The sequence below is a fragment of the Mixophyes fleayi genome, chromosome 11 (genome assembly GCF_038048845.1).
Source record: "Mixophyes fleayi isolate aMixFle1 chromosome 11, aMixFle1.hap1, whole genome shotgun sequence".
Lineage (NCBI taxonomy): Eukaryota > Metazoa > Chordata > Amphibia > Anura > Limnodynastidae > Mixophyes > Mixophyes fleayi.
In genome coordinates, this window is record NC_134412.1 from 13,627,700 (window position 1) to 13,694,822 (window position 67,123).

Below are 67,123 nucleotides of genomic sequence, written 5' to 3' on the forward strand. Positions count from 1 at the left end.
ACATGCCCCTCTGAATGGATATGTAGAGCAGTTAGGGGTCTATTTATCAACCTTTGATAGCCCCAAAACCCAGAGAAAACAGCACATGTCTCCGGAGATTATCACAGGTATTCACTCAATTTATGAAGGTGTTAACATAGGAGTAATCGGAGATAAACCTAATTTGCATTTGTTACAGCAGTCCCCATAGAGCTAGGCTGCCGGTGGACAATAAAAACTGTAAGAGAAAGATAGAATTTCTAGCGCTACTTGTGTTGTGAACATAAACAACTATACAATGTAAGAAAATAATAGAATAATTATATGATAAATGAAGACCTTGATTTCATCTCTAATCAAAAGTGAATGCTTCAAATGGTGCTTTCTTTTCCATTATAATGTACCATACGGAAAAACTGAAACAAATTAAAAAAAACATAGCGTAATTCTGTGTCGGCGATATCTTAGTGCTCAGTGATTTCCTGCATGGTGTATATTAAAGACAAATTTTCCAGTGAATGTCATTCTTCTTTCTACCCCAATAGGAAGTACACTTACTAGACAGAGATATAGTTAGTGCCTTGTATAAAACATGTAGATAAATTCCCTTCAGTGCCGATATTATCTTCTTCCTTTACCACATCTCACCCATTTTGATTGTACTTACAAACGTTAAATAAAGATGAAAGCATTGTATACAGATTATTTAGTTGTTCCTTCTTTAACGATGTACTGATGCATTTATATATTGGTTGTGATATAACAAACATAAAACATATAAAACAAAAACATATAAATAAAAATATCAAAAAAACTTCTTGGGCATAGTCAAAGTACAGATGGATTCCTACCAGAAAAGATGTTAAGCATGACACAAAACACAGTTCACATGATATTCACATTGCTGTATCCTTCAGATGGTACATTAACCTTGGTAGTAGTATTACTATCTGCCCTCTGAAGTCAACAAGCCTTTACGTCCAACACGTTTTAACCTTTTGGTTTTGGTCTTTTTCAAGGGAGGATGCAGCATTGTGACAAGAGTAGGAGTGTTCAGTAACAGTCGGTTTCTGATGGTGAGAAAGAAATCAAGATAACTATGCAGAAAGAGCATCCCTCCGTTCCTATTCGCCCCCTACAGACCAGGTGGCGAAGTAACCCATCCTGTCACAGTTTATAGAGTTTGCATGCACTCGCCGTGTTTGTATGGGTTTCCTTGGGGTGCTCCAGTTTTCTCCACCAATCCAAAAGCATACTAGTAGGTTAATTGGCTATTATCAAATTGACCTTAATCTGTCTGTGTATGTTAGAGGATTTAACCTGTAAGCTCTATTGGAGCAGAGACTGATGTGAGTGCGTTCTCTGTACAGCGCTGCAGAATTAGTGACGCTATATACATAAATGAAGATGATGATGATGATTGTGAATACACTTTTATTTACAGTTACAGAGTACTGCAATGGGGTTGAACACGGTCCCATCACATACCAATATTTGTATAGCTCAAGATGTATGTAACTACATTTTGGCAGCCCTTTGCTTTTGCCTTTTAGTTTTTTCTATGAACGATATATTGATGACCTATTTATGGTGTGGGATTGAGATGAACAACACTTATGTTGTTGAACTTAATTATTTGAATTCCATTGTATAGTCTTACAGTTCATCTGTAATTCATTTTTGGAGAATTATTGTATTGAAGTCTGATGTCAGTTTCTCTATGACCATTTGTAGAAAATATACTGATAAAAATGCATCGTTGTGGGCAAACAGCTTTTATCTCAATCCCATTAAAAGACACTTTCCTTTTCACAGCTTTTAAGAGTTCTACAAATTAATTTAGAAAGTTTTGCATTGTTTGATGCTTTTATTGAAATGTTAATAAATTTCTTGATAGGGACTGCGAGAAATTTGAAATAAAAAATGACATACAGTATTGTTGGGTTTGGATTATCAGTAATTAATGATTCCCGATATAAGGGAAGACGTCTTGTGCATGTGTAAATTAGGGTTGAAAATTTTTGGACTAAACCAATGGAGAGGTTGGAGCAGGGGCAGGCTAGCCTGGGGGGCAGGGTGGCATCTCCCCCCTGGGCCGGTCCCATAGTAGGCTACCTTGGGCTGGGTCACTGGGCCACCTGCATTTTTTTAATTTAAAATAGGCTGCTGAGTGGAGTCTTGCCCCCCGGGCTAAAGCTTGCCAGCCCTCCCCTGGGTTGGAGTCTTTTTATCGGTCACTGGCACAGATTGACAGCTGAACTATACCCCATATGGAAAAAGTTATTGCAATCCCACCACAGCACTGGTACTCATTACCAACAGAAATAACATGATGGTTATATTTTAGTTATCTTAAGGATAACATCAACACTATGGCACTGTACTGTTGCTAGATAATAGTCACATTAGAATTGCTTGTCTTTCAGTGAGCACCAAGTGAAGTGACTACAACATGATTATTTTTTTGAATAAAAGTGGAAGTATGTTGTGCTTATTACTGTATGCAAAGCTCACTCCCTGGTGGGAACAAGTAATGAAATGTATTGAGGAAAAGTGTCATTGAAGAGTGAGTCATTCTGGCTCCTTGTGTTGTGAAATATGAATGGAAAATGGGGCTTTCATGAAATATTTGATATTTTGGGTTTCATTATATTCTGCACAACTATGTAGCTGTTGTTGTTCAATGGTGAACTGTTACATTATGTAAATGGCTTAATAATATACCAAGCAATCAGGGTTTAAATGCCTAACGGCTGATATCTTTACTTCCTTTAAAATCTTAACCTTATTTTAACTATTCTTGAATAAATGACACAACACCTTAGTGTGGCAAAATGAAAGGAGTTTATTTTGAAGGTATGGTGGTGGAGAAAAGAGCAGTCAGTTCGACTTCCGCCAGGCAAACCAGGATGCCTCAGCATTAACCATGGGACATCCGCACATGAGGGGTTAACCAAAACACACCCCGTGCATACATATCTACCTTATATGGGGCATTCACCCCGGGAATTACAGAACCCACAACCTTCTGGGCTAAAGGAACGCAACCACAAGCCATCCTACCTGGGAAGTACTTGGACCGAGACTATAGCCGACTCCATTGAAGAGAGGCGGGTTGTGTGCGCAATAACCACTGGTCGTCGACTGCACTGTGTTTTCTGGTAACTTCATCCTTGATTACCACCAACAGCCCCAGACATCCCAGAACCGGATTCATTACTATAGGACAGCCTGCATCCCCTGCAGGTCCTTATGTAATCCAACAAGGGAGGGTGAGATGGCAATGTCGAGAAGTCAAGAGGCTGCTTATCTCTCCGCCCATCTAACTTATGAGTTAGGTCTGGGCCTCCCCTATGACATCAGATGGGAATACTCCCTTTAGTTAAACTATTAATCCCAGAGTACTAACTACAGTTTAATTATCCAGCCTCAGATTTTAAAATCCTTCAAGCTTAATTCAGCCCTCAGTTCTCATTATTAGATCCCTCACTGACTGCATTGCCAAAGCCATCATCACATGTTTAGAAAATAACTACACTACTCCAGTAACTATTGGTGGGGGGGAGGTATCAAGCTTTACCTTGGGAGGTAGTGATGGGTTTTGGGCTCCTCAGTTTATTTATGGTAAGTATAAGCTGCTTCCCAGAGTGGTATAACTGATCTATGATGCAATGCAATGTCAACGTAGAGATGGTTTACTGATTCAGAAATGTCATGCACAATAGGTCATGAAAAGCATCACAGTCACATTACACATTACACTGCAATGTTTTAAATGTGCTATAAACTGGACACTTTTTGTCAAAATCACTGATATTTTCTTTTAAAAAACAGAACATACAGCTGATATTATACTTTAGTGTTCATTTATCAGCTCTACTTGCCAGGATAGCAAGTAAACCGAACAGTCTCAACTTCTTTCACACCAACCAGTACATTCATTTTATATTTGCAAGCCAGAGGAGAAATGCAGCATTTGTGACTGTATTCTGCAATGTTATTACCTGCAAATAAAAGAACATTTAGTATAATGTAAGAAAAAGTGATTACAGTATTTATGAATGTTCACTGATGCACGAAATGTTCTGTTCATGATTATAGTGTGTATTAAAGTACATTGGGTTCTGTGAGATAACTTTGATACATACAGTATAGATTAAAAATGTAATCCATAATAGTCCATATTGGATCATGTTTGCCAGCTACCATGACGTGCAGAAATACAATGTGCAACCAAAAATAATTTCCAGTGGAATCCATACTCCATGCTACAGCTAATATTCATCATCACCATCACCATTTATTTATATAGCGCCACTGATTCCGCAGCGCTGTACAGAGAACTCATTCACATCAGTCCCTGCCCCATTGGAGCTTACAGTCTAAATTCCCTAACATACACACACACAGACAGAGAGAGACTAGGGTCGATTTTTGATAGCAGCCAATTTACCTACTAGTATGTTTTTGGAGTGTAGGAGGAAATCGGAGCACCTGGAGGAAACCCACGCAAACACAGGGAGAACATACAAACTCCACACAGATAAGGCCATGGTCGGGAATTGAACTCATGACCCCAACGCTGTGAGGCAGAGGTGCTAACCACTTCGCCACCGTGCTGCCATACAGTGTGACCATTAAATAGCTTCTACCTTTACAAGAGAAATATGGAGAGTAATCAGACCATGTCCACTAAAGTGAAGAAACTCTATAATACATTATGGGGGAAGATCAGCACAGCAAAACTTCATGAAGGACAAACATGTTACTCTAAACATGGGGGTGTTTATTTGGCCAGTAGAGGTTGTAGAGCTTTTTCAGTGTGCAATCAAAATTCCTAGCACCATACACAGCTCCCTGTTTTGTTGCACTAGACTTGTCAATGCTTCCTGTTTCACTTATAGGTGAATTATACCCAACTGTTACACCAGTCTCTGTTCTCAATATACCACCAATTGTATTCCAATAGAGGTAGAGAGTAAGAGTGTGAGTAACTTGTACTTCCTCTGAGGGGATCATGTCACTCAACCTGCTTACCACAGAGATATACAGTATTATAGGGCATTTCATGTTAATACTTTTTAAAAGGACCAAATAGTAACATATATAAAGAGGATGACGTTTTCAGTGCCAAATGGTGAATTTCTGTTAGGTTGTTTGTTGTAATTTTCTATACACAAATGTACCTCATTTCTTATTTCCAGGTAGATTTTCAAGTTGTTTAATACCACACCTCCCACAGTCCAATTATTTCTGGACATCACATATATTCCAAACAAAAGTCAGCCTAATTTTGGCATGTGGTAAAGGGTGGCTGGTTGGATTTGAGGTGTCCTAAATATGGGTGTAGCCTAAAATGTCCCAATGTTCTAATTGGCAATGTTGGTAGGTATGTAATATTAGAACTGGTAATTTTATAGTAAAGTCTCATAAACCAACAGACTTCTTTATAATTTCTATACAGAAATGTATTACCTGGATCTTTGAATCTTCCAATATAATTAACACATAGGTCTCCAGGATGAATACATCGCTCTGTATTATTGCTTATACATTCCGTCAACCCTTCTCCAATGCAGACAGAACATATTTTTCCTTTACGTTCTCAGGAGGCACTAGAAATGTAGCATTAAGTCATTTGAAATGTACTTTTTATTAAGTGAATCATTAATTCTTACATAAAATGAGCAGTTCTTTCATTAACATATATGCTTCAAACACATTTATAATGCAGTTTAAATCAGATCTCCCAGATATAAGTACTTACAAGTAACAAGGGCTGGCTTGTAAGCCACACTCATATAGACCTGATAGATAGCAGCCAACACAACATTAGGCAATATTTTGAAAAAAAGCCAGAGAAAACATAAGCCCAGGCTCAGTTAATCCCATTTTATATATGGTATCAGATAAATAACTAATGTGATGTAGTGTTAAATCAGAAAATGCTAATTCCTGGAATCTCGTACATAGTACATATATACATACATACATACATACGTAAGATATTAAAAAAAAAATCATAAAATTTGACACAAGGATAGTCTGGTACCCTACAGTTGTCAAACAGGTTGGTATTTTCTACAACATCATGAAAATTAAGTAAGTTTTACCATGGAATGTATTCAATGTGTACACATAGTGGATGCAGACATATTATGGGCTGGACCAATGTGACATCACTGAGTTGCCTAACATTTATAAATTATATTTATGAGCAAATAGTCCATAGTGAATTGGTAGATTCCGTTCTCATGAATATTAGCTCAGCATGCAAATGTGAGGATTGTGGATCATCAAATATAGTTTGCTAATCAGTATGTTCTAAAAATGACATGTAATATATCTTTGCATATTTCCAAAGGAAATAATTCTGCTACATTTATTGTTTTATAATCACAATTGTCCTCTTAATTTTTTTAATAGCTTTTGGATTCCTTAAATTCCACCTTGTCTTAACGTTTGATTTTTATTAAACCTTACACTGTGGAAGTCAGTGTTTCATAATTACAGGAATTAGATCTAATAAGACTGAAATAATGGCCTATAAGTTGGAAATAAAGATCTGCATCTCTAAGCTTTTAGATTAGTGGCTTCTATTTTTATAACTGGTAAAAAGTCAACAAAGAAATTATTTGAAAATTTCCATACGCCAGTAACCTGGTTGTTGGAAATCAAATTGAGAGGGTTTTAGCAGATTGGAACTGTTGCTTCTTTAAATTGTAAACATGATCGTTTTGATTAGGAGAATAGTTGGGCAGATCACAGGTAATTTTGGCGAACTATTTTTTGTATTTGAATCCACCAACAATTCCTAGAGTGAGCAATAAATCTTATTTCTTTGGTTCTTTGGGATAATAATAGTTCTTACAAATGTGAAAGTGTTACATCTCACGGGAGACGACTATCAGTCAGTATTAGCACTGGCCTTCCCAGGGCGCGGAGTCTAAGGGACCCCCCGGTCTTCTCCAAGAACCGCCAGAAGGCGGGATGGTTTTGGCTGCCGGAGGCCTGCAGGTTGCGGCCCCTAGGTTAGCCCATCGACGTGATAGCAAGGTAGTTGAAGGTGGATGGTTCCGTGAACAGAGTTTAGGGAATACGCCAGGCAGGGTAATTAGCAGAGAATGTCTGCACAGAGATGAAGGGCCTGACGTACCTTAGTTTCTCCAAGACAGAAGTGCGAGGAAGCTACCACAAGAAGAGTCAGAAGCCGTAGCCAGGTCAGTACACAGAGAATCAGCCGGTTCGGATGAGCCAGGGAGTAAGCAGGAGAATGGTCAATGACAGAGCCGGGTCGGTACACAGTAGATCAGCCAGTTTAGATGAGCCAGGAAGTCAGCAGGAGAATGGTTAGCGACAGAGCCGGTCGGTACACAGTAGAGCAGCAGATAAACACAAGGAGAAGCACAGGGAAAGCACAGGAGCAAGGAAACAGTCAGACGCCAAGAGAACTTGTTGCTCTGACACAGGAGTGTGTCAGAGTGGGGCAGAAGTAGGAGCGAGGTTTGATTTCCCCGCCTCCAGGATCATGTGACCGCAGCAGCGCTACCTGGAAGCACCTCGTAGCGATCGCAGTGGACAGGAAAGTAAATTCCTAACAGATAGAAGCAAGTAAATGTGTATATACCTTTACTGATCTTTAATGTAAATACAACAGTTACATAGTAAGGTTGAAAAAAAAAACCCAGGTCCATCTTATTCAATATTTCATAAATTCTAATTGTGTTGATCCAATGGAATCTAAAAAAAAAACTTCCAGTGTGACATGTAAGCAAAATATTATCTTCATTTTATTTTCCCGATTTTATTATACGTATTCATGATCAGGGAAATAAGTACATAAATAAAACACTTACTTTTGTAGCTATCTGTGTTGCAGTTATCTTCTGAGCAGCAATGAACGTTAGTTCTCAGAATGACATCATCGAAATTAGAGAGATATACACCTTTACATGGGAAGCCTGGATTGCAATCTTTTTTAATTGAGTGATAAGTTTCATATCCTAGGAAATGAGGACATGTGAAAATATACCTTTTAATTTACAGAACAGGTGACATTGTCCCTTATAACGCACAATTTCAATTTTAAAAGAAAGTTGCATTTATGAGGAGAGACTGATATCTATGTGGGATTTTCCATCACCGACAGTTTTACACTCCATCATAAACTTCTATAATGTGACAAGTGACACTAGTAACACCACTACTCTCCAAATATTTGGCCTCCAATACCACCTCTTCGCTCAAGACACCCAAATCTATATCTCTTCCCTGACCTCTCTCCTTCTATATTATCTTGTGTAATCAACTGTGTTTCTGCTATCTCTACATGGATGTCCCAGTGCTACCTAATGCTCAACAAGTCCAAAACAGAGCTTATTATCTTCACTCCTGCCAGAGTCACCACCTGCCCTCAAATCTCCCTCACTATCAATAACACCACAATTTTCTCAGTCTCCCAAGCACACTGCCTCGTTATCACATTTGACTCTGCCCTTTGCTTTATTCCTTACATTCAGACTCTCTCCCAGTCCTGTTGACACCTTAAAACATTGCCAGAATACGGCCTTTTCTTACTCAACATGCTACCAAAACTCTTATCCATTCTCTCATCATCTCCTGTCTTGACTATTGCAACCTCCTGCTATCTGGCATTCCTGACACCCATATATCCACATTTCAATCCATCCTAAATGCTGCTGATCTTTCTCTCTCACCGCTCCACATCTGCTGCACCACTTTGCAAATCCCTACACTGGCTCACTGTGTCCTCCAGAATCAAATTCATATTACTCACCCTTACCTACAAAGCCCTCAACAAAGACACCCCTGCATACATCTCAAATCTCATATCAAAATACTCTTAGATCTACCTCTGACGTGCTCCTTGTCTTGTCTCTGAAAACCACCTCTCACTACCGCCTACAAGACTTCTCCTGTGCTGCTCTTTACTTATGGAATTCCCTGCCACGCTCAATCAGACTTTCCCACAGTCTTCAAATCTTTGGATACTCTTTGAAAACCCATTTCTTTTTTTAGAGTTGACCTTATCCTCAATAACACTATTTACACTAATGCACCCTAACAACTATCCCAATCTCCACTCTGAGCCACACTCACGCCTCTTGCTTCAGTTGTGCCCTCTTCCCCTGAGAATGTAAGCTGTCTAATGAGCAAGGACCTCCATAACCTTTATTTTCATGTCTCCATTCATTTTGTCTGCCTTGTCTGTTCTTGTTTTACGTAGGTACTGTTTTATGTATGTCCTTGTCTTCCCTACTGTACGGTGCTACAGAGCACTGTGGCGCCTTACAAATCTACGATAATAATAATAATAAATATAATTGATGAAGGTCAACAAATAAGAGGTTAGGTTTTACAAGCTTTTCCAATTAAATCATGAAATTTGTGTAATTGACAGCAAACTGAAGAATTGTAAATTGTATCAACTTTATACTTAAAATGTATATTTTATTTGATTACTAGAGATCATTCTATTGACCCAGTACTATTCATCTCTGTCCCAAGCTGTAAATAACATGCACTGCTGAATGTAGACTTCATGAGTTTTAAGCATGTTACATTTTATGAGATCACATCATTTGATTTTCCCTATACACAGTGGTTTAAGTGGAGGTGTATATGGTGGTTTGCCATACCGCCACTTCTTCTACTGCCTTCACTGTAACACTATAACATTCTATTCACCTACATTCCCATTACATTTGTCATACCGCAACTTCTACGCCCATAACATGCAATAGCCAATTAACACAAGCATCCCAGACTCATGTGCTGATACACGTCATCTCTAGTCAGCTGGATTCAACAAGGAAGCTCACAGACACACTCCGGACTGCCGTGCGGCTGAAAACTCTGAGAACTAACAGCAAGTATCATTATTCCTTATGCGCTGATCATTGTACTGCATACCGGATTACTGTTTGCATATCATCATCATCACCATTTATTTATATAGCGCCACTGATTCTGCAGCGCTGTACAGAGAACTCACTCACATCAGTCCCTGCCCCATTGGAGCTTACAGTCTAAATTCGATAACATACACACAGACACAGATAGAGAGACTAGGGTCAATTTGTTAGCAGCCAATTAACCTACCAGTATGTTTTTTTTGGAGTGTGGGAGTAAACCGGAGCACCCGGAGGAAACCCACGCAAACACAGGGAGAACATACAAACTCCACACAGATAAGGCCATGGTCGGGAATTGAACTCATGACCCCAGTGCTGTGAGGCAGAAATGCTAACCACTGAGCCACCGTGCTGCCATACTGGACCTTGTTTATGTACCACAATCCGACATGATCTGGACGGACTCTATCTTTCATTAGATGCTGCCGCATTTGTCTATTAGCGATCATACCTTACCTTATATGCTAGTAGGTTGAATATTCACATTCTGGCACGGTCAAGCATTTTTTCATTTATATTTCTCGGCTGGAGATCAAGTTATTTTCTTATAGGAATTGTGCACACATTCTATGTTATATTACCATCCTTGCTGAATATATGTTTAATTGTTGGTAGACATACCATTTTTTATGCCAATTTTATGTGATTTTATGATTGCCAATCTTTGTTAAACTTAGGTCTGATATGTTTTACGATATGATGTATAATTGACTGGAATATACCACTTGTTATAAATTTATTTTAATTCATCTTACCATCCACTGCCATTCAATATGTCTCCACCCACTGGATATTGATTTTATTACCAAATTTAGTGTATAAGTGTAGAAGTCAATGAGCGACCAGCATTTTCAATTTGCTTGTATCTTTCAATAAAGGAGGAATACCCTTAGCTGGTGCAGATCTTGCAGTACTTAGGTATAGAGCGCGATTCCAATCCACATCTAAATACTGCAACTTCTAAATTTCCACTTTGACCACCCACTTCCTATACAATAACATTCATTGCAGCCTCATTCAAAAACAAAAGTGTACCCATTCTCTAATGACCTGTATAGATTGAAGGTGTATTGCATTCTGGAGTGTGACTAAATATTATGCTGCTGGAAGCAGAATTTAATTTAGTGATATTATCAAGACTTTTACTAACTACCACAAATACACAAATAAGACTGGTATGTACATTAAAATGGCAAATATTGTATTTTTTAAGCTTTAATAAATCAACTTCAGAGGTAAATTCCATTGATTTAGACATTCAATATAAAATACATTGCCATTTTAAAAAAAATCTACTTTAATTTTGTGGTGCCTCAATACTTAACACCTGATACAGCTGCCTGATGTTCTCTCATTATAGTCAGACCCCTTCATGCATTTCAGACCAAAACGTTACTGTATAAAAATTTTCTATGGAGAAAAATGCCACAAAACAACTTTTATAAGAACTAGAGGAGGGAATCCCAAATTGACTTAACTTTCTGTGAATGTAAGTTTGTTTTTTTACTAATTCAAATAATTCAGAAACTGCTGAATGGATAATTTAATATGTCATCCAAAATCAAACAGGAAAATAATATAAAATAATTATAATTTATGCATTACAGAATATCTCATACTATTAGTGTACAAAATATTTGTGTTGTGTATAATACAAGGTACATTCATTTCAACACAGCACCAGTCTCAAATAATTAGAGTTTTTGGAGAGTCCCTAATCACTTTGTTATTTTCTGTAGAGATTGATTATTTCTTGTGTCCGTTCTCTAACACTCCCATGTGTTTGTTCTACTAAATGATTGATACTTACCGACTTGATAGATTTCAGAAATGACCATGCACTGGGTAGCGTTAGGACAATCAACTGACTCTCCTACACATGTGTCACTGTTTGCTTTGAGACACCGGTAGCATTCAATAGCGTCAACTAAGAGAAAGAATATTAATTATATTTAATAATGAAAACATAATTTGAAAAATGCACTAATGATAAAAAAAACCCATATTAATAGTGTTAATATTGAACTCACAAAATAAACAGGAAAGGGAATAAATGATAATTAACTATGATTATATACAGATTGGATAGCAGGTACACTAATCAGACACAACTTAAAGTGTTAGACAGTTTATTAAGGAGATAGCAAAGCTAATTGCAGATATGCTGCAATGTTTAACCAAAATATATTGGAGGATAACAGCAGGGTGCCCCAAGTGGTCACTTACAATCCCCACATGAACATCTTGGTGAGAATTGCTGCTGATCTTTAGCCCATATTACAATAGACTGAAGGAAATATTCCCAGATTTACCTTTCCTTTCATACAAACAACCACCGAAATTTCCTTGTTAAAAGTGCCCTCTCTTCACCATCAGAGCCTGGCACCTTCCATTGCAAAAACAAAAAATGCAAAACCTGCACCCATGCCCTACCAACAAACACATCCCACATACCTAACACACAACGGGACTATAAAATCACTGACACATTCTCATGTACATCCTCCAATGTGGTGTACATGATACAGTGTACAAGGTGCCCTGAGGGAATCTACTTTGGAGAGACCAAGCAGAAACTGCAATCCAGGATGAATCTACACAGACACACAATAAAAAAGACACTGGACACCCCTGTGGGTAAACACTTCTCTGTACCAGGAAGCAGTATGACAGATTTAAAAGTCTTAATACTGAAAGGTTTTTTTAAAAATGACATGGAGAGAAAAACCTAACACCTGGATTTATGACCCACTACATAGACACACGTCACACCCCACAGCAGAGTGACTCCAGATCTCTGAACTCCTAGGACTTTCACTCTTCCATCCATAAAGAAAACCTCTGTTTTATTACTTTAGTTTATCTTAATGATGTATCCCCATCCTGTACAAATTGCTTGATGTAACAGCTCTTAAATTTTGTGCCCTTTTTTTAGTCACTCATTTATAAACCCGCCTGATGAAGGGGCCTCTGTGCTCTGAAAGCTAGCAAATATAAAATTTATTTTGGTTAGTCAATAAAGGTATCACTTCTATAATATTTTTGTCTTTTTTGACACGAAAGTATTTAACATGACATAGATTTTTCTGGCTGACACAGTACTGCAATAAAGAAATTTTTTTTGCTACACATTCTAAACTTGTGGTGAAAGGGTACAATAATAATTTTTTCCCCAATTTATTTAGCTAGTTATAAGTAACCAATGGGTAACCCAATTTGATCTAATAGGCTGCTCCAACTAGCAATATTGTTTAACCAAGTGTTAATTAGAGTAGAATCACATAATATAAATATAATATTTTGGGGGGATTATTACATTATTTTCATCATTTTCCAGGAAAATGAAGTATCATAGCAACAGATTCTTACATTTTTAATTAAATGGGTTAAATGGAGAAAGTAAAATAAAATTAAAATATAAATGTAAACATCTTACCAGTCCATGTAACAGCACAAATTATGCTGAGAGAGGTGAGGATGGATTTCATCTTGGTTAGAGTAAAGTTGAATTAGACGCTCAGTTTATAAATGGATCCGCCTGATTTGTGGATACCTCTGACTATTATATTTCTACACTGAATCTGGAATGTGTAGTTCATTTTATTTGCCTAATTACCCTGTTCCAAAATATCCAATTGTATGTTGTGGCATGCATGACATCATCATGTTTGTTTGCAATAATAATGGTGAGCATTCTCATCACCAAATGTATTCCAGGCATTGCCTTGAGTTTGTGTAACATGAATATATGCCATTTATGAGTACATAGCCAGATCAGATTTTTAATTCATTGTTTGTTTTAAAATGAACAAACGTCTCAGTTATTTATAGAACCATCTTTTTCCATTTAGTATCTTATACCTTAAAGCAAATTAAAATACCAGGCAAACAAATAGAGAAAGTTATTGGACTCTGTGGTACACAATAGGGTATTGAAACCAGGCTGCCTGGAGTAGCAATTAAACAAAATTGTCTGCAACATTTTAATTAAAAAGGACTGAACATACAATATTGTAAAAACAATAAAATAGTCAAGAGAACTAAAAGGAGTTTCCATTTTTTCTTAAATGGAACACTGACTAAGGCAAAATAATACAAATAGGTATAATGTTATTTACTTCTCTGTCACAAGAATAAAGCCTTCTTAATTTTATGTGAAATATGAAGTGACCAAGTTGGTCACCACACATTATCCCCAAGCCTTAAACCTCTGTGGGTTTAAACATTTTTAGATAAAAATATATTTCAGCTTTCTTTTTAAAGGACAATGGATGTAATTTTAATACAGTGTTGCACAAGAAGTTGTTTGAAATCCCAAGTGGAGTTTCAGAAATTTTTGGGATCCCCTGATTGTGAATTATACAATTCTCTGTAATAGGAACAACAAACTCTTTTGGTATCATAGAACAATGGCATACTGACACTTGGGGTCTCAGAACAATGGCATATAAGGTCCCACAACCTTATATGTCATTTGTGACACAAGGGTTCCAAAACAATGGCACTGACATGTGGGCCCCAGAAAAATGGCATGCTGACACAAGGGGTTTCAAAATACTGGCACACTGATATATGGGGTTTCAAACAATGGCATGTTGACACTTGGGGTTTCAATACATTGGCACATTGTCCGATGGGGTCCCAGAACAATTGCATATTGCCAAATGGGGTCCCAGTTCAATGGCACCCTAAAACAAGTGGTCCCAGAACAATGGCACACTGACAAATGGGGGTCACAGAGTAATAACATACTAATCCATGGTATCCCAGAACAATAGCATCCAGCCACATGGGCTCCCAGAGCAATGGCAGACTGTCACATGGTGTCCCAGAACAGTGACACACTGACACAACTGGTTCCAGAATAATGGTATCCTGACATTTGTGGTTCCAGAGCAATGGCACGCTTACACCAGAACAATGACACACTGGCATATGGGGTCCCAGAGGAATGATACATAATGGCACAATGACACACCATTACCACATTGAGTCCCAGAACAATGGCATAGTGACACATATTGTCCTAAAACAATGGAACATTGACACATTGAGTCCCATAACAATCGTACACTGACACAGGGGGCACCAAAACAATGGCACTTGCATTCCCAGAACAATGGCACTCTAAAACATTGCCTACCACAAAAATTGCACAAGACACATGGGTTCCAAAACAATGGCACACAGGCTCATGGTGTCCTAGAACAATGTCATACTGCCAAATGGGATCCCAAAGCAATGAAATACTGATACATGGGGTCCCAGAGTAATAGCATCATAACACTTGGGGTCCCAGATGATAAAGGATTAAGAATCACTGCTCTAAAAGTTTAATGTTTTGAGGCAATCTTTGTTTTCCTTCAGGTGATAGTGGTTTTTGATTAGTCCTATAACTAATGGCACATCTGAAGTAAAAGCCATCAGCATTTCAACATCAATTGTATGGAGTTCCCAGCCACATACTATAAAAGCATCCATATTAACAAAAATTAGATTAGATCAGGGTTTCCCAACCCAGTCCTCAGGGCTCCCCAACAGTGCATGTTTTCCATATCTCCTTGCTGGAGCACAGGTGTATTCATTACTAACTGACACATTGTAACAGATCCACAGGTGGCCCTAATTATGTCAGATGTGATCCAGAAAACCACACACACAAACACCCTTTTTTAACATAGATGTCACTGAATGACCCTTCCGAAATTGACAAGTATTGAAAAATAGAAAAGATTAGAATATAATAATATTTAGTGTTTTTTGGGATGTGCAACTGCTGCTGAATCTCACACGCAAACGCCCTATTTTTTTCAAAATTATTTCAGATGTCACTGCCCCACACAAGATTACGTTCACTAGGAAAACTTTCAATTGTAAAATAAATAAATCTACTTAGTTCAGAATGATTTCTATCTAACTCAGTCTGTATATATACTGTCTAGTACTATTAGTTATATGCAATGCAATGCTTTAACAACAACCAGTAGCCACTAGTCCATGTAAGGTCTATTTAAGATTGAAAATAAAAGCAATTGATCAGCAAACTATTCTAACTGACTAATCTCTACTGAACCGCTTAACAATAATAACAGGATTCTACTGCTCTCCTATGTCCCTGGTTAACCCTGAATGCCATTTTCTGAGCAGATTTCGTGAACAACCCTTTATGGACATTACAGGGGACATTTCTGTTCCTTTAAACCGTGATTAGTATATCTGCCTATGGGCAGCACGGTGGCCTAGTGGTTAGCAATTCTGCCTCACAGCACTGGGGTCATGAATTTGATTCCCGACCATGGCCTTATCTGCGTGAAGTTTGTATGTTCTCCCTGTGTTTGCGTGGGTTTCCTCCGGGTGCTCCGGTTTCCTCCCACACTCCAGAAACATACTGGTAGGTTAATTGGCTATTGTCAAAATGTACCCTAGTCTCTCCCTGTCTGTCTCCCTTCTCTGTCTGTCTGTCTCCCTCCCTCTCTGTCTGTCTCCCTCTCTGTCTGTTTGTCTCCCTCTCTGTCTGTGTGTGAGTGTGTGTCTACATTAGGGGCAGGGACCGATGTGAGTGAGTTCTCTGTACAGCGCTGCGGAATTAGTGGTGCTATATAAATAAATGATGATGATGCCTTTGATACATCCAAAGGGTGAGTGGACTAGGATCACCTGGCAATGCTTTGATTTATCCTTGACTATATGATGCTCTTATATCTGGTGGTCAAGTATCTGCTACATTGCCTCAGTTTGATTCAGTACATCCCTTTGTTGCCTATGGTCTGTGACTATCGCATAGAGACTTTGAACCATATATTGCATATTGCATTATTTATATGTATATAAGATTTACATTGCCGAGTGAAAGGCAAGGTATTTACCACTAGAAATTGCCTGCTTTGTTATGATCAATAAATATTTCTTTCTCTGAAGCTTTGTATACATCTCAATACCTCCAGCATTTATACCTGACAAAGTTTTTTCATGTTGAGCCACTTGCTTTTGAAGTATCATACACTGTATATAAGAATTATACACTCTCCAATATCTATCGGTGTCTATATTCACTCGTTTTCTGCACCTAGGGATGACATATTTATATTTGAGAGCACATGTTAACAAAGCATATGGCTCTATGTTGGCCATTTTTTCTAACTGCCTGGTTTATAACACTAAAGATATGCGGCTATATCAAAAACCATAGAAAGAAAGGGCGCTCATGGTATAGTACTTAATGTATAATCAATAAAACTACTGAATGAAAGCAGCATACATTTTTCAAATAAAGATAAAGCAGGATCCTCAGGTATCATTTATAATCCCTTTATTATCTGTAAAGTAACTACACATTGAGAAGACAACCTCCCATGTGTGAAATCCTTTCAAATAGCCAATTTTTATTTTGAACAAGGTTAAAGACCCTTACAAAAGGTAGCATGAAAACAGCACTTATCTGAGTCCACGTTTATGTTGCTAAAAAGGAAGAACTCTTAAAACTGTCCGTATCAGCAGGTGTAACTATTCCACAAATATCACACTGGCAATACAAAATCACTCTCAAACATTTTAACATTTATTCTGAGAACACATTGGGCCTGAGTCATTAAGGAGAGCAAAGCATAAAAAAGGAGTAACATTTGCACCTGGGCAAAACCATGTTGTATTGGAGGGGGGTGTAAATTTAAAATATGGGGACAGATTTATAGTTGGGGTAGGGCATGTCCTAGATCAACTTTAAATTTCAGTGTAATAATAAAGCTATCAAGTATTTGTGTGCTAGATGAAAAAACAGCCAGTATTTAACTTATGTGCAAAATAATAAAATAATTGGCACCCCTTGCATTGTAACATGGTTTGTACCAGAGAACATTTACTCCTTTTTTGCCTTAATGACTCAGGCCCACTGTGTTTGAAGATTTACACATTTACTTTTTACATCAGAGTTTCCCAGTGGTAACTTTTTCTGAAACTTTAGATCTTTGTAAATAAATTTGTAGTAAACTTCCATTAAAATTGTGATTTTCAGAAATGTTAGGTTCTACTACCTCTGCTGAGTAGTGGAAGTGTGTATCCAATACTCCTTTCATTTGTAAATACCACCTAAGCAAGGTATGTGAGTACTCCAAAAAATAGATTAGTATATCAAACCAACCCATTTGTTTTACCCTTTTATTCTTATGGGCCATTCCCACTCCACCTGTTCCTGGTGAATAAACCATATTATCTAATAAGAGTTACCTTTAAATTGTACCCAGCATTTAGTAATGGAAAGAAGATAATTATTTGTAAAGACATGATTTTCATTACTTAATTTCTAGTACTTCTAACAACGTTGTTATTTAACTTTGATGGGATTTAAAATCTCAACTGTACCATTTAAACACATTTTATGGGGAATATTTGGAATTTTCCAAATCTATTTACTGACTAATCTATAGATTTAAAATCTTCCCTTCCCTATTCCCATGGAGTTTTGATACCTGTACCTTACACAGTTTGTGGAACTTTTATATTTTTTTTTTTTCTGTACCTTAAACATTGTAAAGATTTAAAGTGATAAATCATTTATAAGTTCTTGCATAACTCATCACTATAATATATATATATATATATATATATATATATATATACAAGTTAACCCGTACATGATACTCATGCATTCTAGTCAAATCAAGCTACTTAAGGTGTTAAAAAGGTTCTTGTCATGCATTTGGGCCTAGCCCAGGCCTCCTCAGGGGAAGAGCGTTACTTCCCGACGCAAGCGCCCTTTTTTAACGTGGTTTTGTCAACATGTCACCACCTCATCATTTTTCTTCATCACCTCATCCTTCATCTTCATCGTCACATCCTTCATCAAGCTACTTAAGGTGTTAAAAACTCCCCACTGTCACCCCCGGCAACCACCAACCACTCCCAACTGTCACTTCTCCTTCAAGAAATATATAGGTCAGTGTATAACTCTGCCCAGCAGGTGGCGCTGCAGCTTGGTTTTTTTTTCCCACACACGCCACTAGGCATTTATATAGTAGATATATATATATATATATAGATCCTGTCTTACACATAAAACCAACATAACCAATGGTCCATCTCAAGCCTTTGATATCATAGATATTTTACTTTATATATTATTTATTTATATATTTACTATATATTTTATATTTAGTATTTATATGTTCAAATCGGCATTTGATTACAGGGCTATCTATACCTGTTTCGGTTCAACTGTATTTTCTCTTATGTCAAATTCATTGAACGATACACTGTACAGGCATGCTGATTTTGCACAACTTCAATGGACTGTGTTCTACTCATGTGATTCTCTTACAAGTGTATTTCTAAGAGCACACTGTTTAAAGATCAAGTTACTGCCGATCAGCACCAGTAGTCTGCTAGGATTGCCTGAGTAATCAAGCCCCTGACTAGGAGAGGATAAAAGACATAACATTTGTTCCATTTTACTTTATCTCTGAAGAAGTTCGTAGCTCGTGGGGGAAAGGCGTTGGATATTTGTGTTTATTTCAGTGAACATTTTGTGCAAATCCTATTCTATTAAAAGCCATCTTTACCACAAGTGGAATTAGTCCCACCGCTACATGCTCTGCATATACTGCTTGCTTTCTGGCCGGAGGTGAGTGGAGAGATTAAACAGCTGTTTTAAAGAAGCTGTGAAAGGAACAAATCAGAACAGCTCATGCCCACACCATCAGGACAGAGATCAAGGCAGCTTGAGAGTGCAACCCCCGGACATCAAACCGGTAAGTAAGAGGCGTCAGACACACTCAATAAAGGACCATTAGCGCAGGATATACTTAGGAACTGAGCCACCAATGTAAGTTTTATAATCTACGATTCATTCAAGACTGAGTTCTCTGTCTGGAGACAATTTATGTGCATCTGATACAAGGTATCTAGTGACCTCAATTTGGGAGTTTTTGCTTATCATAATCATACATTGATATAACACATTGGTCACAAAGGAATTATTGACTTATGATCATTGCACAACCTGAGATATCATTTATACAAGGATGTATACATAGACTTTGCCAGTTTCCATTTCCAGGATTCCATACAGAATTAATAGACAGACCATTATTACCTTTGTCTATCAGAGATAATGCAATTGCTTTTCTGTGCCTGGTACCAAGCATTCAATAAGGTTTACCTCTATGCTGGTGGTACAATTTTTTACTTGGTTTCCTTGTTTGCTCTTTTACGAGTCTGTCTATGTCAATAACATATACTGCATCAGAAAGATCTGTATACATACTGAGTTCAGTTGTTGTTTAACTAGTTCTTTCCCACTATTGCAAAAACATTTTATACATGTACATGCTGATTATTTACATTTATTAAAGTATTGCTACATTTATAGATATTAATTTTGGACAATTCTGTCTCAGACACACCTATACCTGCAATCTACTAGCACCAAGGAGGTTCTACCACATAAATTCCACAGCGACATCTTCAGTGCTAACTTTATATACAGCATCAATTTTTGCACTGCTTTAGCACCTTTTTCAGTGCAAAACATTGCAGCAATTTTCCTACGCTACTAACTACAGCGCAGCTCTACTGCGATACTTTGACAATTCCTGTGCCACTTCAGCACCATTTCCATGCCAATTCTATCACTTCAAAGCTATGTTTCAAGCTCCTCCTTTCACGTATTTGTTACACAACCAAAATTCCCTACACTATTCTAACACGCCCTATTATTTGACACTAACTACAGCGCAGTTTCCCTGCAATATTACAGAACTCATTGTTACCTGTGATCTGTTTTATTTCTAACAAGTCCTCTTACTGCTACATCTAGAAAGATCCTCTTCTTTCAGGAATGTCTTTCTCCTCCTAGCAGGACTCTATCAAAGAACTCATAATATCTTTGATAATTTATCATATAAAAATGAGTACTAGTACTAATTTTTAACATTATGAAATGTCTTTAATCAGATATGGAATTATATGTTTACATATTACTTGTCATTTATGATTACTACTAACTCATTGTTAAAATTGTTTCTGGTCTGTATGACTTTCATTGAACCGTAAGATTAGTTTATCATTGGGGTAATCCCGGTAACATGACCACTAGTGTTCTGATTACTACGTGTCCCCCCCCCTGTTATGATCTCACTGCACTATGGAACCTCTAGAAAGCTACCAGATTGTTTTGCTTACTGCAGAACATTTCCTCTGATGACAAATTGAAGATATCAAAAACAAAGTTTAAATCTTAAGTTAAATTTATTTAGTCTGCGATTGCACCTGTCAAGTTGGTTCTGATTTGAAAACTCGGGTCCTCTGATTGGGTGTGTTTGTTTTCATTTTCCCAGGAACAGAATAATTTATTTTATGTCTTATGTTTTAAATGCTTTAAAAATGTATTGTATGTATTTGTATATGGGGATCCAATAGGAAGCATCAGTGTGGTTTTTGATTCAGTTTTATTGATTAAAGTTTGTACACTATAAACACATGTCAGGAAATGCAGGTAAGTTATGCCTTGCCATAGACCTTGTGTGGTTGAAATGCGTTGGATGTGTTCTTCTCATCATTTATGGACTTTTCTTCTGCTTACCTTGCTTTACAGTTGGTTGGGATGCCCACAACAAGAACCTGCTAAAAACGTATACATCTGCAAGCTCTGGCAGGCGCCTGGTCCTCTTGATGTATATTGGGAGACACCAAATCTGTCTGAATTTATCTATTTATAGAATGTCTTTTTTTTTTTTCATCTTTATTGTTTCTTTGGTACACTCTACATGTGAGACTATGAATCATCATCAGGCACAAGCAGTAATTAATGTCTTATCATTGAAGACATCTTGGTAAACCATATGTTAAGCCTATTGGCTAGTATCTTAGCAAAAATCTTTAAGTCAACAATCCAGGAGGAAAATAAGTATGTAACTCATACAAGAAGCAGGGTCCTTGCCTTCTTATGGATCACAGTTAGACTGAGATTGAGATGTGGTCGATCAACCAAAAGATGATTCATCCTGAATGGTGCTAAAAATATCTGAGTTTCGGGAAGAGAAAATCACTAATTGTTTTTGAAATAGAAGGCCAGGAAACCATTGAGGCCAAGAGCAGTGGCTGACTATGTTGGGTAAATAATTGACAGCGTAATTTTGTGTGCTATTGTGCATCTCAGAGATTTAGCGGCTTCTAAAGACAATAGTAACAATTTTGCTCTGTAAATCCAGGAGGAAGTCCTCTGATTTTTGGTAATAAAGCTTACTTTAAAAAGACTGGAATTCTTCTGTTATTTCCTGGGGGTCATAAGTTACCCCACACTGTGTTTTATTAACGGATTCAATGGCATTTCATTTTCATTGGCATTGCATGTTCGATGTTGAAGTCTACTGTCTAGCAGGGTGTTTGCTTTATCACTATTTTCATAAAATCTTTGAGTCAACCACTTGTGTTTTGGCAAACTTTTTAGAAGGTATTGCACTGAATTGGCCCTTTCAAGGATGTTAAGAATTTCCTCTGTCAATGTAGCTTGGGTTCCGAGACTGATATCCTGATGAACAACTGTTCATTGTTGTTTAATATGGTACATGTAAAATTGTATCTTTAACATTGCTATGTATTGTGAATATACATTATGCCAATGTTACAATAGATTTCTAATAAAGAGCAATATAGTTATATTTCAGTATTAAAAAACATAACAACAACACTGTAGCAATGGATAATAATCACATTAAAATTGCTTCTCTTTCATTGATCTCCAAGTGACTTAGGGGTCTATGCATCAATACATTGTGGTGCCACTAAATATATATCGCTGCAAAGTGCAGTGATGCTTTTTTAAGCATTCCTCAAATGCATCATGCCGGGGCTACTTTGGGAGTCCTGGCGATATGAACGCTCTGCTGCAATCTAATTTCCTTACTTACCAGTAGCCTAATGCTGCTGGTGAAAAGAGGAAGTGCTGTGCATATGCGCACAGCATTTCCACAGTAATGGATTCTGCCAAGCTGGAGAGGCTTCAGCGGAATCTCATAGGAAAAGAGAGGTATCACCATCTTGAGATGGCGTTACCTTTCTGCACAATGCAAAGCTTTTCAAAGCTTGATGCATTGCAAAACTTTGCAATATCCATATTAATCTACATGAACTGCCAAGACAAACATTAAGAAGATTATGAAATCTTTGATTTCTCCTGCAATAAGCTTTTGATGCATTTTGTGATGCCACTTAATGGAGAAAACTACTGTTTTCTCTGTTTTAATGGATCAGCGTACTTTGATACATAGACCTCTTAAACATTATTATATTATTTTTAATAAAAGTGGAAGTTGTTGTAACTGCTACTGTATACAAGGCTCACTCCCCGGTGGGGTCAAGTAGTGAAATGTATTGAGGGAAAAGAGGACACTGCAGAGTGAGTCATTCTGGCTCCTTGTGCTGTGAAATATGATTGGGAAATGGGGTTTGCATGATATGTTGGATAGTTTGGGTTTCATTATATTCTGTACAACTATGTAGCTGTTGTTGTTTAGTGGTTTGCTGGTACATTATGTATATGTGTTAGGCTTTATTATATACAGAGCAATCAGGGCTTTATTTGAGCCGTCACTGTTTGCATAGCCAAACCCATCATCACCTGTTCAAAAAATAGTTACTGTACTCCAGAAACTATTGGTGAGGGAGGATACAGTGGTTCAAGCTTCACCTTGGGAGGCAATGATGGGTTTTGGGTTCCTCAGTTTATTAATGGTAAGTATAAGCTGCTTCACAGAGTGGTATAACTGATCTATGATGCAATGTCAACGCAGAGATGGTTTATTGATTCAGAAATGTCATGAGCAATAGGTCATTGTAAACATCACAGTCACATTACACACTACACTGCATTGTGTAAAATTTGGTGATAAACTGGAAACTTTTGGTCAAAATCACTGATATTTTCTTTTAAAAAAACCAGAACCTACAGCTGATATTATTTGCTATATTTATTTACTATTTTGTATGATTATAATTATGGTAAATTTAGTATTCATTTATCAGCTCTACATGCCCGGATCACAAGTAAAACGAACAGTCTCCACTTCTTTCACCCCAACCAGTGCATCCATTTTGTATTTGCAGGCCAGAGGAGACATGCAGCCTTTGTAACTGAATTCTGCAATGTTATTACCTGTAATAAAAGAACATTTATAATCATATAAAAAAAAGTGATAAGAGTATTAATGAATGTACTCTGATGCACAAAATGTTTGGGTCCCCATTACAGTATGTATTAAGGTAAAGATTTCCATTGGGTTCTGTGAGATGCTTTTGTTTGACACATACAGTATAGATGAAAAATGTAATCCATTCAGTCCATATTGGATCAAGTTAACGAGCTACCATGACGTGCAGAAATAAAATGTGGACCCCACAATTTTTATAGTGGTTTCCATACTCCATGCTACAGCTAATGTTAGTGTGACCATTAAATAGCTTCTACCTTTGCAAGGGAAAGATGGAGTATAGACAGAGCAGAAAGATACTCTAGAATACATTAAGGGGGAAGATCAGCACATGAAGGACAAACATGTTAATCTAAATATGAGGGTGTTTATTTGGCCAGTAGAGGTTGTTGAGCTTTTTCAGTGTGCAATCAAAATTCCTAGCACCAAGCACAGCTCCGTGTTCTGTTGCACTAGACTTACCATTGCTTCCAGATTCACTAATAGGTCAATTATACCCAACTGTTACACCAGTCTCTGTTCTCAATCCCCCACCATATCTATTCCAGTAGAGGTATAGAGTGAGAGTAACTTGTACTTCCTCTGAGGGGATCATGTCACTCACCTGCTTACCACAGAGATATACAGTACTATAGGGCATTCCTTATTAACTCTTTTACAAGGACCAAGTAGTAACATAGATAAAGAGGAGAATATTTTCAGCACCAATTAGTGATTTTTCATTAGGCTGATTGTTGTAATTTTCTATACACATATGTACCTGGATTGGATTTTAAAGGTAGATTTTAGAGTTAATTAATACTGTACCTCAAACAGTCCAATTTGTTATGGACATCTCAGATATTCCAAACAACAGTTAGCCTAATTTTGGCATGTAGTAAAGCTAAATCATGTTACCTAAGTGAATTAGAGGTGTCCTAAACATGTGTGGACCCAAAATGTCCCAACGTTCTAATTGGCAATGTTGGTAGGTATATAATATTACATCTGGTAATTTTATAGTAAAGTCTCATAAACCAACAGACTTCTCTATAATTTCTATACAGAAATGCATTACCTGGATCTTTGAATTTTCCAATATAATTAAGACATAGGTCGTCAGGATACAAACATCGCTCTGTATTATTGCTTATACATTCTGTCAACCCTTCTTCAATGCAGACAGAGCAGATTTTTCCACTATGTTCTATGTTCTCAGGAGGCACTAGAAATTTAGCATTAGTTCATTTGAAATGTATTCTTGATTAAGTGAATCATTAATTCTTACTAAACATGAGCAGTTATTTAATTAACATATATGCTTAAAACACCATTATAATGCAGTTAAAATCTGATCTCCCAGGTGTAGTGGCTAACATCTAACAAGGGCTGGCTTGTAAGCCACACACTTAAATAGACCTGATAGACAGCAGCCAATACAACATTAGAAAATATTTTTTAAAAAGCCAGAGAAGACATAAGCCCCGACATAGTTAATCCCATATTACATATGGTATCAGAATAATAAATAATGTGATGTTGTGCTACATCAGAAAATGGTAATTCCTGGAATCTAGTACATAGTACATAGATATGTAAGATATTAAATACTTTTCATAACATCTGACCTGAGGATGGTCAGTTATCAAACAGTTGTCAAACAGGTTGGTATTTTCTACAATATCATGAATATTAAGTAAGTTCTACCATGAATGTATTCAAAGTGTACACACAGTGGATGCAGACATATTATGGGCTAAGCCAACATAAAATCACTGAGTTGTCTAATATTATAGATTATATTTATGAGCTAATAGTACATAATGAATTGGTAGATAACTTTCTCATAAATATTAGCTCAGCACGCAAATGTGAGGATAGTGTTTCATCAAATACAATTTGTTATTCAGTATGTTCTAAAAATGAAATGTTGTGGATCTTTGCATGTTTCCAAAGAAAATAATTCTGCTACATTTATTGTTTTGGAATTGCAACTTTCCGCTTAAAATTTTATTACATTTAAGAGCCCATGAATTCCACCATGTCCTAACCTTTGATCTTCATTAAGCCTTACACTGTGGAAGCCATTGTTCCATAAATTGCACAAATTAGATGTAAGAATACTGAAACAGTTGCCTATAAATTGGAAATATAGCTCTGCAGCTCGATGCTTTTAGATTAGTGAATTCTATTTTTATAACTGGAAAAAAGGTCAACAAAGGATTTATTTGAATGTCTCCATACCCCAATAATCTGGTTATTGGAAATCAAATTGAGAGGGTTTTATCAGGTTGGAATTGATGCTTCTATAAACTGTGGGCATAATCTTTTGGATTAGGAGACTATTAGGGCAGATACGAGTAAGACCAATTTTGGCCCATTAATTCTTGTATGTGAATCCACCAACAATTCCTAGAGTGAGGATTAAATCTCATTTCTTTGGGACAATGATAGTTCTTTCAAACGTGATGGAAGCATGTAAATGTATATACAGCTACTGAACTTTACTGTAAATACAATAGTTACATAGTAAGGTTGAATATAGACCCAGATCCAACAAGTTAAATTTTTCTTAAATCCTAATACATAAAAACAAACTCCCAGGGGTAAATGTATGAATCTCCGGATTCTTCATCTCCGGCGTGTTCAGCCTCTTCAGTGCTTAAATTTAAAGTGGCGCTGCATTGTAAAGGGAAACTTCCCTTTACAATGCAGTGCCGTTTTAAGAGGCTGAACACACCGGAGATGAAGAATCCGGAGATTCATACATTTACCCCCCAGTGTGACAGTTAAGCAAAATAATATCTTCATTTTATTTTCCCCATTTCATTATATGTATTCATGATATTGGAAATAAGTACATAAATAAAACACTTACTTTTGTAGCTATCTGTGTTGCAGTTATCTTCCGAGCAGCAATGAATGTTAATTCTCGAATTGATATCAATAAAATTAGAGAAATATAGACCTTCACATCGGAAGCCTGGATTGCAATCTTTTTTAATTGAGTGATAAGTCTTATATCCTAGGGAATGATGACATGTGAAAATATAACTTTCCTTTTACAGACGAGGCGACATTGTCCCTTATAATGCAATTTCAAGTTTTATAAAAAGTTGCATTTATGAGGTGAGACTGATATCTATGTGGGATTTTCCATCACCGACAGTTATACACTCCGTCATAAACTTCTATAATGTGACAAGTGACACCAGTAACATCACTACTCTCCAAATACAAACGATGAAGATAAACAAATATAAGGTTATATTTTACAGCTGTTCAACATACATTCATGTAATTGTGTGATTTAACAGCAAACTGAACAACTTTAAATTATAAACAGCTTTACACTTAAAATGTATATTTTGTTTAATAAGTAGAAATCATACTATTGGCCCAGTATTATTCATCTATATACCAAGTAATATATAACATTCACTGCTGAATGTAGACTTCCTGGGCTTTAAGCATGTTACATTTTATAAGATCCAAATATTTGATTTGCGCACTCCTGTGAGATCACCGGGGCACTCCAGGGAGCCACGGTTTGGGAACCACTGCCCTATACACAAAGTGGTGGAAGTGGAGGTGTATATGGTGGTATGCCATACCGCCACTTCTCCTACTGCCTTCATTGTAACACTATCAAATTCCACTTACCAACATTCCCATTACATTTCTCTTACCGCGACTTCTAAATTTCCACTTCGACCATCCACTTCCTATACAATAACATTCATTTAAGCCACATTTAAAATAAAAAGTGTCTCCAATCTCTAATAACCTGTTTTGATTGAAATGTTGTATTACTAAATATTATGCAGAAAGAATCAGAGTTTAATTTAGTCATATTATCATGACTTTTAATAACTATCTCAAATATGACTGGTATGCACATTACAAATGTCAAATATTGTATTTTGTAAGCATTAATAAATCTACTACGTAGGTGAATTCCATTGATTTAGAAATGAATATCAAATACATTGTCATTTAAAAATAATCTACTTTATTTTGTGGTGCCTCAAAACTTAACACCTAATACAGCTGCCTGATGTTCTCTTACTATCGTCAGACCCCTAGATGCAAGTCAGACCAATAGGTCACTGTATAACATTTCTGTATTGAGCAAATGCCCCAAAACAACTTTTAGAAGATCCAGAGGAGGGAAACCTAAATATTGTTAACTTTCTGTTAATGTCATTTATCTTTACTCAGTAAAATAATTCAGGAACTGCTGAATGGATATTTTCATATGTCATCCAAATAAAACAGAAAAGAAACTCTTAAAAAATTCAGTTTTACTAGAAATGTATAAGTGTATGACACATCCTGCTTTATTTATTGATTTGTTTATAAAAAAAGACAATCACAGCTATGTATTTCTGTGACTTCCACATCTCCTTTTCTTTCTGCATTACAGCATATCTCTTATTATTAGTGTATTTTCACAATGCAAAATATTTCTGTTGTGTTTAATACAATGTACACTCATTTCATCAAAGATCCAGTCAAAAATAATTAGACTTTGTGGAGAATCCCTAATCACATAATCACACTTTTTCTTTCCGTAGTGATGGATTATTTATAGTGTCCATTCTCTTACACACCCATGTGTTTGTTCTACTGAATGATTTATACTTACCCACTTGATAGAGTTCAGAAACCACCATGCATTGGGTAGCGTTAGGACAATTAACTGACTCTCCTACACATGTGTCACTGTTTGCTTTGAGACACCGTTGACATGGAATAGCATCAACTAAGAGAAAGAATATGAACTATATTTAATAATGAAAACATAATGTGAAAAACGCACTAACGATAGTTAAAATATCAAAAGTATTAATATTGAACACACAAAATAAACATAAAGGGTATAAATTCTAATTAACGTTATAATAAAATTTAATATGTAATGTTAGTATCATATATATATATATATATATATATATATATATATATATATATATGCTAAAGTTTAGTAAAAATGTACATTCAGCAGGAACGGAGGGTATTTGCTGGTCATTAGAGACATTAACACTCTGTCACAATGCTAATAACTGTACTTGTTATAAATTACTAACATTATCACATTGATTTCTTTTTTTGTTCACTGGTAGCTGGGTCTGGGAAATTAAAGACAATGGATATACCAGTGTATAGGCTACAAAATTCTCCAGGACCTATTCGAACTTGCATGCCATTGAAAATTAATCTTGACAAATATACATATAAATGTCTCAGTAATGTCAGCTATTATTACCTGTAATTTTTGACTACAGGCTCCAAGGGCTTCTCTGATGTGTGTTTCTAGTACTAAGTCATTCATAAAGTAAAACTCATGATCTAAACCCGATTTTAAATAAATTTTGTTATTTGTATACCTTGTAAATGTCTTTAGTTCTTTTTGTAGTTTCTTATAAAGTAATTTTTCTGTTCAGCTTAAAATTTTTAATTAAATGGGTGAAATGGAGGAAGAATAAGACATATTTTATTAAAACATAGAGGTAAACATCTTACCAGTCCATGTAAAAGCACAGATTATGCTGAGAGAGACGAGGATGGATTTAATCTTGGGTAGAGTAATGTTGAATTAGACACTCAGTTTATAAATGTATTCACCTGTTTTCTTGATACATCTGACTATTGTATTTATACACTGAAACCTGGAATGTGTAGTGCATTTCATTTGCCTATTTGCTGTTGCAAAATATCCAATTGTATCCCATGGCATGCATCACATCATTATATTTGTTTTCAAATAAACACTGGCAAATGTTTGCATCACCATATGTATTCCAACCATTGCCTTGAGTTTGTGTAACATGAATATATGCCATTGATGAGTACATAGCCAGATCCGATTTTAATTGTGTGCTTGTTTTAAAACAAACAAATGTCTCAGTTATTCATAGAACAATCTTTTTCAATTTAGTATCTTATGCCTTATCTTAAAGTAAAATACCAGCCAAACAAGCATAGAAACTTAATTTACTGAGGTACACAATAATGGATGGAAATAGGCCGTATGGTGTAGCAATATTTGTCTGTCTTTGTTTATGTGCTCTGATTGTTGCTTATGTAAAGCAAAATTTTAAGTAAAAAAAGACAGAACATACAATAATGTAAAAACAAACAAAAAGTCAAAAGAACTAAAAGGAGTTTCCATTTTCCTAATTGGAAGAGTGACTAAATCAAAATAATACAAATAGATATAGTGTAATTCCTTTATATGTCACTAGAAAAAGTCCTCTAAAATGTTGTGTGAAATATGAAGTGACGAAGTTGATCACACCATCCCCAAGCCTAAAACCTCTGTGATTTTAAACATTTTTAGATAATGATATATTTCAGTTTTATTTTTAAAAACATTGATTGTATTTTTTTTTTATGAAAGTTTTTTTGAGTTTTAATATAATAAATGGGAGAGGGGAGGGGATACAGAAGAAAGAGCTGGGAACGAGGGAGTAAGGAAGTGCATCACATTCAATATAATCAAGGACACATTAATGTAAAAACCACAAAACTATAAATAGGAAAAAGTTTTTATAAACATAAAACAGATGACTGATGAATGTGGTGTAGGATGAAGCAAAGGAGAGGACAATAGGAGGAAAATGGAAGTGGAAGACACAGAAGATAGGGTGTGTTAGTACAGGGAAGATGAGTGGGGGAGGAGGAAAAGAAGGGAGATGTTCAATAGAGGAGATAGAGTTCTCTAAACAATTTTGCAGCCATTAGGGGATAAGAACAGGAAGTCAAGGAGTGACATATTTACACCAGGATTGCCAGGTCTATAGAAATTGGGTGGGTCGATCATTTATGATGCTAATAATATGTTCTTATTTGTGTATCTGGAAAATAATATTAATTATAGCTGAGATAGTTGGAGAATCTGGCAGTTTGCAATTGTGGGCAAATAAGCATCTAGCTGCAATGAGAATGTGGCTCAGAAGTTTTTAAATCAGTCTGTGGATCCCAGGAGGGAGACGCAGCTGGAGAAAATAGGAGACGTGGAATGGAAATTGTAACTGTGTGATCTTATGGATAAGATCCGCCAAGGGGCAAAATTTTAGGTCAGCTCCACCAAATGGGGGACAGGGTAACGTGATGGCCGCAGTTTCACCAGGAAAGATCTGTAGATGTAGAATAAATTGCCTTCAGCCTGGAGGGGACTAAATACCAGCAAAACAATAGCTTGTATGAGTTTTCTTTAATCCAGGTGCAGACTGAAGATTTAGCTACAGCTTCTTGGATCGACTTCCACTCATCTATTTCCATTGTCTCAGCCATGTCCTCTTCCCAGTGTAGTTATGGTGGTAGTCATTAATTTGTTTTTTACAATGCCGACATAGGTTTAAGAGACATAAAAATTGTGAATACTATAATACCGACAAGTAGCAAGTCCAGACTTACCATATAATTTACCTCCAACATCGCCCCCACGGTTAATTGCCGGCAGTAATAAAATGCGACTTTGTAAAATGTCTCCTCAACAAATGACGTCACTTACATTGGCCACAGTGAGATAGCCAGTTTTAATGCGCCAATGGGCGGACCCGCCGCCTGGATTACATTATACTCCTAACATTAACCTACCACACCCCATAGTTCATGTGGTTCTTTGCCAGGCTGATTGTGTTGCATCACAAGTGCGTTAAAAGTGGTGTCATTAGAGGAGGACCTGTTAAGGCAAAAAGATTCTAATGGGGAGTGACAGTAGGGTGTGTACTGTACTGGCCAATCTGAGTATTATAGAGATGTCGGATCTGAAGATATGGTAGAAAGTGGAGAGGAGGAGGTTAAGGCAATCACAGAGCTCAGGAAATCCAGGGAAAAGGCCCATCAGGATTAGGTCAGGGAGGAATTTGACGTTATGTTTTGTCCAGGAAGCCAATCTCTTTTGATATCATAGAACAATGGCATACTGACACGTGGAGCTCTAAAACAATGGCCCAATAACATATAAGGTCCCACAACAATGGTGCACTGACACATGGGTTCCAGAACATTGGCATGCTGGCACAAGGGGTTTCAAAACACTGGTACATGGAAATGTGGGGTTTTAAACAGTGGCACTCTGACACTTGTGGTTTCAACACATTGTCACATTGTCACATGGGGTCCCAGAACAATGGCACACTGACAACTGAGGGTCACAGAGTAATGACACACTGACCCATGGAATACCAGAACAATAGCATCAAGCCATATGGGGTCTCAGAGCAATGACATACTGACACATGGGTCCCAGAGGAATGGCAAATAATGGCACACCATTGCCACACACTGCCACATTGAGTACCAGAGCAATAGCACACTGACACATGTTGTCCTGTCCTAAAACTGTGAAACATTGACACATAGAGTCCAATGACAATAGCACACTGACATATGAGGTCCCAAAACAATGGCACTCTGAAACATTAGCTCCCAAAACAATTGCACAGGACACATGGGTTCCAAAACAATGGCACACTGACACATGGTATCCCAAATCAGTAGCATACTGACACATGGGGTCCAAGAGTAATATTATCCTGACACTTTGGGTCATGGATGATAAAGGATTGAGCATCACTGCTTTAATAGATTAATGTTTAGAGGCAATTTTTGCTTTTCTTGAGGTGAAATGGGTTTTTGATTTTTCCTACAATAGCACATCTGATGTGAAAGTCATCAGCATCTCAACATCAATTGTATGGAGTTCACAGCCACATACTATAAAAGCACCCATATTACCAAAATTATGAAATAATTGATGGGTTCGGTTTTAATATTTGTGTAAAAATATATTCTATCTACAGCTTCAGAAAGCAAGATACTCAAGAGACCCAGTAGTTAGCGGTAATCTGTATCAAATGATCTGCATGAGATTAAGAGACCATTATTGACTTGAGTGAATTGCTGATGACGCTTTAGAAATAGCGACTATTTATGGAATCAACGGTTACAGGTTTAAGAAAGTTTTTGATTTTAATGAGTGGGTGAGTTGTTTCTCTGTAAATAACATGTTGCATTACTATGTTACCATTTAGTAACGGTGTCACTGATTAGGATCCCACAGTTATACCTTAATTGCACGCAATATCTTCATATTAGGTTCCTGGATAAGCTTGTTATATAACCATACGATTTTACACTTTCCCTCTTATGACATGGCCATGACAGGCCTTTAATCTTAATTTACATTATATCCGGAGTTCTATTTATAATATCTCCTGTATCAAGACATTATAAATTCATAATCACATACAGATATATATGTCTGAAATGAAATCTTTACTTATACAATAATGTAATAATATAATTTCAATAACAAACTTACACATGGTAGATATATTACAATTTCAACATAGATGACAATCTTTGTGTAGACAATATCATATTAGTAATTTTTTATCTTAATTCTGTGGGTGTGTCTGTGTGGGTTTGAATTTATCTTAGAATTTATTACCATTCCATTGCTGGCTGTATTATTTCCACCCTACATATAGTGCAGCAATATCAGGTCCTCTGATTGGGTGTGTTTCTTTTCATTTTTCCAGAAAAAGATTAAATTATTTTACGTCCTATATTTTAAATGCTTTAAAAATGTATTGTATGTATTTGTATATGGGGATCCAATAGGAAGCGTCATTGTGGTTTTTGATTCAGTTTTATTTATTAAAGTTTGTACACTATAAATACATGTCAGGAAATGCAGGTAAGTTATGCCTTGCCATAGACTTTGTCTGGTTGAAATGCGTTGGATGTGGTCTTCTCATCATTTATGGACTTTTCTTCTGCTTACCTTGCTTTACAGTTGGTTGGGATGCCCACAACAAGAACCTGCTAAAAACTTATACATCTGCAAGCTCTGACAGGAACCTGGTTCTCTTAATATATATTGGGAGACACCAAATCTGTCTGAATTTATCTATTTATAGAATGTCTTTTCTCATTCAATTAAATATTGGAACTAATGCACTATATGCATCATCGTTATTTCTTTGGTACACTCTACATGTGAGACTCTGAATCATCATCAGGCACAAGCAGTAATTAATGTCTTATCATTGAAATGGTAATATATACCTTATTATTTTTGTTTCACTAAAGTAAGCATATTCACAAAGGTGGGTAATGGCGGTTTGTGATACCCTTGCTCACCATTTTTTTCTTTTTTTTCTTTTACACACTGAAAAATAATCAATTTAGTGAACATTCTACACTGTATTTATTTCTCTGTTTATATTTTATATACACCTGGAGTTTCTGTTCTGGAAGACATCATTAACCGGAGTGGAGGAAACATGTATTTATCACATTTGTTTGATGAATTTTGTCTTCATATGATTTTCCATTATTTATTGAAACATGTATGACAATTATGCTGTATACATTGATTGTTTAGCGCCTGTGGATGTATGTCTTTTATATGTATATTAACTAAAACCGAAGCTGACAGATCCAAGAACCAAAAACCAGGATCCCAGCCAAGAACTACTCCTTCGAAACAAATGAAGGGCCAACCAATGTAATCAAAGGCTTTCACCATGTATAATGCCACAAGTAAATCTGAGGTCTTAGTAGTGTTAATTTGATGATGTCAATTGCCCTACTGGTGTTGTCTACAGCTTGACAGTGAGGAACAACCCAAACTTGGAGGTGAGTCATCTTGGTAAACCATATGTTAAGTCTAGAATCTTAGCAAAAACCTTTAAGTCAACAATCCAGGAGGAAAATAAGTATGTAACTCGTACAAGAAGCAGGGTTCTTGCCTTCTTATGGATCACAGAGACTGAGATTGAGTTGTGGTCGATCAACCAAAAGATGATTCGTCCTGAATGGTGCTAAAAATATCTGAGTTTCTGGAAGAGAAAATCACTAATTGTTTTTAAAGTAGAAGGCCACAAAACCATTGAGGCCAATAGCAGTGGCTGACTATGTTAGGCAAATATTTGACAGCGTTATGTCCTGTGCTATTGTGCATCTAAGAGATTTAACGGCCTCTAAAGACAATAGTAACTAGCAAGGCAGTCTTCAATTTAGCTCTGTAAATTTAGGAGGAAATCCTATGATTTTTAGTAATAAAGCTTACTTTAAAAAGTCTGGAATTCTTCTGTTATTTCCTGGGAGTCATAAGTTAGCCATTCTAGTGTCTTACTAACAGACGCAATGGCATTGCATTTTCGGTGGTATTGTATGTTCGATGTTGAAGTCTACTGTCTAGCAGGGTATCTGCTTTATCACTATTTTCATAAAATCTTTGGGTCAACCACTTGTGTATTGGAAACCTTTTAAGAAGGTATTGCACTGAATTGGCCCTTTCAAGGATGTTAAGAATTTCCTCTGTCAACGTAGCTCGGGTTCAGAGACTGAATTCCCTTTATCTGTTATTCTGATATTTCTTAACTTTCTTCTTGTAATTTATTACCTTATCATTTGGAGTATGGACATGTTAGCGCCCATGCTATCCAGCTGTTCTTCGTACATGTTGTGAATATACATTATGCCAATATTACGATAGGTTTCTAAGAAAGAACAACATAGTTATATTTCAGTATTATGAAACATAACAACAACACTGTAGCAATGGATAATAATCACATTAAAATTGCTTCTCTTTCAGTGATCTCCAAGTGACTAAGGAGTCTAGGCATCAATATATTGTGGTGCCACTAAATATACAATGCTTGATGCATTGCACAACTTTGCAATCTCCATATTAATCTACATGAACTACGAAGACAAACGTTTAGATGATTATGTCAGGAATAATCTTTGATTTCCCCTACAATAAGCTTTTGATGCATTTTGTGATGCCACTTAATGGAGAAAACTACTGTTTTCTCTGTTTTAATGGCTCATCCTACTTTGATTCATAGAACTCTTAAACATGATTATTATTTTTAATAAAAGTGGAAGTTTGTTGTACCTGCTACTGTATACAAGGCTTACTCCTTGGTAGGGTCAAGTTGTGAAATGTATTGAGGGAAAAGAGGACACTGTAGAGTGAGTCATTCTGGCTCCTTGTGCTGTGAAATATAAATGGGAAATAGGGCTTGCATGATATGTTTAATATTTTGGGTTTCATTATATTCTGTACAACTATGTAGCTGTTGTTGTTCAGTGGTGTACTGTTACATTATGTATATGTGTTAGGCTTTATTATATTTAGAGCAATCAGGGCTTTATTTGAGCCATCACTGTTTGCATAGCCAAAGTCATCATCACCTGTTTAGAAAATAGTTACTCTACTCAAGAAACTATTGGTGAGGGCGGAGATGGTGGTTCAAGCTTCACCTTGGGAGGCAATGATGGGTTTTGGGTTCCTCAGTTTATTAATGGTAAGTATAAGCTGCAACACTATGCAATGCTATGTCAATGTAGAGATGTTTTATTGATTCAGAAATGTCATGAGCAATAGATCATTGTAAACATCACAGTCACACTACACATTACACTGCATTGTGTGAAATTTGGTGATAAACTGGAAACTTTGTAAAAATCACTGATATTTTCTTTTAAAAAAAAAAGAACATACAGCTGATATTATTTGCTCTATTTATTTACTATTTTGTATGATTATAATTATGGTAAATTTAGTGTTCATCCATCAGCTCTACATGCCCGGATCAGAAGTAAAATGAATATTCTCAACTTCTTTCAAACCAACCAGTGCATTCATTTTATATTTGCAAGCCAGAGGAGACATGCAGCCTTTGTAACTGAATTCTGCAATGTTATTACCTGTAATAAAAGAACATTTATAATCATATAAAAAGGGAGATAATAGTATTAATGAATGTACTCTGATGCACAAAATGTTTGGGTCCCCATTACAATATGTATTAAGGTACATTTTCCACAGGGTTCTGTGAGATTCTTTTGTTTGACACATACAGTATAGATGAAAAATGTAATCCATTCAGTCCATATTGGATCAAGTTAATGAGCTACTATGATGTGCAGAAATAAATATGGACCACAAAATTTGTTTTAGTGGTTTCCATACTCCATGCTACAGCTAATGTTAGTTTGACCATTAAATAGCTTCTACCTTTGCCAGGGAAAGATGGAGTATAGACAGAGCAGAAAGAAACTCTAGAATACATTATGGGGAAAGATCAGCACAGCGAAAACTTCCTGAAGGACACACATGTTACTCTAAACATGGGGGTGTTTATTTGGCCAGTAGAATTTGTAGAACTTTTTCAGTGTGCAATCAAAATTCCTAGCACCAAACACAGCTCCCTGTTCTGTTGCACTAGACTTACCATTGCTTCCAGATTCACTTATAGGTCTATTATATCCAAATGTTACACCAGTCTCTGTTCTCAATCCCCCACCATATCTTTTACAAGGACAAAATAGTAACATAGATAAAGAGGAGAACCTATTCAGCTCCAATTAGTGACTTTCCATTAGGCTGATTGTGGTAATTTTCTATACACATATGTACCTGGATTGGATTTTAAAGGTAGATTTTAGAGTTAATTAATACTGTACCTCAAACAGTCCAATTTGTTATGAACATCTCAGATATTCCAAACAAAAGTCAGCCTAATTTTGGCATGTGGTAAAGCTATATCATGTTACCTGGGTGAGTTAGGGGTGTACTAAAAATGCGTGGACCCAAAAATGTCCCAACATTCTAATTGGCAATGTTGGTAGGTATATAATATTATATCTGGTAATTTTATAGTAAAGTGTCATAAACCAACAGACTTCTCTAGAATTTCTATACAGAAATGCATTACCTGGATCTTTGAATTTTCCAATATAATTAACACATAGGTCGTCAGGATACAAACATCGCTCTGTATTATCGCTTATACATTCTGTCAATCCTTCTCCAATGCAGACAGAGCAGATTTTACCGCTATGTTCTATGTTCTCAGGAGGCACTAGAAATTTAGCATTAGTTCATTTGAAATGTATTCTTGATTAAGTGAATCATTAATTCTTACTAAAAATAAGCAGTTCTTTCATAAACATATATGCTTCAAACACCATTATAATGCAGTTAAAAATCTGATCTCCCATGTACAGTGGCTTAAATCTAACAAGGGCTGGCTTGTAAGCCACACACTTAAATAGACCTGATAGACAGCAGCCAATACAACATTAGGAAAAAAAAATTAAAAAACGCCAGAGAAGACATAAACCCGGGCTTAGTTAATCCCATATTATATATGGTATCAGATGAATAAATAATATGATGTATTGCTAAATCAGAAAATGCTTATTCCTATAATCTTGTAAATAGTACATAGATATGTAAGATATTAAGTACTTTTCATAACATCTGCTCAGTTATCAAACAGTTGTCAAACGGGTTGGTATTTTCTAGAATATCATGAATATTAACTAAGTACTACCATGGAATATATTCAAAGTGAAATCACTGAGTTGCCTAATATCATGGATTATATTTATGAGCTAATAGTACATAATGAATTGGTAGATAACTTTCTCCTAAATATTAGCTCAGCACGCAAATGTGAGGATAGACTTTATGGTGTAGCAATATTTGTCTGTCTTTGTTTTTGTGCTCCGAATGTTGCTTATGTTTCTCTGCAAAGCAAAATTTTAAGTAAAAAAAGACAGAACATACAATAATGTAAAAACAGTAATTGGAACAGTGACTAAATCAAAATAATACAAATAGATATAGTGTTATTTATTTATATGTCACAAGAAAAAAACCCTCAATGGGGCAAATTCAATTGTTGGCGTTAAAGTTAAAAATCTCTGCGTAAATACCGTCATTACGGTAGTTTTCTCTGTGGATTTCAGCTCGCGGCTCAGGGAGCTGTGAGCTGAAATCCGGCTTACTATTACCGTAATACCGGTAATAGTTTTAACACCGCGGGGATTCTAAACAATTGAATATGCCCCTAAATGTTGTGTGAAATATGAAGTGATGAAGTTGATCACACCATCCCCAAGCCTAAAACCTCTGTGGATTTAAATATTTTTAGATAAAAATATATTTAAGTTTTATGTTTAATAGACGACTGTCGAAGTAACTTTTAGCAGAACTAACAGAAATACATATGAATTCACATAGAACACTAATATATAGAACCAATGTATTATTAAGACCTGTACTTTTAAGAAGACAAACTTTACCCTAGTTTTAGCTGGAAAAACAACTTATGTAATATTATTAATGAAATACAGGTTTTTAGTAATTTTCCAGTTCTGCACACTTCAGGAGAAAAACAGATTAGATCATGGTCATATGATAATTATGCAATCATCTCCGGATATGTCCATATGCTGACCATCCAATAGAACATGTTATTTTAATGAAAGAGTGCCAGCAATGATGTTAGCTGGGAAGGTGTGTTTTAAAGTAAGAAGGAGTTACATATCCTATAAAAGAATGAGTTAATCAGATATAGGGTGTCAATTGGCATTTGAGACCCTGGGCGTATATATCTGCTTCTTCGTCCAGTATGGCTGTATCTATGTATTATATATTTTTAATAAATTATAGAAATATATTTTGGAAACCTGCTCATCTCATTTATTATTTAAAGAGAGAAAAATAACTTATACACAATGGATGTATTTTTTTTTTAATGAAAGTTTATTGAGTTTTAATATAATAAATGGGAGAGGGGAGGGAATACAGAAGAAAGAGCTGGGAACAAGGGAGTAAGGAAGGGCATCACATTCAATATAATTAAGGACTCATTAATGTAAAATCCACAAAACTACAAATAGGAAAACGTTTTTGTAAATATAAAATCGCTGACTGATGAATGTGATGAAGCAGAGGAGAGGACAAGAGGAGGAAAATGGAAGTGGAAGACACAGAAGATAGGGTATGTTAGTACATGGAAGATGAGTGGGGGAGGAGGAAAAGAAGGGAGATGTTCAATAGAGGAGATAGAGTTCTCTAAACAATTTTGCAGCCATTAGGGGATAAGAATGGGAAGTTTAGGAGTGAAATAATCACACCAGGATTGCCAGGTCTATAGAAATTGGGTGGGTCGATCATTTATGATGCTAATAATATGTCCTAATTTGTGTATCTGGAAAATAATATTAATTATAGCTGAAATAGTTGGAGAATCTGGCTGTTTCCAATTGTGGGCAAATAAGCATCTAGCTGCAATGAGAATGTGGCTCGGAAGATTTTAAATCAGTCTGTGGATCCCAGGAGGTAGATGCCGCTGGAGAAAATAGTAGAGGTGAAATGGAAATTGTAATTGTGTGATCTTATGGATAAGGTCCGCGACCTCTCGCCAAAAGCGCAAACTTTTATGTCAGCTCCACCGAATGGGGGACAGGGTTACTCGCTGGCCGCAGTTTCACCAGGAAAGGTCTGTAGATGTAGGAAAAATTGCCTTCAGCCTGGAGGGGACTAAATACCAGCAAAATAGCTTGCAAGAGTTTTCTTTAATCTGGGTGCAGATTGAAGATATAGCTACAGCTTCCTGGATTGAGTTGCCTAATATCATGGATTATATTTATGAGCTAATAGTACATAATGAATTGGTAGATAACTTTTTCATAAATATTAGCTCAGTAGCAAATGTGAGGATAGAGTATCAAATACAATTTGTTATTCAGTATGTTCTAAAAATGAAATGTAGTGGTTCATTGCATATTTCCAAAGACAATAATTCTGCTACATTTATTGTTTTGTAATTGCAATTGTCCTGTTAAATTTTTAATAGCTTTTAGAGCCCATGAATTCCACCACGTCCTAACATTTGATGTTCATTAAGCCTTACTCTGTGGAAGCCATTGTTTCATAAATTACACAAATTAGATCTAAGAATACTGAAACATAAGTTGGAAATCTGGCTCTGCAGCTCTAAGCTTTTAGATCAGTGGATTCTATTTTTATAACTGAGAAAAAGGTCAACAAAGGAATTATTTGAATGTCTCCATACCCCAATAATCTGGTTGTTGGAAATCAAAATGAGAGGGAAGTAGCAGGTTGAAACTGTTGCTTCTATAAACTGTGGGCATAATAATTTGGATTAGGAGACTATTAGGGCAAATCAGAGTAATTTTGCCCCAGTAATTGTTGTACGTGAATCCACCAACAATTCCTAGAGTGAGTATTAAATCTAATTTCTTTGGTTCTTTGGGATAATGATAGTTCTTTCAAATGTGATAGTATCATGTAAATCTATATACCTTTACTGAACTTTACTGTAAATACAATAGTTACATAGTAAGGTTGAAAAAAGACATGTCCAACAAGTTCAATTTTTCATAAATCCTAATACATAAAAATAAACTCCCAGTGTGACAGTTAAGCAAAATATTATCTTCATTTTATTTTCCCCATTTCATTATATGTATTCATGGTAAGGGAAATAAGTACATAAATAAAATTCTTACTTTTGTAGCTATCTGTGTTGCAGTTATCTTCTGAGCAGCAATGTATGTTAATTCTCAAATTGACATCAATGAAATTAGAGAAATATACTCCTTTACATGGGAAGCCTGGATTGCAATCTTTTTTAATTGAGTGATAAGTATGATTTTCTAGGAAATGATGACATGTGAAAATATAACTTTCATTTTAAAGAACAGGCGACATTGTCCCTTATAATGCACAATTTCAATTGTTTTAAACAGTTGCATTTATGAGGTGAGACTGACATCTATGTGGGATATTCCATCACCGACAGTTATACACTCCGTCATAAACTTCTATAATGTGACAAGTTACACAAGTAACATCACTACTCTCCAAATCAGGGGCGGGCTGGGCCGGTGGGAAGGTCGGCCCATGCGGACGCCTCAGCGCACAGGCGGCCGCTTCAGATGACACGCGATGCGGCCGCGTTATCAATGACGCGGCCGCATCTCGTGTCATGTGATGCGGTCGCCTGTGCGCCCCCCAGGGCAGAAATCTGCCAGCCCGCGCCTGCTCCAAATGCAAACGATGAACGTAAACAAATATAAGTTTATATTTTACAGCTGTTCCACATACATTCATGTATTTGTGTAATTTAACAGCAAACAGAACAACTTTAAATTATAAACAACTTTAGACTTAAAATTAATATTTTGTTTGATTACTAGAAATCATACTATTGGCCTAGTATTATTCATCTCTGTACCAAGTAATATATTGCATGCATTGCTGAATGTAGACTTCCTGGGTTTTAAACATGTTACATTTTATGAGATTTCAACATTTGATTTGCTCTATACACAGTGGTGCAAGTGGGGGTGTATATGGTGGTATGCCATACCGCCACTTCTCCTACTGCCTTCATTGTAACACTATCACATTCTACTTACCTACATTCCCATTACATTTCTCATACCGCAACTTCTAAATTTCTACTTCGACCATCCATTTCCTATACAATAATATTAATTTGAGCCACATTTAAAATAAAAATTGTCTCCAATCTCTAATGACCTGTATTGATTGAAATGTTGCATTTTGGAGTGTTACTAAATATTATGCAGATGGAAGCAGAGTTTAATTTAGTCATATTATCATGACTTTTACTAACTATCACAAATATGACTGGTATGCACTTTTAAATGTCAAATATTGTATTTTGCAAGCATTAATAAATCTACTTCAGAGGGGAATTCATTGATTTAGAAATGAATATCAAATACATTGTCATTTTAAAAAAATCTACTTTCATTTTGTGGTACCTCAAAACTTAACACCTAATACAGCTGCCTGACGTTCTCTCATTATAGTCAGACCCCTAGATGTATGTCAGACCAATCGGTCACTGTATAAAATGATTTTATTGAACAAATGCCCCAAAACAACTTTTAGAAGACCCAGAGGAGGGAAATCCAATTAGTGTTAACTTTCTGTTAATGTCATTTATCTTTATTCAGTAAAATAATTCAGAAACTGCTGAATGGATATTTTCATAGTCATCCAAAATCAAACAGAAAAGAAAATCTTAGATAATTCAGTTTTACTAGAAATGTATAAGTGTATGACACATCCTGCTTTATTTAATGATTTGTTTGTAAAAATAGACAATCACAGCTATGTATTTCTGTGACTTCCACATCTCCTTTTCTTTCTGCATTACAGCATATCTCTTATTATTAGTGTATTTTCACAATGCAAAATATTTCTGTTGTGTTTAATACAATGTACACTCATTTCATCAAAGAACCAATCTCAAATAATAAGACTTTGTGGAGAATCCCTAATCACATAATCACACTTTTTCTTTCTGTAGAGATGAATTATTTATAGTGTCCATTCTCTTACACACCCATTGTGTTTGTTCTACTGGATGATTTATACTTACGGAATTGATAGAGTTCAGAAACCACCATGCATTGGGTAGCGTTAGGACAATTAACTGACTCTCCTACACATGTGTCACTGTTTGCTTTGAGACACCGTTGACATGGAATAGCATCAACTAAGAGAAAGAATATGAACTATATTTAATAATGAAAACATAATTTGAAAAATGCACTAACGATAATTAAAATATCAAAAGTATTAATATTGAACACACAAAATAAACAGAAAAGGGTATACATGCTAATTAACGTTATAATAAAATTCAATATGTAATGTTAGTATCATATATATATATATATATATATATATATATATATATATATATATATGCTAAAGTCCAGTAAAAATGTACATTCAGCAGGAACGGAGGGTATTTGCTGGTCATTAGAGACATTAACACTCTGTCACAATGCTAATAACTGTACTTGTTATAAATTACTAACATTATCACATTGATTTATTTTTTTGTTCACTTGTAGCTGGATCTGGGAAATTAAAGACAATGGATATACCAGTGTATAGGCTACAAAATTCTCCAGGACCAATTCGAACTTGCATGCCATTGAAAATTATTCTTCACAAATATACATATAAATGTTTCAGTAATGTCAGCTATTATTATCTATATTTTTTGACTACAGGTTCCAAGGGCTTCTATGATGTGTGTTTCTAGTACTAAGACATGCATAAAGTAAAATGCTAGCTCATGATCTAATCCCTATGTAAAATATATTTTGTTATTTGTATACCTTGTAAATGTGTTTTGTTCTTTTTGTTGTTTCTTATAAAGCAATTTTTCTGTTCAGCTTAAAAATGTGTTTGATCATATGGGGAAAGATACAATAATTATACCCTCCCCCCCCCTGCATTTATTTAGCTAATTATATGTAAACCAATGGATAACCCAAATCGATCTACTAGGCTGTCACTACTAGCAATATTGTTTAACCAAGTGTTAATTAGAGTAGAATCACATAAGATAAATGTAACATTTTGGGGAATTTTTACATTATTGTGGACATTTCAAGAAAAATAAGTATCATAGCAACAGATTCTTACATTTTTAATTAAATGGGTGAAATGGAGGAAGAATAAGACATATTTTATTAAAATATAGAGGTAAACATCTTACCAGTCCATGTAAAAGCACAGATTATGCTGAGAGAGACGAGGATGGATTTCATCTTGGGTAGAGTAATGTTGAATTAGACACTCAGTTTATAAATGTATTCACCTGTTTTCTTGATACATCTGACTATTGTATTTATACACTATAAGCTGGAATGTGTAGTGCATTTCATTTGCCTATTTGCTGTTGCAAAATATCCAATTGTATCCCGTGGCATGCATCACATCATCATGTTTGTTTGCAAATAAACACTGGCAAATGTTTGCATCACCATATGTATTCCAACCATTGCCTTGAGTTTGTGTAACATGAATATATGCCATTGATGAGTACATAGCCAGATCCGATTTTAATTGTTTGCTTGTTTTAAAACAAACAAATGTCTCAGTTATTCATAGAACCATCTTTTTCCATTTAGTATCTTATGCATTATCTTAAAGTAAAATACCAGCCAAACAAGCATAGAAACTTAATGTACTGAGGTACACAATAATGGATGGAAATAGACAAATATTGCTACACGATACAGCCTGTCTTTGTTTTTGTGCTCTAAATGTTGGTTATGTAAAGCAAAATTTTACGTAAAAAAAGACAGAACATACAACAATGTAAAAACAAACAAAAAGTCAAAAGAACTAAAAGGAGTTTCCATTTTCCTAATTGGAACAGTGACTAAATCAAAATAATACAAATAGATATAGTGTTATTCCTTTATATGTCACAAGAAAAAAGCCCTCTAAATGTTGTGTGAAATATGAAGTGACGAAGTTGATCACACCATCCCCAAGCCTAAAACCTCTGTGATTTTAAACATTGTTGGATAATAATATATTTCAGTTTTATTTTTAAAAAATAATGATTGTATTTTTTTTTTAATGAAAGTTTTTTTGAATTTTATTATAATAAATGGGAGAGGGGAGGGGATATAGAAGAAAGAGCTGGGAACGAGGGAGTAAGGAAGTGCATCACATTCAATATAATCAAGGACACATTAATGTAAAAACCACAAAACTATAAATAGGAAAAAGTTTTTGTAAACATAAAATTGCTGACTGATGAATGTGGTGTAGGATGAAGCAGAGGAGAGGACAAGAGGAGGAAAATGGAAGTGGAAGACACAGAAGATAGGGTATGTTAGTACAGGGAAGATGAGTGGGGGAGGAGGAAAAGAAGGGAGATGTTCAATAGAGGAGATAGAGTTCTCTAAACAATTTTGCAGCCATTAGGGGATAAGAACAGGAAGTCAAGGAGTGACATAATCACACCAGGATTGCCAGGTCTATAGAAATTGGGTGGGTCGATCACTTATGATGCTAATAATATGTCCTAATTTGTGTATCTGGAAAATAATATTAATTATAGCTGAGATAGTTGGAGAATCTGGCAGTTTGCAATTGTGGGCAAATAAGCATCTAGCTGCTATGAGAATGTGGCTGGGAAGCTTTTAAATCAGTCTGTGGATCCCAGAATGGAGACGCAGCTGGAGAATATAGGAGAGTTGAAATGGAAATTGTAATTGTATGATCTTATGGATAAGTTCCGCGACCTCTCGCCAAAAGGGCAAAATTTTATGTCAGCTCCACCAAATGGGGGACAGGGTTACGCGCTTGTATGAGTTTTCTGTAATCCGGGTGCAGATTGAAGATTTAGCTACAGCTTCTTGGATCGACTTCCACTCATCTATTTCCATTGTCTCAGTCAGTGTAGTTCTGGTGGTAGTCATTAATTTGGTTTTCACAATGCCGACATAAGTTTAAGCAACAAAAGAATTGTGAATACTATAACACGGACAAGCAGCAAATACAGACTTATCATATAACTGACCTCCATTATCGCCCCCACACTTAAATGCTGGCAGTAATAAAATGTGACTTTGTAAAATGCCTCCGTCAACAAATGAAGTTACTTACAGTGGCCACAGTGAGATAGCCAGTGGGTGGACCCGCCGCCTGGATTGAATTATACACCTAACATTAACCTACCACACCCCATAGTTCATGTGGTTCTTTGTCAGGCTGATTGTGTTGCATCACAAGTGCGTAAAAAGTGGATATGAGGCCTCTAGTGGAGGACCTGTTAAGGCAGAAAGATTCTAATGGGGAGGCGCAGTAGGGTGTGTACTGGACTGGCCAATCTGAGTGTTATAGACATGTCAGATCTGAAGATATGGTAAAAAGTGGAGGGCAGGAGGTTAAGGCAATCACAGAGTTCAGGAAATCCAGGTAAAGGGCCCATCAGGATTAGGTCAGGGAGGAATTTGAAGTTATGTTTTGTCCAGGAAACCAATCTCTTTTGGTATCATAGAACAATGGCATACTGACACGTGGAGCCCCAAAACAATGGCCCGATAACATATAAGGTCCCACAACAATGGTGCACTGACACATGGGTTCCAGTACATTGCCATGCTGGCACAAGGGGTTTCAAAACACTGGCACATTGAAATATGGGGTTTTAAACAGTGGCACTCTGACACTTGGGGTTTCAACACATTGTCACATGGGGTCCCAGAACAATGGCACACTGACAACTGAGGGTCACAGAGTAATGACATACTGACCCATGGAATACCAGAACAATAGCATCAAGCCATATGGGGTCTCAGAACAATGACACACTGACATATGGGTCCCAGAGGAATGACAAATAATGGCAGGCCATTGCCACACACTGCCACATTGAGTACCAGAGCAATAGCACACTGACACATGTTGTCCTGTCCTAAAACTGTACATTGACACATAGAGTCCAATGAAAATCGTACACTGACATATGAGGTCCCAAAACAATGGCACTCTGAAACATTAGCTCCCAAAACAATTGCACAGGACTCATGGGTTCCAAAACAATGGCACACTGACACATGGTTTCCCAAATCAGTAGCATACTGACACATGGGGTCCAAGAGTAATATTATCCTGACACTTTGGGTCATGGATGATAATGGATTGAGCATCACTGCTTTAATAGATTAATGTTTAGAGGCAATATTTGCATTTCTTGAGGTGAAAGGGGTTTTTGATTATTCCTACAATTAATAGCACATCAGATGTGAAAGCCATCAACATCTCAACATCAATTGTATGGAGTTCACAGCCACATACTAAAAAAGCATCCATATTACCAAAATTATGAAATAATTGATGGGTTCGGTTTTAATATTTGTATAACAATATATTCTATCTACAGCTTGAAAAAGCAAGATACTCAAGAGACCCAGTAGTTAGCGGTTCTCTGTATCAAATGATCTGCATGAGATTAAGAGACCATTATTGACTTGAGTGAATTTCTGATGACGCTTCAGATTCAGAGACTATATATGGAATCAACGGTTGCAGGTTTAATAAAAGTTTTTTATTTTAATGAGTGAGTGAGGGGTTTCTCTGTAAATAACATATTGCATTACTTTGTTACCATTTAATAAGGGTGTCACTGATTAGGATACACCAGTTATACCTTAATTGCGCACAATATCTTCATATTCTGTTCCTGGATATGCTCGTTATATAACCATACGCTTTTACACTTTCCCTCTTATGACATGGCCACGACAGTCCTTTAATCCTAATTTACAGTATCTCAGGAGTTCTATTTATAATATCTCCTGCATCAAGACATTATTAATTCATAATCACATACAGATATATATGTCTGAAATAAAATCTTTACTTATACAATAATGTAATAATATAATTTCAATAACATAAACTTACACATGGTAGATATATTACAATTTCAACATAGATGACAATCTGTGTGTAGACAATATTATATTAGTAATTTGTTTTTATCTTAATTATGTGGGTGTGGCTGTGTGGCTTTGAATTTATCCTAAAATTTGTTTCCATTCTCATGCTGGCCGTATTATCTCCACCCTAAATATAGTGCAACATTATCCACATAGAAAGATCAATGGAGGGGAGAAAGGGGAGATTATTCCAATTGTAATATGTATAGAGCAGCACTATCCATAAATCCTACTTGCACATAGTATGTATATATATATGTATATATATATATATATATATATATATATATATATATATATATATATATATATAGTGGCAGTAGCCCGCTACTGCTGAAGCACACACAAACAACTTATTCCTTTTTATGTAATTTTATTGTCAGAATGGTAATTGTTTTGCCACCGTACAGATTTCACAGCAATTTTGGAGACCCTAAACACTAGCTAGACATAAACCAGCTCTTTCAAGACCAGCCAGCTTCCCCAGCGTTGGTCTCACTGGACAAATGAAATAAGCAAGCTTTTATACATGATACTCCTCCCTCAGCCCTAGCTTGATGGGCAGGTGACACACCCACCTTCCCTTTAAGAGGAAACGCCCATCACTGGTTCTGTTTGCACTAAGACAGACACACTCTGTCTGTTTGCTCTGAGGAGGAACATTTCAAACCATGTAAGTTAACCAAACTTTTAACTATTGTTTGTCATACATAAGTCTTTATCATAAATCTAGGTGCATTATTGCACAAATGTTTTACTCCATGCTTTCTCTGCATATTGCCAGGTAAATGCCTCCCTTTGTTACAATATACATATATATATATATATATATATATATATATATATATATATATAGATAGATAGATAGATAGATAGATAGATAGATAGATACACAAGCACACACACACACACACCAGTTTTGCCCAAAGATCCTGAAAGGATCTGGAGTTAATTAAAAATTGTGCACAATAGGTTAAATAGTGTAATTTTGAGCTGTTTTTGCTCCAATTTTACCGATTATAGCATTTACATTCATTTCCAATATTTCCCAGTCTATTCTCTATCGATCCCTTCACAACTCTCACAATTTTCACTCATTTTGACGAAAGTCTGCATAGAATTGGCTGGCTAAAATTAGTGACTGAGCAGTGGCACAAATACATTGCAGTTTATTAATAATTGATACACTGCCTTGACTAGTTAACACACTAAATGTTCTGGCAAAAAGCACTAAATGCTCTGGCAAAAAGCACTTTAGAGATCATAAGCACCTTCATTAATCATCCAAGATGCGATTCAGGAAAGAAGGAACTTGCATTAAGTCTTTTAGAAATCAGCTAGGCAAAATTTGATTTCATTAAGACCTCTGAGACTATGCAACTGTCACTCTTTGGCATTCAGCACTCACTCTTTGATGCAGTTAAAATTGTTTTACATGAAAAGAAAAAGAATATGGTGGCCAAAAAGATAACTCTGACAAAGAAATTCATGGCTCCAATAACAGCTTTGCTTTATCAAAGTTTTATGAAGTGTATTGCTTCACTCTTTATTATGGTAAAATTACATATATTGCACATTACTCCCTGAAAAGAAAAAAAAGATCCTGTCATAAAATTTACACCACCATCTCCTGCACTAACTATTAATTCAGCGCCAATTCCTGCGCTACTTCAGCATTTCTTTCAGTACCAATATTGCAGTTCAATTTTCCTATGCTACTAACTGCAGTGCAGTTCTATGGAGAAACAGTGGCAATTCCTGTGCTGCTTCAGTACCATTTTTAGTGACAGTATTACTAAATACAGCGCAGTTCTCTTGCGATACTGCGCCAATTTCTGCACTACTTCAGCGCCATTTCCATGCAAATTCTATTACTTCAAAACTATGTTTCAAGCTTCCCCTCTCACATTTTGGTTACACAAAAATACTTCCCTACACTATTCAAACCTTCCTTATTATTTGACACTAACTACAGCGCAGTTTTCCTGCACTATTACAGAACTCATCATTACCTGTGATCCGTGCTGTTTCTCACAAGTCCTCTTATTGCTGCATCTAGAAAGATCCTCGTCTTTCAGGAATGTCTTTCTTCTTCCAGCAGGACTCTACCAAAGGACTCGTGATATCTCTGACCTTTCATCATATAAAAATAAGTACTAGATACTGAAATATGAGATGTTATCTAGTACTTAAAATTAGTTTATCATTGGTGTAATACCTGACACTAGTGTTATGATCTCACTACTGTATGGGACCTCTAGAAAGCGAACTGATTGTTTTGCTTACTGCAGAACATCTTCTCTGACAACAAGTTGAAGATATCTAAAACAAAGTTTAAATCTTAAGTTAAAATTATTTGGTCCGCGATTACGCCTTTTAGGTTGATTTTGATTTGACAACTCAGGTCCTCTGAGTATGTTTGTTTTTATTTTTTTAGTAACAGATTAATTTTTTTTTTATGTCTAAATCTTATATACTTTTAAAATGTATTGTATGTATTTGGGGATCCAATGGGAAGTGTCATTGTGGTTTTTGATTCAGTTTTATTGATTAAAGTTTGTACACTATAAATACATGACAGGAAATGCAGGTAAGGTATGCCTTGCCATAGACCTTGTGTGGTTGAAATGCGTTGGATGTGGTCTTCTCATCATTTTTGGACTGTTCTCCTGCTTATCTTGCTTTACAGTTGGTTGGGATTCCCACAACAAGAACCTGCTGAATTTATCCATTTATAGAATGTCTTTTTCATTAAATTAAATATTGGAGCCAATGCACTATATGCATCTTCATTGTTTCTTTGGTACACTCTACATGTGAGAATCTGAATCATCACCAGAAATACTGCATATATGCGGAAGATTTTTGATGTAATTATACCATACACTTCTTTATATTAAAGTAAGCAAATTCACAAAGGGGGATTTCCCCCCAAAAAACCATTGTCACAAGCTGTAATAAATGTCACTTATCATTGAAATGGTGATAAACACCTTATTATTTTTGTTTCACTAAAGTAAGCATATTCACAAAAGGGGTAATGGAGGTTTGTGATATCCTTACTCACCATTTGTATTTTATTTTTCTTTTACACACTGAAAAATAATCGATTTTATGAACATTCTACACTGTATTTTTCTCTGTTTATATTTTATATACACCTGGAGTTTCTGTTCTGGAAGACATCATTAACCGGAGTGAGAAAACATTTATTTATAACATTTGTTTGATGAATTTTTGGCTTCATATGAATTTCCATTTTTTAATGAAACATATATGACTTAAATGCTGTATACATTGATTGTGTAGCGCCTGTTGATGTATGTTATTAATATCTATATTAACTAAAAACAAAGCTGACAGATCCAAGAACCAAGAACCAGGATCCCAGCCAAAAACTACTCCTTCCAAACAAAGGGCCAAATAATGTAATAAAGGACCTAAACCATTTCTAATGCCATAAGTAACTCTGAGGTCTTAGTAATGTTAATTTGATTATGTCAATTGCCCTACTGGTGTTGTCTATAACTTGACAGCAAGTAACAAACTATACTTGGAGGTGAGTCATCTTGGAAAACCATTCGTTAATCCTATTAACTAGTATTTTAGCAAAACAATCCAGGAGAAAAATAAGCTTGTAACTTCTTCTTTATGGATCACAGAGACTGAGACTAAGTTGTGGTTGATCAACCAAAAGATGATTCATTCTGAATGGTTCTAAAAATATCTGAGTTTCTGGAAGAGAAATCACTAATTGTTTTTGAAGTAGAAGGCCAGGAAACCATTGAGGCCAAGAGCAGTGGCTGACTATGTTGGGCAAATATTTGACAGCGCAATTTCCTGTGATATTCTGCATCTAAGAGATTTAACGACTTCTAAAGACAAGTGTAACTAGCAAGACAGTCTTAAATTTGGCTCTGTAAATCCAGGAGGAAATCCTCTGATTTTTGGTAATAAAGCTTACTTTGAAAAGACTGTTATTTCCTGGGGGGTCATAAGTTTTACTAACAGACACAATGGCATTGCTTTTTTGGTGGCATTTCATGTTCGATGCTGAAATCTACTGTCTAGCAGGGTGTCTGCTTTATTTTCATAAAATCTTTGGGTCAAGCATTGGTGTTTTAGCAACCTTTTTTAGAAGGTATTGCACTGAATTGGCCCGTTGTGGGATGTTTAGAATTTCCTCTGTCAATGTAGCTCCGGTTCCGAGACTGAATTCCCTTTATCTGTTATTTCAATTTTTGACATTCAGATATTACTTACCGTTCTTCTTGTTATTTAATGCCTTATCATTTGTAGTAGGGACATGTTAGCCTCCATGTTAACCAACTGTTCATTGTGGTTTAATACGGTCCATGTAAAATTGTATAGTTTACCTTGCTATGTATTGTGACTATACATTATGCCAATGTTACGATAGATTTCTAAGAAAGAACAATATAGTTATATTTTAGTAATATAAAACATAAAAACAACACTGTAGCAATGGATAATAATCACATAAAAGGATAATAATCACATAAAATTGTATTCTCTTTCAGTGATCTCCAAGTGACTCAGGGGTCTATACATCAATATATTGTGGTGCCACTAAATATGCATCGCTGCAAACTGCAGGGATGCATATTTAAGCACCACTCAAATGCTTCTTTGGGAGCCCTGGCGAAATGACCGCTCTGCTGCGATCTAATTTCCCTACTTACTAGTAGCCTAGCGCTGCTGGTGAAAAGAGGAAGTGCTGTGCGTTTGCGCACAGCACTTTCACAGTAATGAATTATGCAAAGCCATAGAGGCTTCAGCCGAATCTCATATGAAAAGAGAGGTATCACCATCCTGAGATGGCGATACCTTTCTGCGCAATACAAAGCTTTTCAAAGCATGATACATTGCACAACTTTGAAAATTCCATATTAATCTACATGGACTGCAAAGACAAATGTTAAGTGGATTATGTCAGGAGAAATCTTTGATTTCTCCTGCAATAAGCCTTTGATGAATTTTGTGATGGCCATTTCATCAAGAAAACTACTGTTTTCTCCATTTTAATGGCTCATCGTACTTTGATGCATAGACATCTTAAACATTATTATTGTTTTTAATATAAGTGGAAGTTTGTTGGACCTGCAACTGCATACAAAGCTCAGTCCCCGGTGGGATCAAGTAGTGAAATGTATTGAGGAAAAAAGGAACACTGTAGAGTGAGTCATTCTGGCTCCTTGTGCTGGGAAATATGAATGGAAAATGGGGCTTGCATGATATGTTGAAATTTTGGGCTTCATTATATTCTGTACAACTATGTAGCTGTTGTTGTTTAGTGGTGTACTGTTATATAATGTGTTTTTATAGACAAAGCCATAATCACCTGTTTAGAAAATAGTTACTCTACTCCAGAAACTATTGGTGGGGGGAGGCGGTGGTTCAAGCTTCACCTTGGGAGGCAATAATGGGTTTGGGTTCCTCAGCTTATTAATGGTAAGTATAAGCTGCACCAGAGAGTGGTATAACTGATCTATGATGCAATGTCAATGTAGAGATGGTTTATTGATTCAGAAATGTCATGAGCAATAGATCATTGTAAACATCACAATCCCATTAGACATTACACTGCAATATGTGAATTCTGGTGATAAACTGGAAACTATTTCACAAAATCACTGTTCTTTTCTTTATAAAACACAGAGCATACAGCTGATATTATTTGCTATATTTACTATGTTGTATGATTATAATTATTGCAAATTTAGTGTTCATTTATCAGCTCTACATGCCCGGATCACAAGTAAAATGAACAGTCTCCACTTCTTTCAAACCAACCAGTGCATTCATTTTATATTTGCAACTCAGACGAGAAATGCAGCCTTTGTAACTGTACTCTGCAATGTTATTGCCTGTAATAAAAGAACATAATTATAATCATATAAAAAAGGTGATAATAGTATTTATGAATGTAGTCTGATGCACAAAATGTTCTTATCCCGATTACAGTGTGTATTAAGGTAACATTTTCCACTGGATTCTGTGAGATGCTTTACATACAGTATAGATGAAAAATGTAATTCATTCAGTCTATATTGGATCAAGTTAGTGAACTACCATGATGTACAGAAAAAAAATGTGCACCCCCCCAAATTTTTTTTTTTAGTAGTATCCATACTCCATGCTACAGCTAATGTTAGTGTGACCATTAAATAGCTTCTACCTTTACAAGGAAAAGATGAAGTGTAATCAGATCACAAAGAAACTCTAGAATACATTAAGGGGGAAGATCAGCACAGCGAAAACCTCCTGCAGGACAAACATGTTAATCTAAACATGGGAGTGTTTATTTGGCCAGTAGAATTTGTAGAGCTATTACAGTTTGCAATCAAAATTCTTAGCACCATGTACAGCTCCCTGTTTTGTTCCACTAGACGTGTCATTGCTTCTAGATACACTTATAGGTCAATTATACCCAACTGCTACACCAGTCTCTGTTCTCAATACACCACCAAATGTATTCCAGTAGAGGTATAGAGTGAGTGTGAGTAACTTGTACTTCCTCTGAGGGGATCATGTCACTCAACCTGCTTACCACAGAGATATACAGTATTATAGTATTTTAGGGCATTCCTTATTAAACCTTTTAAAAGGACCAAGTAGTAACATAGATAAATAGGAGAACCTCTTCAGTGCCAATTAGTGACTTTCCATTAGGCTGTTTGTTGTAATTTTCTATACACATATGTACCTGGATTAGTTTTTCCAGATAGATTTTAGAGTTATTTAATGCTGTACCTCAAACAGTCCATTTTATTCTGGACATCAGGTATGTAATATTACATCTGGTAATTTTATATTAAAGTGTCATAAACCAACAGACTTCTCTAGAATTTCTATACAGAAATGCATTACCTGGATCTTTGACTTTTCCAATAAAATTAACACATAGGTCGTCAGGATAAAAACATCGCTCTGTATTATTGCTTATACATTCTGTCAATCCATCTCCAATGCAGACAGAGCATATTTTTCCGTTATGTTCCATGTTCTCAGGAGGCACTAGAAATTTTGCATTAATTCATTTGAAATGTATTCTTGATTAAGTGAATCATTAATTCTTACTAAAAATGAACATTTCTTTCATTAACATATATGCTTCAAACACCATTATAATTCACTTAAAATCAGATCTCCCAGGTATAGTGGCTTACATCTAACAAGGGCTGGCTTGTTAGCCACACACTTAAATAGACCTGATAGACAGCAGTCAATACAACATTAGAAAATATTTTTTTTAAAAGCCAGAGAAGACATAAAGCCGGGTTTAGTTAATCCCATATTATATATGGTATCAGATGAATAAATAATGTGATGTATTGCTAAATCAGAAAAATGCTAATTCCTGGAATCTTGTACATAGATAGGTAATATAGTAAATACTTTTCATAACATCTGGCACAAGAATGGTCAGTTATCTAACAGTTGTCAAACAGGTTGGTATTTTCTACAATATAATGAATATTAAGTAAGTTCTACCATGGAATGTATTCAAAGTGTACACACAGTGGATGCAGACATATTATTGGTTAAGCCAACATGAAATCACTGAGTTGCCTAATATTATGGATTATATTTATGAGCTAATAGTACATGATGAATTTGTAGATAACTTTCTCATAAATATTGTCTCAGCACGCACATGTGTGTATAGTGTATCATCAAATACTATTTGTTATTCAGTATGTTCTAACATGTAACAGATCTTTGCATATTTCCAAAGTAAAGGATACTGCTACATTTATTGTTTTGTAATTGCAATTGTCATCTTAAATTTTTAATAGCTTTTAGAGCCCATGAATTCCACCACGTCCTAACATTTGATCTTCATTTAGCCTTACCCTGTGGAAGCCATTTTTCCATAAATTACATGAATTAGATCTAAGACGACTGAAGCAGTTGCCTATAAGTTTGAAATATAGCTCTGCAGCTTGATGCTTTTAGATCGGTGGATTCTATTCTTTTAACTGAGAGAAAGGTCAACAAAGAAATTATTTGAATATCTCCATACCGTAATAATCTGGTTGTTGGAAATCAAATTGAGAGGGTTTTAGCAGGTTGGAACTGCTGCTTCTATAAACTGAAGGCATAATCATTTGGACTGGGAGACTATTAGGGCAGATCAGAGTAAGACAAATTTAGGCCCAGTAATTTTTGTATGTGAATCCAACAAAAATTCCTAAAGTGAGGATTAAATCTATTTTTTTTGGTACTTTGGGATAATGATAGCTATTTCAAAAGTGATATAAATGTGCATATACCTATACTGAACTTTATGGTAAATACAATAGTTACATAGTAAGGTTTAAAAGAGGCCAAGGTCCAAAATATTCAATTTTTCATAAATCCTATTGTGGTGATCCAAAGAAATCCAAAACAAACTCCCAGTGTGACAGGCAAAATATTATCTTCATTTTATTTTACCCACTTCATTATAAGTATTCATGATAAGTGGAATAAGTACATTAATTAAACACTTACTTTTGTAGCTATCTGTGTTGCAGTTATCTTCTGAGCAGCAATGGATGTTAATTCTCACATTGACATCAATGAAATTAGAGTAATATAGATATTCACATGAGAATCCTGGATTGCAATCTTTTTTAATTGAGTGATAAGTCTTATATCCTAGGGAATGATGACATGTGAAAATATAACTTTCATTTTACATAACAGGAAATATTGTCCCTTATAATACACAATTTTTATAAAAAGTTGCATTTATGAGGAGAGACTGACATCTATGTGGGATATTCCATCACCAACAGTTTTACACTCCGTCATAAACTTCTATAATGTGACAAGTGACACTAGTAACATCACTACTCTCCAAATGTTGAAGGTAAACAAATATAAGCTTATACTTTACAGCTGTTCCACATACATTCATGTAATTGTGTGATTTAACAGCAAACTGCACAACTTTAAATTCTAAACAACTTTACACTTAAAATTTATATTTTGTTCAATTGCTAGAAATCATATTATTGGCCTAGTATTATTCATCTCTGTATCATGTAATATATAACATTCACTGCTGAATCTAGACTTCCTGGGTTTTAAGCATGTTACATTTTATGAGATCCCAACATTTGATTTGCCCTATACACAGTGGTGGAAGTGGGGGTGTATATGGTGGTATGCCATACCGTCACTTCTTCTACTGCCTTCACTGTAACACTTTCAAATTCCACTCACCTACATTCCCATTACATTTCTCATACCACAACTTCTAAATTTCCACTTCGACCTCACACTTCCTATACAATAACATTCATTTAAGCCACATTTAAATTAAAAAGTGTCTCCAATCTCTAATGACCTGTTTTTATTGAAATGTTGCATTCTGGAGTGTTACTAAATATTATGCAGATAGAGGCAGAGTTTAACTTAATCATATTATCATGACTTTTAATAACTACAACAAATATGACTGGTATGCACTTTAAAATGTCAAATATTGTATTTTGTAAGCATCAATAAATCTACTTCAGAGGTGAATTCCATTGATTTAGAAATGAATATCAAAAACATTTTTTGGTGCCTCAAAACTAAACACCTGATACAGCTGCCTGATGTTGTCTCATTATAGTCATACCCCTAGATGTATGTCAGACCAATAGGTCACTGTATAATATTTTTGTATTGAGCAAATGCCCCAAAACAACTTTTAGAAGATCCAGAGGAGGGAAACCCAAATAGTGTTAACTTTCTGTTAATGTCAGTTATCTTTACTCAGCAAAATAATTCAGAAACTGTTGAATGGATATTTTCATATGTCATCCAAAATCAAACAGGAAAGAAAATCTTAAAAACTTCAGTTTTACTAGAAATGTACAAGTGTATGACACATCCTGCTTTATTTAATGATTTGTTTGTAAAAGTAGACAATCAGAGCTATGTATTTCTGTGACTTCCAAATCTCCTTTTCTTTCTGCATCCCAGCATCTCATACTCGGTGGTAGTCAGTTTCGCGATACTGACTACCCCAACAGAGGACAGACCGAAATGAGGAGTGCAATTACCTAGTACACCGACCTTCCAAGAAAACTACAGATCGCAATCCAGATGACTTCATATTCCGATTGGCTTGTAGACTGCTAGAAATTACATGATTATAAACACTGACTTCCCTTAAAACGGCGCAGGACGGACTTGCCTGTTATTTATTTCATGTAAGTATTATTTTAGGGGTTAGGGGTGTTAGTGTTAGGAGTTAGGGTTAACCCTATCCCTAATCCTAACCCTAATCTTAACCTGTAGACAGTCTACAAGACAGCCAATCGGAATATGAAGTCATCTGGATTAGCGATGAGTAGTTTTCTTGGAAGTACTAGGTAATCACATTCCTCATTTCGTTATGTCCTCTGTTGCGGTAGCCAGTACCGTTAATTGGTACTACATTCCTCATACTATTAGTGTATTTTGACAAAGCAAAATATTTCTGTCTGTTTAATTCAATGTACACTCATTTCATCAAAGAACAAGTCTCGAAAAATTAGACTTTGTGGGGAATCCCTAATCACATAATCACACTTTTTCTTTCTGTAGAGATGGATTATTTATTGAGTCCATTCTCTTACACACCCATGTGTTTGTTCTATTGGATGATTGATACTTACGGATTTGATAGACTTCAGAAACTACAATGCATTGGGTAGCATTAGGACAATCAACTGACTCTCCTTCACATGTGTCACTGTTTGTTTTGAGACACCGGTAACATTGAATAGCATCAACTAGGAGAGAGAATATTAATTATATATAATAATGGAAACATAATTTGAAATATGCACTAACGAGCAAACAAAATGTCAACAGTATTAATATTGAACACACAAAATGAACAGGAAAGTGTGTAAATGCTAATTAACGTTATAATAAAATTGAATATGTAATGTTAGTATCATATATATATATATATATATATATATATTTGTGTGTATATAAATATATATATATATATATATATATATATATATATATATATATATATATATATATATATAGATATATATATGTATATATATATATATATATGTATATATATATACAAGTTAACCAGTGCATAACACTTATGCATTCTAGTCAAATCAAGCTACTTAAGGTGTTAAAAACTCCCCACTGTCACCCCCGGCAACCACCAACCACTCTCAACTGTCACTTCTCCTTCAAGAAATATATAGGTCAGTGTATAACTCTGCCCAGCAGGTGGCGCTGCAGCTTGGTTTGTTTTTTTCCACTCACGCCACTAGCCATTTATATAGTAGATACATATAGATATATATAGATAAATATATATAAATATATATTTATATATATATATATATACATATATTTATATATATATATATATATATATATATATATATATATATATATATAGATATATATATATATATATATAAATATATATTGTGTATATGGTAATCCTAACCTGAATGATCTACAATCCAGTAAAAATGCACATTCAGCAGGAATGGAGGGAATTTGCTGGTTATTAGAGACATTAACACTTTGTCACAATGCTATTAACTGTTCTTGTTATAAATTACTAACATTATTACACTGATTTCTTTTTTTGTTCACTTGTAACTGGATCTGGGAAATTAAAGACAATGTTCTCCGGAGCCAAATCAAACTTGCATGCCATTGAAAATTAATCTTGACAAATGTACATGGAAATTTTTCAGTAATGTCAGCTATTATTACATTTAATTTTTGACAACAGGCTCAAAGGACTTCTCTGATGTGTGTTTCTAGTACTAAGAGATGCATAAAGTAAAATTCTAAGTCATATATATATAAAATATATTTTGCATACCTTGTAAATGTCTTTTAAGTTCTTCTTTAAGTTTCTTATAAAGCAATTTTTCTGTTCAGCTTAAAATCGTATTTGGTAATATGGAGAAGATACAATAATTATTTTTACCCTCAATATATTTAGCTACTTATATGCAAACCAATGGATAACCCAAATCAATCTACTAGGCTGTTACTACTAATAATATAGTTTAACCAAGTGTTAATTATAGTAGAATCAAATATCGTAAATGTGACATTTCGGGGGATTTTTACATTATTGTGGACATTTTAAGAAAAATAAGTATCATGACAACAGATTCTTACATTTTTAATTAAATGGGCGAATGGGAGGAAGAATAAGACATATTTTATTAAAATATAATGTAAACATCTTACCAGTCCATGTAACAGCACAGATAATGGTGAGAAAGATGGGGATGGATTTCATCATGGTTAGAGTAACGCTGAATTAGTCACTCAATTTATAAATGAATTCACCTGTTTTCTGGATACATCGGATTATTATATTTATACACTGAAATTTGGAATGTGTAGTTCATTTTATTTGCCTATTTACTATACAAAATATCCAATTGTATCCCGTGGCATCTATCACATCATCATGTTTGTTTGCAAATAAACACTGGCAAATGTTCGCATCACCATATGTATTCCAACCATTGTCTTGAGTTTGTGTAACATGAATATATGCCATTGATGAGTACATAGCCAGATCATATTTTAATTGTTTGCTTGTTTTAAAACAAACAAATGTCTCAGTTATTCATAGAACCATCTGTTTCCATTTAGTATTGTATGCCTTATCTTAAAGTAAAATACCAGAAAAACAAGCATAGAAACTTAATGTACTGCGGTACACAATAATGGATTGAAATAGGCTGTATGGTGTAGCAATATTTGTATATCTTTGTTTCTGTGCTCTGAATGTTGCTTATGTTTCTCTGCAAAGCTAAATTTTAAGGAAATATGAAGTGACGAAGTTGATCACACCATCCCCAAGCCTAAAACCTCTGTGGGTTTAAATATTTTTAGATAAAAATATAATTCAGTTTTATTTTTAAAAGACAATCTATGTATTTTTTTTAAATAAAGTTTTATTGAGTTTTAATATAATAAATTGGAGAGGGGAGGCGATACAATAGAAAGATCTGGGAACGAGGGAGTAAGGAAGTGCATCACATTCAATATAATTAAGGACACATTAATGTCAAAACCACAAAACTAAAAATCGGAACAGTATTATCATTATTATTAATAGTAGACAGTATTTTCCCTTACTCTATCCCTGTTTATCCCTATCCCTGTCCCTATCCAAATCCCTAGCCCATTCCCTATCTATGTCCTTAATCATATCACTAGCCCTATCCCTAAGCCTATATTAATACTGTCGACATTTGAATTGTCCACCTAATCATAGGGTACACCATGTAAGTTGGCAACCTAATAATTCTATTGACAGCTGAATTGCCGACTGTTGCACAAGATGATAGACCAAGGTCAAAATGTAATATAGTGCAAAATGGAGTTGTCCTATATTAAAAAGGAGATGCACATAGTATAACAAACCAAGCACTTCAGCGACAGGGGCTGGCACTTTTGTGGCTGAAGTGGTTGATTTGCTTGGGCCCCCACAAGAGAAGTGAACAGTTTGGTTGTTGGTTGATGAACTAGACAGAATATATAGCAGTTTAATTTTTATTTCATTTTTTTACAAATTACTAATGGTCATTTGGCTAACAGTGGTCATCTTCCTATATTTTGAAGACAATGTCAGCACCCTCATCACTGATGTCATGATCATCACACAACATTAATTCATCCCCACTGAAATCTACACATTCTGTTGTTAATTGGAGGCAAGAACGGTATTCTTCATACAGGATGCTTATTGTCATACTGCAACCAGACCCGTTGCCAGAGCTGTATAAAATCAAGCACCTAGCCATGCAGTTTCCATTTCAAACATTTGTGATACAGAATGGGTCATTCTGAAGAGCTCAGTGACTTCAAGTGTGGTACTGTGATAGAATGCCACCTTTGCAATAAGACGGTTTGTGAAATTTCATCCCTGATGTATATCCCACGATCAACTGTAAGTTATATTATTAGAAAGTGGAAGCATTGAGGAACAACAGCAATTCAGACACGAAACTGAAGAGCACGTAAAATCACAGAGTAGGGTCAACAACTGCTAAGGTGCATGGTACGTAAAAGTCGCCAACGCTCTGCTGATTCCATAGCTGAAGAGTTCTGAATTTCCACTGGCATTAAAAAGCACAAAAATTGTGCAGCAGGAGCTTAATGGAATGGGTTTCCATGGCAGAGCAGCTGCATGCAAGCCTCACATCACCAAGACCAATACCAAGTTTCGGATGGAGTGGTGTAAAGCACACTGACACTGGATTGTTGAGCACTGGAAAACGTGTTCTGTGTAGTGATCTGGCAGTCAGATGGGTAAGTCCAGGTTTGGCGGATGCCGGGAGATCATTACCGTTACCTGACTGCACTATGCAAACTGTGAGGTTTGGTGAAGGAGGGATAATGCTATGAGGCTGTTTTTCAGATTTTGGGATAGGCCCCTTATATCCAGTCAAGGGCAATCTTAATGCCTCAGCAGACCCAGTCATTTTGGACAATGCTATGCTTCCAACTTTATGGAAACACTTTGAGGAAGGCCCTTTTCTATGCCAACATGACTGTGCCCCAGTACATAAAGCAAGGACTACAAAGACATGGTTTGATGAGTTTGTTGTGGAAGAACTTGACTGGTCTGCACAGAGCGCTTACATCAACCCCATCAAACACTTTTAGGATGAACTGGAACGGAGATTGTGAGTCAGGTCTTCTCGTCCAACATAAATGCTCTACAGAATTAATGGGCACAAATTCCCACAGAAACACTCCAACATCTTGTGGAAAGTCTTCCAAGAAGAGTAGAAGCTGTTACTGCTGAAAAAGTTGGAAAAACTACATATTAAAGTATATGTATTTGAATACAATGTGATTACAGTCCCTGTTGGTGTAATGTCCAAGTGACCGAATACTTCTGTGAAATATAGTTTGTATATATATATATATTCTAATAACCCTCCTTTCTCCCCTCCAATGGTCTTATTATCAATTAGGGAGGATAAGTCTAGGAATCCTGATCTTGTTACCATGTGGAGACAGAAAGAGACATGAGTATACATGTAAAACAGGTTAGCACTTATCACACTGTGTTTGAACATTTACACATTTGCTTTTTACATCAAAGTCCCCGTGTGGTAACTTTTGTGAAACAATAGCTATTTATAAATGACTCTGTAGTAAACTTCCATTAAAATTGAGACTGTTAGAAATGTTATGTTCCTCTGCTGGTTGGTGGATCCCTTGTATCGAATACACCTTTAATTTGTAAATACCACCTGAGCAAGGCATGTGAGTGATCCTAAATAAATTTCAATACATCAAAACAACCCTTTTGCTTTACCCTTTTATTTATATGGGTCATTACCATCATCATCTCACCATTTATTTATATAGCACCACTGATTCCACAGCTCTGTACATAGAACTCATTCACATCAGTTCCTGTCCCATTGGAGCTTACAGTCTAAATTCCCTAACATACACACACACAGACAGACAGAGAGAGAGAGAGGGTCAATTTTGATAGCAGCCAAATAACCTACTAGTATGTTTTTGGAGTGTGGGAGGAAACCGGAGCACCCGGAGGAAACCCACGCAAACACGGGGAGAACATACAAACTCCACACAGATAAGACCATGGTCGGGAATTGAACTCATGACCCCAGCACTGTGAGACAGAAGTGCTAACCATTTAGCCACCGAGCTGCCCACCCCCTGTTCCTGGTGGATAAACTACATTATCCAATATTAGGGATAACTTTAAATTTGACCTAGCATTTTATGATGGAAATTTTTTTTTATTGTATAAATATGATTTTCATTACTTTTTTTTTCTTTTCTAATACTTGTTTTCCAGCTTTGATGGAATATAAAATCTCAACTGTACCATTTAAATACATTTTGCGGGAAATATTGGGAATTTTTCAAGTCTATTTACTGCCTAATCGATAGATTTAAAATCGCCCCCAATACCCTGGGGTTTTGATACCTATACTTTACACTGTTTGTGGAACTCTTATTTATTTATTTATTTTTGTGTGCCTTAGACATTGTTATGATTTGAAGTGATAAATCATATATCAGTTCTTGCATAACTCGTCACTCTTTATTATGGTAAAATTACATGTATTGCATATATTTTTCTGAAAATAAAAAATTGTCCTGTCATAAAATTCACACCACCAATTCCTGCGCTAACTTTTAATTCAGCGCCAATTGCTGCACTACTTCAGCATCTTTTTCAGTGCCAACATTGCAGTTTAATTTTCCTATGCTACTAACTACAGTGCAGTTCTATTACGATACTGCGCCAATTTCTGCACTACTTCAGCACCATTTCCATGCAAATTCTATGACTTCAAAACTATGTTTTCAAGCTTCCCCTTTCACATTTTGGTTACACAAAAATACTTCCCTACACTATTCTAAACTTCCTTATTATTTGACACTAACTATAGCGCAGTTTCCCTGCTCTATTACAGAACTCATTATTACCTGTGATCTGTTGTATTTCTAACAAGTCCTCTTATTGCTGCATCTAGAAAGATTCTTTTCTTTCAGGAACGTCTCTCTTCCTCCAGTCGGACTCTACCAAAGGATTCGCAAATTCTCTGACCTTTCATCATATAAAAATAACTACTAGATACTGAAATGTTTGAGCTGTTATCTAGTACTCATTTTTATATGATAAAAGGTCTTTAATCAGATATGTGTTTTATGTAATTATCAGAATTTTACCACTGACAGTTATGTTTACCACTAACGCATTGTTAAAATAGCTTCTGGTCTGTATGACTTTCATTGAACAGTAAGATTAGTTTATCATTGGTGTAATCCAGGTCACATGACCATTAGTGTTATGATTACTACGCCTCCCCCGTTATGATCTCACTACTCTACGGGACTTCTAGAAAGCTAACTGATTGTTTTGCTTACTGCAGAACATTTTCTCTGATGACAAGTTGAAGATATCAAAAACAAAGTTTAAATCTTAAGCTAAATTTATTTGGTCCGCGATCGTGCCTTTCAGGTTGGTTCTGATTTGACAACTCAGGTCCTCTGATTGGGTATGTTTTGTTTTCATTTTCCCAGAAACAGATTAATTTATTTTATGTCTAATTCTTATATACTTTTAAAATTTATTGTATGTATTTGTATATGGGGATCCAATAGGAAGCGTCATTGTGGTTTTTGATTCAGTTTTATTGATTAAAGTTTGTACACTATAAATACATGTCAGGAAATGCAGGTAAGTTATGCCTTGCCATAGACCTTGTGTGGTTGAAACGCGTTGTTGTGGTCTTCTCATCATTTTTAGACTTTTCTCCTGCTTACCTTGCTTTACAGTTGGTTGGAATGCCCACAACAAGAACCTGCTGAAAACTTATAAATCTGCAAGCGCTGACAGGCACCTGGTCCTTTTGATGTATTTTGGGAGACACCAAATCTGTCTTCTTAATTAAATTAAATATTGGAGCTAATGCACTATATGCATCTTCATTGTTTCTTTGGTACACTCTACATGTGAGAATCGGAATCATCACCAGGAATACTACATATATGTGGAAGTTCTTTGATGTAAATATACCATACATTTCTTTGTGAATTTATTTACTTCAATATAAAGGGGGATTTCCCCCGAAGTAAATTTAGTCACAAGCTGTGATTAATGTCTTATCATTGAAATGGTGATAAATATTAGTATTTTTGTTTGACTTAAGTAGGCATATTCACAAAGGGGGTAATGTAGATTTGTGATACCCTTGTTCACTGTTTTCATTTTATTTTTATTTTACACACTGTAAAATAATCAATTTTATGAACATTTTATTTTATATACACCTGGGGGTAAATATATCAAGCTGAGTTTTCCAGCGGGTTTGTTAAACCAATCAGATTCTAGTTATTTATTTAGTACATTCTACAAAAGGACAGCTAGAATCTGATTGGTTGCTATAGGCAACATCTCCACTTTTCAAACCTGCCGGGAAACTCTCAGCTTGATACATTTACCCCCTGGAGTTTCAGTTCTGGAAGACATCATTAACAGGAGTGGAGGAAACATTTATTTATCACACGTGTTTTATGAACTTTGGCTTCATATGATTTTCCATTATTTATTGAAACATATATGACATATATGCTGTAAACAATGATTCTGTAGCGCATGTTGATGTAAGTCTTTTATATGTATATTAACTAAAACTGAAGCTGACAGGTCCAAGAACCAGGATCCCAGCCAAAAACTACTCCTTCAAAACAAATGAAGGGCCAACCAATGCAATCAAAGTTCTTCACCATGTCTAATGCCATAAGTAACTCTGAGGTCTTAGTAGTGTTAATTTGATGAAGTCATTTTGCCTATTGGTGTTGTCTACAGCTTGACAGCGAAGAACAAACCGAACTTGGAGGTGAGTCATCTTGGTAAACCAAAAGTTAAGCCTATTGACTAGTATCTTAGCAAAAACATTTAAGTCAACAATCCAGGAGGAAAATAAGCCTGTAAATCATCTGTGATTCTTCTTTATGGATGACAGAGACTGAGACTGAGTTGTGATGGATCAACCAAAAGATGAACCCTGAATCCTGAATGGTGCTAAAAATATCTGAGTTTCAGAAAGAGAATATCATTAATTTTTTTTGTGGTAGAAGGCTAGGAAACCATTGAGGTCAAGAGCAGTGGTTGACTATGTTGGGGAAATAATTGACAGCATAAATTCCTGTTTTATTGTGCTTCTAAGAGATTTAATGGCTTCTAAAGACAATTGTAGCTAGCAAGACAGTCATCAATTTTGCTCTGTAAATCCAGGAGGAATTCCTCTGATTTTTGGTAATAAAGCTTACTTTTAAAAGACTGGAATTCTTCTCTTATTTCCTGGGAGTCATAAG

At 35.6% G+C, this 67,123-nt stretch overlaps 1 protein-coding gene across 2 annotated transcripts; it reads right to left on the minus strand.

The window, feature by feature from the left end:
• Positions 1-36,466: 36,466 nt before the first annotated feature.
• Positions 36,467-60,565, minus strand: LOC142107947 (phospholipase A2 inhibitor gamma subunit A2-like). 2 transcript variants are annotated; one of them, XM_075191615.1, is made up of 5 exons: positions 60,479-60,565; positions 43,363-43,479; positions 41,456-41,602; positions 37,846-37,992; positions 36,467-36,835 (listed from the first exon to the last, which is right to left on the minus strand). In XM_075191615.1, the coding sequence occupies exons 1-5, from the start codon at positions 60,531-60,533 to the stop codon at positions 36,708-36,710; spliced, it is 594 nt and encodes a 197-aa protein (XP_075047716.1). In that variant the 5' UTR covers positions 60,534-60,565; the 3' UTR covers positions 36,467-36,707. The 2 variants fall into 2 exon arrangements, with proteins under 2 accessions (XP_075047716.1, XP_075047717.1); XM_075191616.1 differs by lacking the exon at positions 60,479-60,565 and adding an exon at positions 44,497-44,599.
• Between the last annotated feature and the right edge of the window lie 6,558 nt (positions 60,566-67,123).

Bases quoted from the DNA above. Each gene is read 5' to 3' on its own strand.
- LOC142107947 (XM_075191615.1), bottom strand. From the start codon at position 60,533: ATGATGAAATCCATCCCCATCTTTCTCACCATTATCTGTGCTGTTACA. The intron at 41,603-43,362 runs GTAAGTATAAAT...ATCATTTCCTAG, and splicing joins TTCTGAACTCTATCAATTCC to AAAATCATACTTATCACTCA. The intron at 37,993-41,455 runs GTAAGAATTTTA...CTAAATTTCTAG, and splicing joins CAACACAGATAGCTACAAAA to TGCCTCCTGAGAACATAGAA.